The sequence below is a fragment of the Chelonoidis abingdonii genome, chromosome 4 (assembly GCF_003597395.2).
Source record: "Chelonoidis abingdonii isolate Lonesome George chromosome 4, CheloAbing_2.0, whole genome shotgun sequence".
Classification (NCBI taxonomy): domain Eukaryota; kingdom Metazoa; phylum Chordata; order Testudines; family Testudinidae; genus Chelonoidis; species Chelonoidis abingdonii.
Genome location: NC_133772.1, coordinates 89,119,810 through 89,191,898, shown reverse-complemented (window position 1 = coordinate 89,191,898; position 72,089 = coordinate 89,119,810). Strand labels below are relative to the sequence as shown.

The window sequence follows — 72,089 nt, the reverse complement described above, 5'->3', positions numbered from 1 at the left end:
AAATGATGGCAAATCCATCACAACCCTTGGTAAATTGTTCCAGTGGTTAATTATCCTCATTGGTAAAAATGTACACCTTATTTCCAGTCTGAATTTGTCTAGCTTCAGCTTCCAGCCATTGGATCGTGTTATACCTTGCCCTGCTAGATTGAAGAGTCTGTTATCAAATATTTGCTCCCCATACAGGTACTTCTAGAGTCTAGACTGTAATCAAGTCACTCTTTAACCTTCTCTTGTTAAGCTAAATAGGCTGTTTTCTAATCCTTTAATCTTTCTTGTGGCTCTTCTCCGAACCCTCTCCAGTTCTTTTCAACATCCCCTTTGAATTCCAGAAGTGGTCACATCAATGCCTAATACAGAAGTAAAATAACTTCTCTAGTCCCACTCAGTATTCACTTGTTTAGGTATCCAAGGATCACATTAGTCCTTTTAGCCGCAGAATCGCACTTAGAGCTTATGTTCAGCTGCTTATCCACCACGACTCCCAGACCTTTTTCAGAATCATTGCTTCCCAAGGTGGAGTCCCCCATTCTGTAAGTGTGGCCTACATTATATCTTCCTAGATGTATATATTTTGTCATATGAAAAAGTATATTATTTGCTTGTGACCAGCTTAGCAAGCAAACCATACTCTGTAGCAGTGACTTGTCCACTTCAATATTTAACATTCCCCCAATTTTTGTGTCACCGCAATCATTATCAGTGACAGTTTCATGTTTTCTTTCAAGTCATTAATAATTATATAGAGTAGGGCCAAGAATAGATCCCTGCAGGAACCCTCTAGAAACACACCCGTTCAGTGATGATTCTGTTTACGATTACATTTTAAGATTTATCAGTTAGCCAGCTTTTAATCCATTTAATGTGTGCCATGTTAATTTTATATTTTTTTTAAAAAAAAATCAGAATGTCCATGCAGTACCAATTCAAATGCCTTCCAGAAGTCTAAGTATATTACATCAACACTATTGCCTTCATTAGGCAAACTGTAATCTCATCAAAAACAATATCAAGTTAGTTTGACAGAATCTGTTATGCAGGATTGGATAGAGGCACCAGCAAACCAAGCACATGCTTGGGGGAGCACAATTTCGGGGGCGGCACTCCAGGTGCTCTCGAGGGTTTTTTTGTTTTGTTTTTTGTTTTTTATTTTTTTTGCTTAGGCAGTTGTGCTCTGGGATATGCATAAACCTATGTTGACTGGCATTAATTACATTGCCATCTTTTAATTCTTGATTAATAGAGTCCTGTATCAGACATGCCATTTTCTTCCCCAGGATCAATGTCAGACTGTCATGCCTATGATTACCCAGGTCATCCCATTTACTGTGTTTGAATATTAGCACAACATGAGCTTCTTCCAGTCTTCTGGAACTTTCCCAGTGTTCCAAGGCTTATTGAAAAATCAACATTTATGGCGCAGTGAGCTCCTCAGCCAGCTCTTCTAAAACTATTGGATGGAAGTTATCTGGGCCTGTTGATTTTCAAACGTCTAACTTTAGTAGCTGCTGTTTAACATCCTCCTAATATATTAATGGGATGGAAATTGTGTTGTCATCATCATATGATATGAGGCTGGAAGCCCTGGAATTCCTGGAGCCTCTGACCCTGAGGTAGACCAAAAGGCCACCTGCCATGGACCCTGGAGTCTCAAATCAAAGACAATCTACCAGGCAGGCTACCGAGAAGCCAGGCAGGTGAGCTGGCAGGACATCCAGTGGGTTTCAAAACCTGCCTGTGTTCCACTGAAAGAGCCATTGAAGTCTTCACATTCCCACAAAAGAGTTTGATTTCAATGAATCAGCATTTTCAGATGAAAAAATGTTCCCATTGGAAAGTTTCTGAACAGCTCTAAAATCAGGTCTTATATAACTGTAGATAACAATACCTTGATCAACGAGATGCTCATATTCCATGGTTATAAGGTACATCATTTTTTGAGCATCAGAGGCAAAGTCATTGCCTCTCTGTCCGCAGTACTTCCTGTTACACTTTATCTGACATCAATTATACAAAGTTAAAATAAAATACGAATTTACATAGTTACATCCTTCTGAAAATGCTCAAGAAGCAGCTCAGACGAGAGAGAATACACATCAATATCTACCACAGATCCTATTTTGTAAGAGCTGAAGCCTTGAATCTCAACATTGTCCAGGAAAAAAACCCAGCTCCATACACAAGCCGACTGTCTTAAAAACAGCAAAACAGAGATGTACAGGCAAGTTACACTGCAGCAAGACTGACTGGATAGTTTATATATTCAGCCCAGCTTCTGCTAACTGCTGCACCAGTTCCCAAATATATGCCACTAAGTATATGTACTGGAGACAGGTTTTGTCATGGAGATATATTACCGCTTACATAATCAGATCTGCAAATAGGAGGCAATAAGCAAGTACAGTTACCAGGCACAAAAGTCAGGAGGCAAGTCTATGAAAGGGCTGTTGTCACCCAGCAAGGGACTTGTTGGAAACCAATTGTCTAATGTTCCTACAACTTTCTCACTAACATAAACAGCTGTGATTAACAGCAGAGTACATTCTTGCCATGCAGTGAGGCTTTCACATAACATGACCACTTAGCACAGAGTTCTACAGGATGATAGATCATTAGTACTGGAGGCCTGTGTCAGCAATCAGTGCATAAATGTGTGCATATTCAGTTCCTATTACACACACATACACAAACACACACCCTTGCTAGTATGTCCATCTGGAATTACCATGCTAACGTCACCAGTGAGTACATGGACTCCACAGAAAACAAAGAGATGACCGGTGGAAAGGAATAGTCACAGTAGTGGGCCTAGAACTTAGGCACCTAAGCCAGCTTATTACCAAAGAGAGGGTTCCAGCTGTGAGTCGCAAGAAAAGCTGAGTGTGCCCAGACAGCCTGGAGATAGGCGCCTATCTCCGCAAGAGGGGCTCAGCCTAGGACATAGCCCTCTTACCAGTGTCTCTCATTGACTAGTTTTGGTGGCTTCCCTACTACTGTGCTGAGTATTGTGGATCACTCTAAGGTGCAAAGAGTCCTGTGGTACCTTATAGACTAACAGATGTATTGGAGTATGAGCTTTCATGAGTGAATACCCATTTCGTCGGCTGCATCTCTAAGATGCCTAAGTCATCTCTTGTGAAAATGAGAGAGGCACATGCCTCACTCCACGCAAAGCGGTGGTGGTGGTGCCAATGTCCATCTTGTAACTTAGTTCAGTGTCTAGAGCAGTGCTTCTCAAAGCCGGTCCACTGCTTGTTCAGAGGAAGTCCCTGGCAGGCCGGGCCGGTTTGTTTACCTGCTGTGTCATCAGGTTTGGCCAATCGCAGCTCTCGCTGGCTGCGGTTTGCCGTCCCAGGCCAATGGGGGCTGTGGGAAGTGGCGTGGGCCGAGGGATGTGCTGGCCGCCCTTCCCACAGCTCCCATTGGCCTGGAGCAGCGAACCGCAGCCAGTAGGAGCCATGATCAGCCGAACCTGCAGAAGCAGCAGGTAAACAAACTGGCACAGCCTGCCAGCGGCTTTCCCTGAACAAGCAGCAGCCTGACTTTGAGAAGCACTGATCTAGAGCACTCACCTGGGATATGGAAAACCTTGGTTCAATTCCCTACTCAGCCTAATGGGGAGAAAGGAATTCACAAGCATTGACTTTCCAAAGTGCTGGGGGGTGCTCAACTTCCAGCTCAGCCCCACACTCCACCCCTTCCTCCAAGGCCCCACCCCCACCTCACCTTTTCCCGCTCCACCCTCTTCCCACCTCTTTCCACCCTTGCATCTCCCCTTCCCCGCCCTGCCTCTTCCCACGCCATTCTACCCTCTCCCCCAAGCGCACTGTGTTCTCACTCCTCCCCCTATCCCTAGAGCCTCCTGCACATTGTGAAACAGCTGATTGCGGGGGGGGCGGAGGTGTGCAGGGAGGAAGGAGGAAGCATTGATTGGGGGAGTCCACTGGCAGGCAGGAGGTGCAGGGACGAGGGAGAGATTCTGATAGGGGCACTGCCAGTGGGTGCTGAGCACCCACCACATTTTTTTCCTAATGGTGCTCCAGCCCCACAGCAGAGCTCTAATCACTGGGCTATGGGATATTCTGATTTGGGGGTGGAGGGGCTCCCTGAATCGCTCCTGTTAATACTGTTTTGCTATGGATAAACAGTAAAAGAGTGATTGGCTCCCAGAAGTTGTAGTTCAGGTGCCTCATGTCCTCATTCTCCTTTATGGGCCTGGTTCCTCAGCCAGACTGCATCTCCCATGATACACCACAGCGGCTCAATAGGAGGGTAAATCTTGGGAGCTATAGCCTGGCAAGAAGCCTGGCCAATCGAGGAGAATGGAGGCATGAGGCACTGCAGTGGAATTTCTCAGTTGAAATTTTCAGTTTTCAGACAAAAGTTTTCAGCTTTCGAGTTTTTGCCAAAAAGTCAAAATATTCTGTGCGGATAAAAAGGCCATCTTCTGACCGGCTCCGCTTCCAAGTGACATTTGAGGCTGCATGGGTGGATACTTGTCAATTGCTGGAAATGGGCCATTTTCATTACCACTACAAACAGGTCTTTTTCTCTTCTGCATATAATAGCTCACCTTAACTGATCACTCTCCTTATAGTGTGTATGGTAACACCCGTTGTTTCATGTTCTCTGTGTGCACATATATATATATATATATATATATATATCTGATGAAGTGGGCTGTAGCCCACAAAAGCTTAATCTCAAATAAATTTGTTAGTCTCTCAGGTACCACAAGTGCTCCTCTTCTTTTTGCGGATACAGACTAACATGGCTGCTACTCTGAACCCTATCAAGGAACAGAAGTTCATCAACACTGATATAAATGAAATCAGCTAGTTGGCAGTGAGAGCTCTAATACTTGCAGATTTGGTGAGGCTTCGTCCTCCATAAGATTAAATTAAATAAATAATTAATGTGTTGAGTTGGGCTGAATTTATCCAAAGAGCTCATGCATGAACTAATCAACTCTGATGGTCCACAGGAGCTGAATATGGATTTAAAAAAAACAAACAAACAAACTACAAAACCAAATATAGTGGAAGCAAATGCACTGTGTTTCTCTCAATAAGCCTTGGAAGAGCTATTTAGGAGGAACTGGGAGGACTGGAGAGATCACATCATTACTTAAGCATATAATTAAATAATAGCAGGCTACCATCAGGCTTCCATTGTTATCACTGGAGGCAGCACCACACAGTAGCTAGTGCTAACTGATCTGGAGGTAAAAGTCACATCACTCATGGATGCCAATCTGATGATGTGATCAGAGAAGCTTGGAAAGGCATTGGGACTGATTTTCAATTACACCAACACCCTTTTCACCATTATGACAGCATAAAATGGCCTTACTGTGCCTGAGAAGTCAGCCCAAAGTCAATAGGTGCTAATCATGCAATGAGCCAAAAATTGCACTTACAGCCCATACCACACCCAGTCAGGGCAAAATTTGGACTTTGGTTGATTAGCCCATCAGTGTAATTGGAGATATCCAGAGTTCATTTACTCTGGGCTAAAAACATAGAATTTAGTGGACTACAACAGCCGTTTGTTCCGACTGAAATATTTTTATTTGGACATATTTTCAAGATGTTCTCTGGTATCCAGAGCTAACACTTCGAATTTTGGGTCTATTGCATCCACTAAGATGTTGACAGCAGCCAGAGTTGCTGGAAAGACTGCAAGAGGGGAAAGATTGGCCCAGACAGCCCTTCGTGGTGGGGGCGACTGCCAGGCCAAATTTGAGTGAGTGGCAGTGCAAGCTGGTGCATGGGGTCACTATGCCACACAAATTTGGCCAGGCCAGCCCTCCATCATGAAGGAGGAGTGGCCAGGTGACAGGAAAGGGCTCCATTATGCCACCTGGTTCCAGTCACAGGTTACAAAATGGCTTCTAAAATACATAGGCCTGTTAACAATGTCTCCTATTTGAGGCCTTCTAATAATCCACATATCTATATCTCCCCTCCCCCCCGCCCCAGACTCTTATTTCTGAGTGTTCCTTGGACATTTCCTTTAGGATTTCCCTCTACCAGCTCAACCTCAGCATGTCTAAGCAGCCAGTGGTTTGGGGTAACACACATGAGATGCATTGCAAGTTAGCACACCATCAGAGTTCAGTTTCAAAGGCTTGTGCCCTTCCCTTTCTTCCTTCCTGACCATGAGACAGGCTGTGGAATGCTCAGGGTGAATTCCTGTCCCACTTCAAGTTAATGGCAAATATCCTATTCACTCTAATGGGACCAAGACTTCACTCTTGTCTATGGGCGCTACTGGCATCTAGCCAACAGTGGCTCTTCTCTATTAGAGTTACCACAATGCCTAGTAATGCTGCTTCCCACTATTAGGGTAGTGCTACTGCAGGTCAGGGACAGTAACCAAAATGGACTAAGATGTACTTGTGGCTTTTTCACATGCATGTCTTCAATATTTCCATTCCTTCATAGCAGAGTTACTTCTGGCCACAGGATGGTGAGAAGAATTTGCTATTGTGGTGGAGAGGTAGCGGCTGACATTTTTCAAGCATATTAAAAACAAAGTGTGTAATAATAAAACCCAGGATTTGGCTGGTATAAGAGCTTGTTAAAAATCAGCCACCCTATCTTGTTCTTACTGAAGCCAATGGCAATATTTCTATTGGGAGTTGTGGTATGGACTTCAATAGGAGCAAATTTAGCTTTAGCTAATAAAAAAGCTTATTATAAATTAAGTCTGTCACATAAAAAAAAACCCTCAGGATTTGACGAATAAGAAGCCTATAAGAGCTCAAGCATTAGCAAATATAACACAAAGAGGCAAGTGTGATTTCTTTTTAAAAGTCATCTTTGACTCCTAAAATGAAAATATTTTTCTCAGGAAAAGGGTATGCTAAATACATAAAAGATTATGTGAAAGAGACTGCTATATATTTCATTTGTAGCCTTTTTCATTCGTACTTGTCAGATGAAGGTTTACTTCCATGAACTAAGACGGTGATGGGATGAGAAGTCCCAGCTGAAGTTCCCAGTATTAGCAGAAGTATAATTGTTGCCTCTAATAGCTCCATGTCTCAATGAGAAACAACCAAAATGAAATTAGCCTGCAGGAGAACATCCCACTCTCATTAGCTGAATGACTTGGCTGCATTTTAATGCAAATGAAAATAAAATTACATGTATACTATGCAAACTCCTCGGGAGTAATAATGCCTTATTGCAAAAAGAAAATCTCACCATTCCCAGACTAAACTCTCATATTTGTTTGTGGGGAGGTGTGTGTTGGGATTCTGAACTAAACTACCTAAAACATTAACCCACAGGAAACAAGCTTGCAATCTTCAGAAACTGTGGGCCACATTCTTCTTTCTGATCAGCCCCTTTGTGCCACTCAGGTAGTGCAAAGGAGCTGAAATCTCCCTGTAACTGGCCAATAGAGAATTCCTTTAGTGGTGGAGAATTCTCAGCTCGTGCCAAGCCAGAGGTGCTGACTCCTGCACCAATAGCTTTCAGTATAAAGGAGTTTGAGGAGAGGGAGAGGCTATGCTCCACTCCACTGATCCTGAGCTGGCATATGGCTCCTTACCAAACAGCTTTGACAGGCTTTTTCTGTTACGTTAAATTTCTCCAAATGTTGAGGGAAATTGCATGAAATTCAGGTTTCGCTAGATGAACAGTCATTGAAGCAAAAGAAGCTCAGGGGGAGTATACTGGCTGGCAAAGTTATCGAGTGCAAACCAAATTTGAATCTCCAGACTCTCCAATCATTTATTTTAACCTGGGGTCCAAATCAGATCAAGTAGTTTTGAAAAGAAACTGTCGAGCCCTAGTCAGATTTTGTAGGAACAGCACATATGCTTATGAATGTCTTGGCACTGTCCTGTGCCTTGTAAATCAAAAGTAGCTGATGGCAATTGAACAGGTGTCAAAAATCAGTTTGTAAGATCCAGATAAAATTTAAGGTGGCAATTATCTCAGAGCAGGGGACAGTGTCCCATCTCTGGCCATTAGAGTCGCAGTCACAGATCAACTACATGCCATTATAGGCAGTCCCATCATACCTTCCCCTCCAAAAATGTAACAAGTTGAATCTTGAAACAATTTAGGTTTTTTGTCCCCACAGCTCCCTTTGGAAGGTTGTTCCAGAACTTCACCCCTTGGATGGTTAGAAACCACCATCTAATTTCAAGCCTAAATTTGTTGATGGGCGGTTTATATCCATGTGTTCTTGTGTCAACACTGGTGCTTAACTTAAATAATTCTTCTCCCTCCCTGGCATATATCCATCTGATGTATTTATAGAGAGTGATCATATCTCTCGTCAGTCTTTGCTTGTTTAGGCTAAACAAGCCAAGCTCTTTCAGTCACCTCTTATAAGCTAGGTTTTCCATTCCCCTGATCATTCTAGTAGCCCTTCTCTGTACTTTTCATATTGGAAGCGTGTAAAGGTAGCATAAAGCCAACTTTGCAATGCCTTCTTGAGACATGTTGTGTAATCCCGTGGCTCAGGCATCACTCTCTGTATTAGATGCAATAGAAAAAAAGGAAACTTTTGAATCATAATCTATATTGAAATATATGTATTTGCTAAAGGTAGATACTTTTACTTTAATTACACACACACACACTTCTTCGAGTGCTGCGTGAAAATGACCTCCCTACAACTCAGCCTTGTCCTTCCTCTCTGTGTCAGATTCTTTTCTTGAGTTGGCCAGTCCCATCCTCCAAACACATACAGCTCCTGTGGGTTATCCCTCTCCCCTACACCATGTAGCCACTGAGCAATTCCCACTTGGCTCCTGCTTCCAGCCATTCCCCCAACCCTTCAGAAATACTTTCCTTTAATTATTTGCTTGGAAAATCCAGTTATTTTTTCAAAACAAATTCTAGTAACTATTTTACAGGGAAAAGGAGTTTGAATCACAGTATCCTCAAGGATAACCCAGGGAGGGGAAGTCTGGGAGAGGCAACGGTGGGGGAAAGGGTTTACTTTCCTTGTGGTAAGATCCAGAGTGTCTGGGTCTTGGGGTTCCCCAGGCAAGGTTTTGGGGGGACCAGAGTGTACCAGGCACTGGAATTCCTGGTTGGTGGCAGCGCTACAGTTCTAAGCTGGTAATTAAGCTTAGAGGTATTCATGCTGGTAACCCATCTTTTGAACGCTAAGGTTCAGAGTGGGGAATTGTATCATGACAATGGTATTCAGTTATACTCATTACTTTCAGAGATACAAGGAACCTCTAAGGAACAACTGAGATACCCTGCTCCAGCTGTTGCAGATTTCTTACTCTAACTGTTTTTACAGAGAGCAAGCTGCAAGGGGAGTTCTTCTCTCTGTAGCACAATGACAAACAAAGAGCCAGAATGAATACTGAACTGTGCACACCTCTATAATAGATACACTTGCATATGCATTTGTGACTATGGTGTCTATATATGTACTGGCTGTGATTTTCAAAGCAGTACAGTAAAACTAATAGAAGATGTGTGGCTGAATCCTCTGCACTACTTTGAAAATCTGAATCTGTATTTGCGTATGTATATTGAAAGCAAAGTGGCAGAGACAGTGAGAAAAATTAATGTATGCCTGGGAATGCCACAGAGTACAAAAATTAAGGATACAAAGTTGTTTTGAATCAAGTATTTCTGCTTTTGGTCACTGGTTTGCTTTTTAGTTAAACAAATCCTTACTAATAACTTCAATGGAAGAAATAAATAGGCAAAGCATGTGTGTGCATGCATGAAAACTCCCAAATTTAAAAGTTTTCAGTAAAAAAAAAAAAAAAAGTTTTAAGTTTTCTAGTAAAAGGCAAAATTTTCCATGAAAAGCAGATACTTTCCATGGACAATGTGACAACTGCAATCCCAATTTTCCATTGCAAAACAGCTTCAGCAGAAAATTTGTTATTCTTTATCTGACTGTTTTACAAATTTGCAGGCATTCAGTGAAGAGAGGAAGGATGGCCCCATGGTTAGGGCAGTAGCCTAGGATACAGGTCTGGTCTCTGCTCCACAGACTTCCTGTGTGACCTTGGCAAGTCACATAGTCTTTCTGTGCCTCAGTTCCCCTTTTATAAATGGCAATAAGTGCAATTCCCTACCTCCCAAGGGTGTCCTGAGGACAACTAAACTGAAAATTGTGAGGTGCTCAGATACTACAGTAGTGGGAGCCATATAAAAACCTGAGACAATCAGGAAGCAGAAACAATGTCATATGACTTAGGTGATCACAATGCCAAAAATAACAAAAATGCTAGGAGCCAGATTCTGATACCTTCCATGATTAGTCCTGCCATAAGGTGGCCATTTCCCAGGTGCCCCCTCATGTCCTCAGGTTGGCTCTGCCTCAATTTCTCTCTTCTGGAGTCCCCAGTAGCTCCTAGCAAGCTTTCCAAGTAAATTAACCCCTCAAGGGTTATTTATAGAATTATAAAAGTCTCACATTCATAATCCAGAATTCCCTAGCACCCTCCATCTTCCAAGTCCCAAAAGTCCATAAACACACAAGTATGGCTCTGGCATCTCTCACTCCATTTAGATGTTTATATAGGCCTCCAGTATGTCTCACCATACCTCACCTGTATGGCTCCGATGTCTTTCACCACTTGTCAATTCCCTGATATCGCAGGGTCTTGGGCATTGGTGAACCTTAGCCCCTTCTATTCTCTGCCTGTGGCACATAATAGTTTAGTCACCTGAGGACTGTAATAATTTGGTCTAATTTCAATTGTTGGGTTCGATGTGTGGGTGTTGGGTGGTGCTGGCGGCCTGGGATTTACAAGAGTTCAGACTGAATAATCTGGTGACCCATTCCGACCTTAAATTATATGAGTCGATAATAGTTACACATGCTGTCAGGGCCCTAATGCCACCCCACAAAAGCAGACAGAGATACACACACACACACACACCCATCTGCAGATGTTGTCCCCAGACATCTTAGGGTGTAAAAACCTAGCTAAGAGATACCGTAGGTGATACTAATTTGCCAGAGCTCGCACAGCTGATCAGTAGTCAGCCTATGAATTATAAACAGGCACGGTGCTGGTCCTGTGCTTTTTCAGAGTGGGTACAAGCATCTCCTGGGGGGCGAGAGACCTGAAAGTGTCTTGCCCAGGTCCACTCACTCCTCTTTTCCACCACTCCACTGCATGAGGCACCATGCACGACACCATGCCATTCCCCAGTCCACAAAAAGAAACAAATTAGTGGGCTCAACAGAGGAGTAAATGGATGAAATGTAATGGCCTGTGTTATGCATGAGGTCAGACTAGAGTATCTAATGATCCTTCCAGCCTTAAAAATCTATTAATTGTTAACCTGAAAACACCTTTATTACCTTTTCCCTGGCAGGAGCCTAAGCAGTTGCAGCTTCAAGGCTGAGCCTTCCAGTCTGAGTCCAGGATAATCTTCTTCACAGCCTGTCAGAAAGCTTTACCAATGAAATAAGTCAGGAACCTTGTGCTGTGAGTAGGAAGATGGAGACGGGGAGCAAGGACCCAGTCTGGGAAAGAGGAGGCTGGAGTTAGGATTGGATAAATTAGCCTATCATCTGAATAGGAGGGGCCAGTCAGCAAAGGCCAGGAAAAGCATAATGTGGAACTGCAGGAAAATGCGTGAGTTGCTGTCTGTTGGATTGTTGCCATCTTGGTGGAGGTTGCAGCCTCATGGTACGTGGCATGCAATTTAATGTCCATCACATTCATATTTTGGTTACAATTATCTTTTAATCAGAGTTCATTGTACACTAGATGTATGCATCAGTATGTAATGTTTCATTATTAGTACCTTCTTTTCTTGATGCGCTTTTGTTGCTTGTGAATAATACATCGGTGTTTATAGAGGTAGATAAATGATCTCATGTATAAGTCAGATTCATGTGTGTCATTATAGCTGCTTTTTGATTTTTCAAGTGTGGGTCATCTCCTATTTCACGCTTACACACACATCATTTAATGTACTCACAGGAAGGGTAGCGACTCAATTGTTCTTTGCTAAATGCAGTTTAGTTGTGATCACAGTTTAAAACATCGTTTTGACAGCGTTATGAAAATTAATTGGCCCTGCTTTTATTTTACAGAAGTCTCCTCAGCTGTTTCATTGCACATGCTCTGTGTCAGTTTACTGGATCATCAGCTAGTCAGTAGCATATAGGACAGCATAATTACTACGCTGTAATTTAAATATATACCAGTGCACCAAATAGCTGTGTTTGATATTATGTGATTGTATAGCAGCTAACCCCTCCAGTGCAGTCCACAGCATACTGGTATTTTACTCCTTTCCCCTCTTGTCTATATGTATTAAAATATGATCTTGAAGTATATGAACACATACTAGCTGTTGCCATAAGATTCCTGCTTTGCTCCCTGTGTTGAACAAGAGCTAAGATGAGGTTGATCAAATTTCACTTTGGGTGGATAACTTCAGCTCACACCCACATGAACAGGAAAAAAGAGACACTATTGGAGGCTGATGGTCTTCTTCAAACATCACAAGACTCGTCTGACTAATAAGTTTGGGCATAATTATAAATTTAAAGGCCACCATCAAACAAAACATTTATAAAAACAACAGGTGAAAGGCAACGTGTTAATGCTGATGAAACCGTGAAGAAAGTGAATCTTCTTGATACTCTATGCTACATTGAGCATAGCAATTCATGAAAGAATACACGTGATTGAGCTGTTTTTAAACGGCTAGATATTATTTAATTCATGTGATAGTGAGAACAAAACCAAAAGAAATGACTTTAATCAATAATGTCATATGATCCTCTTATGAGTGGCAAGGATTTAATGGATTTTTGTTAACATGGATGCCAATGAAACAACAGGAGGTTTTACGGATGAAAAGGTACTAGGCACTCTAAAGAGAACAGATGCTGAAAATAAACAGATAGATGAGGAGGAGATCCACTGATTGCCCTAAGCACTCAGCAGTATCTTTGCATTTTCTCCCCAGCAGTGAAATGGAGCCAGAAAAGTAGACTAGTCAGTGTGTGGGTAAAACTATTAGACAGAGAGTCAATTCACAGAGCAGACATTCTTGACTTAAACCAAAATTACTGAGGTTTTAAAAGATTATTTCCATGCTTGTTTACTGTGCTGTCATTTTTTATTATGGCTTTTAAATGTGTATATTATGTATAATATTTCATAAAATACTATGAACTGTCCTTTATTTAAAACAAATACCTAGGTCATGACTCAATTAACTTTATTTCCTGGGATGGCTACCTAATTGGAATGAATCAGAATCCACCAAAGCATCCCAGGTTAAACATCTACTGGTCTGGCCAAACATAATAAATCTTTAGTCACTCCCAAGTGGTAGAAGATAGAGCATTCAGGAGGATTAGAGCAACAAGGTGAGTGAGGTAATATTTTTTACTGGACTGACTTCTGAGAGACAAGTTTTCAAGCTTATACAGAGCTCTTCTTCACATCTGGGAAACGTTCTTAGGGCATGGCTACACTTGCAGATGTAGAGCGCTGTGAGTTAAACCTGCCTTCAGAGAGTGCAGTAGGGAAAGCGCTGCAGTCTGTCCACACTGACAGCCACGTGCGCACTGGCGTGGCCATATTTGCGGCACTTGCAGCGGCATTGGGAGTGGTGCATTATGGGCAGCTATTCCAGCATGCAAGTGACTGCAATGTGCTCTTCAAATGTGGGGGAGGGGGGGTGGAGTGTGACAGGGAGTGTCTTGTGTGTTTGTGCAGGAGAGAGAGTGGATTTTTGGGGGGCTGAGAGCATGTCAGCATGCTGTCTTGTAAGTTCAGACAGCAGCAGACCTCCTGCCTCTGACTCTCACACACAGCAGTCCACACTAATGGCTTGTGTGCCGGCTGTCAGAAATGGAGCTTTGAAAGGACATTTCCGCATTCCTACAGGAGTTCAAAACAATGACAAGAGTGGCCACTTGACTTAAGGGGATTATAGAACATTTCCGGAGGCCGATCAGAATGCGGTAACTCAACACCTTGTTCACACTGATGTCCTTACATTGTAGCCAAGGCACAGCAAACATTATTCTTCTTGCCGAGGTGGAGTACCAGCAGCACTGTAGCTGTGGAGACAGAGCGCTCTACAGGCCTTGCCAGTGTGGACAGGGAGTGAGCTAGGGCACGCGGGGCTCCTTTATTGCACTGTGACTTGCAAACGTAGCCAAGCCCTTAGTATCACAGCTAAATACAAGGCGGAACAGATTGTTAGCATAAGTCGTTGGCACATATTTCAAGGGATCGTTCAAGGTAAAGTAGCCTGTTAGCACCTTAGCAGTCAGAGGGGGAAAAGGTGGGGGAAAGATGGAGGGGGGGGAGGGATAGTGAGTTATAGATTGTTGTAATAAGCCATAAATCCAGTATCTCTGTTCAGCCCATGACTTTTACTGTCTAGCAAAGTTATGAATTTAAGCTCCCAGGCTCATATTTCAAAGGAATTGTGCATGTTTCCTTTGTGGATGAGGGCTGAGAGATCAGATATGGAGTGATGGCTTTGTGAAAAAGTGTTCACCACAGGTGATAGGGTATTTTTGTCTTTATCATTTGTCTGTGTGAGCTCATTCAAATGTCTGGTGATTGTCTGGTTTCACCCACATAGTTGTTATTGGGGCATTTAGTGCACTGGATGAGGTACATGACATGTTGCAATAGGCATGTGTAGAACCCATGGATCCTGAAAGAAGTGTTGAGTGGGGTGTTGATCATTGTAGCAGAGGAGATAGGTCTGCAGGTTTTCCATCTGTTGTTCTGGCAGGGTCTGATGCCGCTTTGAGTTAGTGTGTCCTTGTCTCTGATGATGATGATCTGGGAGAGATTGGGGGGTTGTCTGAAGGCCAGAAGAGGGGTTTCAGGAAAGATTTCCTTCAGGAGGATGACTGTTCTTGGGATGAGGATTGGGTCTGAGATTGTTTTCTCTGCCTCACAGCTGCATGCAAGGCCTGAAGAATCAAGTTTTCATTATTCTGGATGTTGTAATTAGTTAGTTTCAGCAGCTTGTTGAAATCTTGTGCCTTCAGTGAGACCTCCCTTGTAGAATATGGGGAATAGAAACTGGAGACATCAACTTTGCCCAGTTCTATTTCTGATGCACTGCGTTCCACACCTGGGGAATGAAAAAAACAGAAACAATGGGTTTCACTACCCTGTTATACCTTATGGTATATATCCATCTAATACACTGTGTCAAGAACAGCCCAGAGGGTGCTGACAGATTTAATTGCCAATCCAGTACTTTGATCTCTGGAACATCAGTGAGGATGAAGAAGACTGCATTGCTGCCAGCACCTCTTACTGTCCAGTCCATGGAAAGTCATTTATAGGGGTTTTACAGAGGACTGCATGTCTACCACCCAGTCTAGAGAGGAAGAGGTTTCAGTGACAGTGAGGAAAAAATAAAACGGGTGTTGAGAACAGGAAGAAGTAGAAAACTGGTATCTCCAGAAATGATCATAAAAAGAAAAAACTGTGATTCATCCAGTAGTTTTGCAACATAAACAACCACCTTCTCAAATGGCCCACAGTATAAAGTACAAGCAGCCTCCTCCCATGTCTGCTTCACCCCATCAGAAAAACCTTCCCAACAATCACCTGAAATCAAACAACTGCTCAACTTAAAAGATATGCTTTGCGCTGTACTCTAAAGGCTGTAAAACTTGGACTTTGGAAGATGTCAACAAGGAACACTTTTCCTCCAGACCTCAGTTGTGTGTAGAACCCATAGCTAGATCCTAAAGTTCTCAATGTTTTATAAATGAAACCCCACACCTTGAATTTCGTGCACAGGAAGTCAGTACAATTCACAGACCACAAGTATAATGTGCTCATGTGAGCTCACTCCACTGAGCAGATGGCCCACTACATTTTGTACTCACTGAAGCTTTTGAGTGGTCTGCAAAGTATCCCCAAGCACAGCACAGTGCATTAGACTGAGCAGAAAGTGACAAAGTCATGAATGGTGGTGAAGGACTCCATATCATCAGAGAAAGGCCAAGTCATCTTAGCTAACTACAGACACAAAAAATAATGGCACATACCCACATTCATATGATTAACATATCCTTTTTCAACATGACACAGTTACCACTATTCCCTCATAATACATGGGTAGATGATGGTCCAAAAGTATCCTGAAACTGTGAATCGTTGTGGCCAATAGAAGGAGCAGTGGAGATTAGTAGAGGAACAGAATTTTATTTCAGGGGAAAAATTGTGAAGGTGTACAATTGTTTTCTATGTCATCAATTGACACTTAATACCAGTTATACAGCAAGGTGAACAAAAAATTCTTTTCAAATGCTTAATCAAGTCTAATGATTCTGAATTTGCTTTGAAATTCTGCTCTGCTTCTTGAATGTATTGCAAAGTCTGCTAATCAGTTTCACCTCCTTCTTATCCAGATCCCTGTCTGAGGTAAACCCTGGAAAAACAAGAAAACTGCAGTACCCAAATCTGATGAAAAAGGTTATGTAAAGCTGAGCAACACCAATATATGGAGAGAATTACAACCTCAAATGCCTCACCTTTTCCCACAGCTGCCTCAAGTAACTTACATGTTGAACACATGATTTATACTGAAAGACTAGCTCTCAGCCATCCAAGAAAATAATTTGTGCTGGCCTTCCAAATTGTTCAACAAAGGCCTAAAAACAAAAGTCATGGAATAAAAAAATATTGTAAAGGTGTCTGAACCTTTATTAAACTGAAGGTTTTCTATAACTTCAGTGTTAAACTTTTGTGGTCTTGATTAATCGACACTAATACTTGCTGAGATAACACCAAGTTTGAGTCAGATCGAGGTAAATGTGAGACTAAAATAAGAGTTGTCATATGGAACAAATGAGTAGAGTTGGGTGAAATTTTTCAAACAGAATCTTTTTTTCAGTGAAAAATTCAGACTCTGCAACATGGAAACGTTCCATGAATTCGCATAAAATTCTCTGAAATGTTCATATTGGAGAAAAGGATTTGATATTTTTGAACTGAAACATTTTGATTTTTTGATTCAAAACCGATTTTATTTTAAATGTCCTTTATTTTCACTTTTTAAAATTTAAAAATGAAAAAAAGCTTGAAATTGAAACAAAACATTTCATTTCAGATGAAACATTTCATTCAGCTTGAATTTAAAAAAAAAACTTTTCAATGTGTCACAAATTTTGAAAAAAAATTGATTTTGGCTGAATCCAAAACAAATTTTTATTTTCAAGCTTTTGGGAATTGCCAGAAAAATGAAAATTTTTGCCCAAACTCTATAAATGAGTGATATTACTGGCTGAAAGTGGTCATTTAGAAGTCAGTCATGTTGAAAGTAGAAAACGGGACCCAGACAAGAGAAATGTTCATTGGTGTGAAATAAAACACAAAACTCTAGAGAGTGGGCAGGCTGCTCATGCTGACTGTAATGCAATGACTCACTGCTGTTTACTTACCAGGTGCTATGTATCTTTGGAAGCTGTCGTTCACAAGTGGGAAATAAAGCAGTATGGGAGCACCTGGGTTCTCTGCATCTTCAAATATATAACACTCCTTTAGATTCTTCCTTTCTTCCTCATTCAACACAGGCTTAGGAAATGGGATTCCTTGCTCTGAGAAGTACGTGGAGGCCCGGTCCAGAGGCTAGGTCATCATAGAACGGTACAAACATTAGAACCAACAAATAGATAAAAGTCAAGATGGGATTGTACTGGGATGCCAGCAGGAATGCAAGCGACTGGAGACACATGGGTTACATTAAAAGGGTTGCTGACAATACACTTTACTTTGTTCCTTGGAGGGCTGTCCAAAAATAATCTTACTGCACAAAACAGGAAAACACTTAGTACAGATTGTAAAGACAATTCAAAATTATACTATTAATTTAAAGACACAAGTGGCCAAGAGAGTTCTAAAACAGGAATTTGACTGGGAACAACACAGTAAGAATTCAAAGGCAAGAATGGTGTTACCGAAGATAATGTCTGCATTTAAATATAGAGGGGTCAGAGAGGTGGCCTGCAGATCTGGTTTAGATTCCGTTTTCGAGTTTGCGTCAGAAGCAGGAGTCTCAGTCAAAATCTGACTCTAACGCACTGAAATCTAGTGAGCGGTTCTCATAAAACAAGCCTGACATTTAAATGAGAACACCAATAAGCATGTGAAGAATTTTTCATTCATTAAATCACACTTGGATAACTCGGGAAGTAAATAAATAAAAAAAGACCAAATAAAATTTTATCAAACTTTTTTTTCAATCACACGTGGACTGAAAATGAACTTTCAAACCCTAATGACTGTCAGAAAGTTGAATTTGTTCCTTAAGATATGGGACAGGTTTCTAATGGAAGTGGCATCTCAACCATTACTACTGCTTAGTGCCACGCCACACAATGTTTTAATTAAATATAGCACATAGACCATTGTTCCCAAAACAGGGATACATGCCACTATCTACAAAGTGGTTCAAATTAGATCAAGATTTTTCCTCTGGAATCATCTTTCTTTTCTAATATTTAAAAGTAGGAAGTTACTAACACTGGCTAATAAAGACTTACAGACAGCTGGCCATTACTGAAGAAAACAAAGAAGAAGCTGACCGCTCTTACCATTGTCTGTGATCCTCCACTGTAGTTTAAATGCAGGATGACATCCACTTTCCTCTCTGGTCTCATAAGTGGTGGGTAACTGGTATCAAAAAAGAATGCAGTATCTACCAGCTCCAGATGCTCTGCAGTGTGTCTCAGTTGATTAGGCAAAGAGTCTAGCATAGTGTCTGAAAGGTAAGTATTTCTTATAAATGAACCATTGCAGGAGCAGATCTGCTACCTCTTGAATTTCAAGGGTCAGACAGAAAAGAGAAGTACAGCTTCCCTCCTGCCCAAGGCATGCACAATTTTGTGACAGCTATACCACTATAGCTTGCCCATGCCGCACAGCAGTGGTTCTCAACATTTTTTGCACTGTGACGCCATGTCACAAGAGGGGAGAGTTTCAGGACCCCACCTCCATCATTTGGGGACCCTTTTTTATCTAGGCATAAAGAAAAGGAAAGTTGTTAAAATCTAGCTGGAGCTATGGAACTCCCTTTCTCATTTCCCCCGGACAGCCATGACCCTCAGGCTGAGAATCCATGCCTTGACATGGGTCCTCTCGGATATAGATGGTCATTCCATTTCTGGCATCCTCCTATTACTTCACCCCAGGTTCTGGCTCTAGTAGGCAGCCTCTCCTAGGTTGAGAAGACATTTCTTCTGACCATCCATTCAGTCTCTTCTGTCTGTTCATCAAAATCTATGAATCATGCCAAACCTGAGAGAGCTTTTCCATGTGACCTACAGCAAAATGAGTAGGGTCCCACTAAAGCAATTCTACTAAGCACTTTCAGCTCCAAACAGTTCAACAGATGAATCAAATAGTTCTGTTAAAAATTAGCTTCAAGTTTTGCAATTTGGGGAGAATGGATTAAAAAAATGAAGCTAATTCATTCTCCCTGTCCTATTCAGGATGCATGAGTTAAACATAAAGCCCATTCGGTTCTCTCCAAGACATACAAGTTTCCCTCACTAAATTCCAGACCCTCAAATTATCTCAAAGGAAGCCACTCAGAACTGAGTGGCAGTACTATACCTTTCCATTTAGAAAACTGCTCATGCTGTGTGTACTCATTGTGCATCTGGAAACCCCTTAAGAAACTGTGGTATTTTGATACTGCTGGGCGATCCGTTAAAATATCTCGAAGTGCATTGGAAATGCCTCCTGCAGGAGTGTACATGCAAGTAGCCATCTCATGTGGCCTCTCAGGTAGATCAGGCTCTTCCTCTGAAGAAAGGTGGTAGAAATACCATAAATTATCCATACAGTAGCGGCAGGTGGAGGGGGAGGTGTGGAATAGTCTTCTGCAATAGTAGTAATAATAATAATTTATTATTTATATAATTTTCTAAACATGCACCTACAGTCTGGATTCAAAGCCCGCTGAAGTCAATGGGAGTCTTTCAACAGACAACAATGGGCTTTAGATCAGGACCTTAATGCACCTTGAGAATGAGGGCTGAGATTCAAATTAGACAACATTGTCATGATATTCTTTTCCTTGGGGGAAGTAATTGGAAGAACTGGCCCAGATTATTTCATCTCTCTTGATCTGGGTTTTCTAAAGACCATTTGTGACACAGTTTCACTGCCTGTGTGGTATATTGGATACATGCACTCAAAACTGTTGAAGGGCTCATTTGTAAAGGGCCAAATAAAATACATACGTATACATTACAAAAAATAAAACAACATTCAAATCCAGTAGGCCTAAAGCCCATATTAATTGTTTCCTGGACCCAGCAAAACTAACGTTTCCCTCCCCTGCTCTACTTACTCCCACAGCACCCCAACACTAAGGGCAAGTCTACACTTAAAATACTGGACCAGCGCAGCTGTAGCACTTCAGTGAAGACACCACCAACACCAACGGGAAATGTTCTCCTATTGGCATAGGTACTTCACCTCCACCTTCACAAGAGGTAGTAGCTATGTCAACAGGAGAAGCCCTCCTGTCTGCATAGCACTGTCTTCACCAGGGGGTCATGTCAGTTTAATTGGATCGCTCAAGGGTGGATTTCATATACTCATGAACAACATAGTTATAACAACATAATTCCCTAGCATAAGACCTAGCTTAGGAAAACTGGAGAAATAGACTGCCTTTGTAACGTCACCTCAAAGCCAGCAAATGCAGAGAAAAGGGAAGGCAAATTGTAGAGTCAAAGACCCCTCATTGAAAATGCCCTGCTATCAGCCCCACTCATTTACACCCAAAGATGTTAGCTTGTGCAGTCCAGCTGACCTTAGTTGCTGCTGTTTCACACAAGGAATAAGGTAGTGTCCAACACAGTCCAGGGAAAATGTTTAGTGTAAAAAGCAAATTTTGAATTGCACCTGGAAAAAAACTGAGGAGCTAGCAGAGATTCCAGAACACAGGCAAAATATGCTTTATGTGGGAAGCAACACTAAGTGCTTTCCTGCATGAACACTAAGTTCATTAGAGGAAATTCTTCGTCCCAGTCCTTACGAGACAACATCTTGAGACTACCTCATTTTTAAATCAGCTCCTTTTCATTAGGCCCTGCACTATGGCAACTCTCCCTCACCTAAAGAATATCTTAATATTGCTGCTCCAAGATCAACAAAGAGAGTGCAACACCAGGCACTGCTTACCTTTCCTGGTCCTGCCCTGATCCTGAGAATGAGTGCACTGCCAATGTGGGTATAGTTCTCACATCAGATGAGCATACAGGAGCAATCAAAACAAAATGGACGGAAAAGCCAGATTTACCTATTTCAGTCACTCTGTCTTGGGTCCATCTGTGCCAGAAGTCCTCTGAATTGTCAGCTGCATGCCATGCATCCAAGAGATTCTTGGAAAATACACTACTCCACATTCCTATCAAGAGGAAGAGATTTAATAGCAACATATGAGTCCAAGTAAAGACTGATGCATTTGTAGTGAACACAACCTTTTGCCCCTCCCCACTAATCTGTTTCACGTTTCTTTCTAATTTCAACATATAGCCCGGGCTTCTACAACTAGATTTCTGGAGCAGGAAAAGAAGGAAGTAAAGCAAGTCTCTCCTGAGGGTACAACATCTGCAGATCTTATATGAATTAAATTTGCAATGCTGATTTGCACCCATATTTATAATCACCGTAAATTATCAAAATAAGAGACCTCCAAAATTGGACTATCGCCTAGATCCAAATATTGGCACGTTCCTCAATCCAGCTTTTGCTCCTCAGCTGTTGGAACTCTGTATTTCAATGAGAGATGGTTCAAAAATGGTAAAAACTTCACAGGACATTTCAAAGTTGTTTCCATTTCCTAGGGTTTGACCTGGAACAATTTGTTTTTCTTTTCCCCTGAAATATGTCTTTGACAAAATTTGTCTCCTTTCTCTTTTTTTCCCTTCCCTTTTTGTCACTGAATACAGTAGAATAAAAAATCTCCAAAGTCAGGCTCCCCCATTCCCAACTTATTTTGTTTTTTTCCTTTTGCCACTCTGAAACTTTTCCAAAGTGGAAAAAGTCTTGAAAAGTTACAGAGTGGCCAAAGGAAACATAGAAAAGAAATGAAAAAAGTGTGTGGGGTGAGACAGAACCCTAGATATCATTCATTCTACTGCATTCAGTAGCAAACAGGAATGGAAGGGTGGAAAACTGGGAGGGAACACAGTTCAAAATATTTAGTTTGATAAAAACCCAGAAAATTAAAAATAAATAAATGACCTTTTTCAAAAGTCTTTGTTTTAATAAAAAGGCATTTTAATCAAAAAAATTCAAATGAAAACTCTCTCTAATCAGCAAGAATTCAGGGAACCAGTCATAGAGGTTATCATTAGAGGTGGGTGGGACACAGTTTTCCCATCCCACAAATATTTTTGAGAGTTCACATTTCCCCCCACCACCATTTCTGAAAGTCAAAAATCTCAAAAATATTTGCAAATCAAAATTCCAATTTTTCCACCACTTCAGGTCAATTGAAATATTTTGGTTTGATAATTTTGAAATTTTGCATTTTGGTTTCAACTTTTTTCTTTTATTAGACCCCTTCCCCCATCTAATTAGATTACATTTCAAAACAAAAATCATTTTGAAGCAGAAAACCAACATTTTTTGTTTAAAAAAACAACAATATACTTTCCCATTTTGACAATTTCCAACTTTTTTTTTTTCATTAAGTCAGGAAATTTGTCAAAACTGACCCTGTGTCACAGTTTCAGTTTGGACAAATCAGTGTTATTCAATGAAAACAATTTGTCAAAAAAAATTCTGAGGTGCTCTAGTTCTTATCTCTCTAACTACCAGAAGATAGCAGACTTTCCATATTTCTATTTGTTCTCTTTCTTTTTTCAAGTTTCTGTGGATATATATTTTTCTTTTATACTTTGCTTCTCCAGCTTCTTTCATAACCCCCCGTTTGCTACTATATATTGTTTATTCATGTAACTATTCTTTAAATCCTTGAAGAAATGTTGGCATGCAGTATGAATGAAAGACATTACTACTGGTCTAAGACATGCTGCTATTTATTGGGCTAAATTTTCAATGTTATCGTGCTGTATTCCTCAGGGTTATAAATTAACAATAGAGAATTATGCCCTAAGGGGCTGAACTGCAGAGATTTGGAATATAAAAGTGTGTGATGTTTTCTGCAAACTCAGGTGTTAAAGGTGTATAAAATCTCGTATCTGCTCTGAATCTATCATTTGGAATCACAAGAAAAAGAAACCAAGAGCAACTGTTTAGAACACTTGGGGAGATTTAGAATCACATTTAACTTAATCTGCTGCTCATTAAGATATAGAAACATTTTCTGCAATTAATACTGCACCACTACAGCCAGTCACAGAACAGTGGCTTGCCAGGCACTGGTTTCCATTGCTATTAGTGTTCTTATTAGGTAAAGACTTTCCCAAGCGAATAAGACACCTTGCATGAAGCAGATCCGAGATTCTGGGAGCTTCTTCATCAGCCGGCCCATGAAGAACTCACTTCCAAAATCCTCCGCACGAATAAAGGCGCCATATTTCAGGAATCCCACCTCATAGGGGGTGAACTCCACCCACTCTGCAAACAGAGCCATAAAAACCTATTTAACTGCAGTGGGTAACTAGACATGGTGTTAGCCAGCAGGTAAAGAGAGTGAAAAGTAGAATAAACCTTCTGAGCTTCAGCTTTATCAAGGTGAACTATGTTATAGGAACCACCATTGTTCGTAACTAGCCATTTTTATTTACTATGAGTGCCACTGAAGGACATGGAGGGTGACTTAGGACTTAACAAATGGAGAGGGTAGTTCTGTCCTCAAAATGGGCCAGACAGTGGCCTTAATTCATTTTCAGTTTACATGAGCTTTGTCACCAGATGCACAAGGTCCACCCCGTCTGGGAGTTGTGGCAGCTCAAAGAACCTTAAACCCCTTCACAGTGGAGCCTGAAGCTAATTAACCAAAGTAGCAGAAGAGGGACATGGCTAGGAGCAATGGGGAGGAGTAATGAGTCAGCATGTCCCCATGGCAACCTATAGTGACAGGGCTCCCATGCAGCCCCAAATGACAATTCAAGTAACTCCCCCTGACAGGACCTAAAAGTGGGCAGCTTTGCAAAAACTGGTGAGCATCTCCTGGGGCATAGCCACCCTTGCAAAGAGAATGGATGGGAACTCTCAGTGGAATGGGATTAGTGCTCTGTGGATATAAACATTTTATTTCAAATGAGTAAAAAGTATATTTACAATTAATCTGGCAATGGTCAGAACACTCCTGTACCAAGTAAATGTAAGAGATATATACAGAGTGATATTTGTCCCCAGGCAAGGGCCAGTAAGAGGTCTATGCATCATTTCAATCCCATGTACACCCTCTAAATCAGAATTGTGAGTGTGTCAAATGCAGACCGAGAATAGTGTAACACCACTTTGTTTTCCACTTCCTGTCCCTTTCCGATTCATTGATGGAGCAATATTGGGTCTGAAAGAGAACATAGATTCAACTTCCTTTTCATCAATGAAAGGGTTCATTCCTCCAATGAAAAGGAGACCAGGATGCTATGACTTCTATTCCTTTTGATTTGTCATGCAAAAGAAGCACTGAACTAGTGACGGGTGATCTCCAAAAGGTTCAGAGAAGTTTCTTTAAGGGCCTATAAGTTTAGATACTTAACTGAATATCCAGACCTCTAAGGTCTCCAAGATGTGTCTGGAAATCTCATGAGAATGGGCTCTTACAAGATTTCCACAATCCCTGCTTCCAATCAGGCTGATGGAGGAATACTGGGAGAACAGCCTATTTCACCATAATCCTGCACACTCAACTTCAGGCCCTGGCTAGATCCCAGTGTAGATGTGCACGGAAATCCAATAACATATGTATGTTAAAGTATGCAAACTTTGTCAACCCTCCTAATAGGATTGTTTCAGTCACAAGGTGGAAGTTTGGAAGGTTCCTGTGTTATCTGATTGGTTTGTCCAAGCCTAAGTAGGACCTTTTTAGATTTAAACTCAGCTGTAATTCTGAAATATAATCATTACCTCTAAAATCTTTAGTGGTAACGTTGTCCTTGACATTGAGAGCCAGGTAGATGGGCAGTGGGTTCTGACCCCAATTCACTGCCTTTTGCTGATCTGAGAGTTTATGTTCATCTTTCTGTTTTTGAAGAAAAAATTGTTAACTGAGAAACAACAGCAATGACACAGGAACCTACTATAATACTTGCTTATAGAAACTGCAGGTACCAACTCCAGCACACGCTGACAGGACTGAACTTTCTGCTAACCCCCACTCCTCCCTCAGGTCAGATCAACAACATAACACACAAGACAACAACTTAACACCTAGATAAGGATATAGTTCCATGTACTGATGGAGGTGCTTTCTACACTAATCATTGCACTACCACAACATCTGAGTTTGGAAATCACTGAAATGTCTGAATTCCCTGCTAGGTTCTCCTCTATGTACTTCACTCGCAGGAAGAGAGATCTGAGTAGAAGTCAGAGGCCTCTGAGTGGTCTTGGTTAAGATGGATCCTATTAACCAGTCTACATTCTATTTCAGTGTGTGATACTAGAATTTGCAGACTACACAGTATATCCTTTTGCATTGCATTTCCATGTATTGTGCAAAAAATAGGATAGACAATGCTATTTCTGCTGTTCTCCTATATTTGAATGTCATCTTTTTAAAAGATGCCATGCATCTGACGAAGTGGGTATTCACCCATGAAAGCTCATGTTCTAAAATGTCTGTTAGTCTATAAGGTGCCACAGGATTCTTTGCATCTTTTTAAAATATGATTTTGTCAAGCCACCATGTCAATGACACTCCTCCTATATTAATTCCAAAGTTTTTGGCGGGGGGGTTAGAAAAAGCCAATATTGAGTTACAGTAGAACCTCAGAGTTATGAACACCGGAGTTATGAACTGACCAGTCAACCACACGCCTCATTTGGAACCGGAAGTACAAAATCAGGCAGCACCAGAGACAAAAATAAAAAAGCAAATACAGTACAATATTGTGTGAAACATAAACTACTAAGAAATAAAGGGATAGCAGCACTTCTCTTCTGCATAGTAAAGTTTCAAAGCTGTATTAAGTCAAACTTTTGTACTGGTGATCCCTTTTCACATAGCAAGCCTCTGAGCGCAACCCCCCTTCTAAATTAAAAACACTTTTAAATATATTTAACATCATTATAAATGCTGGATGCAGAGCGGGGTTTGGGGTGGAGGTTGACAGTTCACAACCCCCCATGTAATAACCTCATGACCCCCTGGGGATTCTGACCCCCAGTTTGAGAACTCCTGTATTAAGTCAATGTCTGGTTGTAAACTTTTGAAAGAACAACCATAATGTTTTGTTCAGTTACAAACATTTCAGAGTTACAAACAACTGCCATTTCCAAGGTGTTTGTAACTCTGAGGTTCTACAGTATCTATGATGGAAAAAAAAATCTGAAATGATTTTTTTTTAAATGAGCTCTCAAAACAGCGAAACAGAATTTTATCAAATTTTAAAAAATAACTTTTGGCCCGAGAATAAGAATGAAAAATGTCACATGAAAAAGGGGGTTGGCTTTGTCCATAAAATTTGAAAGGGCTTCTTTCACCATTAGTGTGGCAATACCACTGAGACACTATGATTTTTCAAGCTTTGCTTGTGCACATCTTACAATAACTTTCAAAGTTAGCCACAGAAACACCTGCTTGAGATAAAATCCAAAACAGCTGCCACAAGCTGATGAACAGCAATTTTAAAGGTCCTGTAAATTTAAGGTCTGACAGAACAATAGATCCACTATATATTTTTTAATGACTGCATTGTATTTTAATACAGTTGTACCTGACTAACATACACCTTACTAAATCACACCCCTTATAACCACCACAGAAATTGACAGTCTCCAGTTCTCAACAAAGACTTAATAGCTGATGCTATAGGGGAGCTTCACCACACTAAGATTTGGTTATTTCTCTACAAAATATGCTACAGAACATTTACTAGTATATGCAGTTTTGTGGCTGTGTCGATCCTGGGATATTTGAAAGACAAGATGGGTGAGATCATATGTTTTATTGAACCAACTTCTGTTAGTGAGCTCTGGCTAACTGTCTCACTAATCTAATAAAAGATATTACCTCACCCACCTTATCTCTTTAATTTACTAATATATTCTGGATTACAGATGCTCCCCGGGTTACGCAAACCCGATTTATGCAAATCCACATTTATGGAAAGAGTTCCGTAAGCTAGAAAGGTTTTTGTTTTTTATTTTTTTGCATAATGGTCAGTTATATGTTCCCGACTTACACAAAATTCGAGTTACGCAAGGCGTTCTGGAACAGAATGCTTGCGTAAATTGGGGAGAATCCATATTAGCTTATCAGTGGTTCTCAATCTTCTCCATATTGATACCCCTTTTCCATAACAAAAACTTTCCCACACACATCTGAATTCCCCTTTCATTTAGTCAGGATCTAGCCAGGTTCCCCTCTACCATTTCACTCTGTGAGAAGGGCAAGAGGGTTGCAACCCTTCAGGTTGTGAACCTCTGTCCTAAATAATTAACCTGAAACAACAGTTGAGAAAATACATGAAAATGCAATACATGTTTCATTGCCCTTGATTTGTTTCTCTTCTGTTTGTTCATTTATTCACTAAGTCACAACATTTAGTAACTCACTCTGTATCTCACTGTCGTGATCATGTGATCCATAAGATCCTATTCTGTGCATGAGATATTGCATCAACCCAGTGGAATTTCTTTGAGTGAATAAATCTATAAAGATATTGTATGGGTCTCTCTTCCTAGGGTTTAATTTTCTCCTAATTTTTAGAAAGAGACCATAATTTGTAGTAAAAAGAGGGATGTATACAGTACCCCATCGTTCAACATGGATTCAATCATGAGCCCCCAGAGATCTATAAAAGATGTCTTGTATCCTGCTTGGGTGCGTTGACTCAGCTCCCTATGATAATTCTTCAGACTTTCCAAGGAAAAAGCACTCATTTTGGATTTTGATGCTTGCTTCCGAGCTTCAATGATTAGCTCCCCTAGATCCTTATGTGACCAATCATCATCTTCATACAAGTTTGTCATGGTCCTGGGGACAGAAAATACCATGTCAAAGACAACAGTGAATTAGAATTAGGAGCCTGTGAAACTCAAGGGATCTATGTGGGGAAGCTTCCTGCAAACTTTTTTCAGATTCACTTCACTTAAGCTAACTCACACCACCTATGTTTTGTTTAGAGTTTCAGAAATGAACAGATTCCAAAGCTCAGAGGGAAACTCATCTGACAACATTGGGTTTGGAGTCAAAGCTGTGCAAATCCACATGACTTCCAAGTTTCAACATGGTTTCCACTCCACCGCAAAAAAATTCAGTCTAGGTTCACTGTCAAAACTCAGCACAGGTTTCCTTGAAACCTTAGCCAGGATTGAGAAAAGGTTCACAAATCTCAGGTAAACGCTCCTTGTTTCATTTGGTAATTTTTACTCCACTCCATTCAGAATACATACTGTACTGTATGCTATCCAATGACTCCCCACTGGTATTCACAAATGGTGTTAAATTACCTAAAATGATCATTATTTTTGCCAGCTGAAATCTAAGTGCCAGGAAAAGAACTATTAGCTAGAAAATAAGAAAAAATTAGGTGTTAGGTGAAAATGTTCTGAAGTACCTAAGTGACATAGGAGCCTAAGTCTCATTTTCAGAAGTGACATGGGAACCTAAATCTCATTGATTTTCAATGAGACTTAAGGTCCCAAGTGCCTAAATCACTTTTTAAAATGAAACTTTGGCAACTTTGAAAATTTTACCCTTAGGCTGTGTCTACGGAGACTGTAGCTGAATGGCTAGGATGCTGTAGCTATGCTGGCATAACCCTGTAATGTATTTCCAAGCAAGATAATACATTCCTTGAGCACTTCTCTCTCCCCTGGAAGCTTACAGAAGGATCAAATAAAACCTTATAAAATGACCTCCTTACCATGTTGTGCCAGATGAGCCAGTGATGTATGAAACACAGTCCAGAACATTCAGTTTCTGAAGACCCAAAATGCTGCCATACATGGCTGTCAAAGCTCTTATCCCACCTCCTGTTGTTGTCACAGCCACAACTGGCACCTGTTCAACACACACAAAAGCAGAAAGTTAGTGACAAACAACACTGAGGAGAATTAATGGTTAAAAGGGAGAAAGATAAGCAAAAGGTGAGCAAAAAATCAATCTGATCTGTGAGTGATTACAGCATTCCCATAAACTCTGGCACAGCAAAATAATGCAAGAAGGGCAGCATTGCATATGCTTCATTCTAAATTGTTTGATACTCTCCTTGCTGCTGAATACAGTGAAGTTCAGAGTCTTCCATTGTCAAAGTGGGTTGTTTTTTTTAAATATGTATGGTAATTGGGATCAAATTCAGCTTTGGGATTCTCCTAAACCGGGTATTCACCTGAAGGCCAACATAGAAATAGCCAGTCCAGACTAGAACATTAGTTTGTCAAACTTGAGATCTCCTTGGCCTGAACAGGACCTGGAGAGAAGACTTCCTCATGGAACACCCAACTCCTGGGTTGAATGGGGGCCCTGAAGGGGGTAGAACACATGTGCCTATTGTCCTGGCCTGGGGAAAACGGAAAGAAGGATCCCCTGGGTATCGCCTTTCTAAACCGGACACACCCTACTTCCTCAGTCCCCCTCCAACAACACACCACTCATCATCACTAGCACCAGCAGTGACTCCCACTGAAACACCATGAAAGACTCCCAATTGATTTCAATGGGCTTTGGACCAGGCTTTTTGTACCAATAGGCTGAGCATTCATCTAGGGCAATACAGGACATGAGATTCTTCTGCCTCAGCTACCTCATGGTCCTTCAGATCCTCTTCTAGCCGAAGAACCTTCTTCAGAGCAGCAGCAACCACCTTCTTCCGATTCTTCAGGAAATTCTGCTCCTCTGTGCACAGGTCAAATCCTAAACGTACATCTAGTTTTCTTGAGCTGTTAAACAGGCCCTGAGTCCTGAAGCCAAGGCAAAACCCACAAATTATAACCTGTTATAGTCGAGTCTCTCTCTCCATATTATATATATATTTTTATATATATAAAAATATAAAACCTTGAATATGTTTACAGAAAAGACATTCCAACACCTCTGTATAGACAGACTAATGTAAGAAAGGAGAAAGAGAAAGCAATATGTGCTTAAATTTAATTCCATGAATGGTCAATGGGACTAGGAACATGTTTAAAGCTAAGCATGGGTTTATGTGCTTTGCTAGATCAGTGCCAAAAAGCTCAGCCCCTTGCCGGATAGAGCCCTAAATTGTGTACCACAGAAGAACAAGGCTGTGGGAAGGGCAATGACACCAGACCAGCAAGTGTGTACAGATTTCTAATTGCTAGTTTGACTGGTGCTTCTATGGCATCTGATGAAAGAGTTTCATTAAAATGATTAGCCTATTTGCAATGTGTTGTGTTTCATTACATATTCTCATCTGCTGTTGAAATCAGTTACAGATTATTATGTTTTGCTAAACAATTGCAGCAAGACAGTATTCCCTGGCAAGGAAAGAGAAGAGCTCTGCTGACATTATCCACTTCCAAAGAACAAATGGCCTTCTCTTGCAACTGACAGACCCCCATGCCTGTACAGAGCTCTGTTGATTTCAGTTGGGCTCTGCGGGGGCCCATCCACACAGATCCAAAAGAAAGACTGGGACTCTCTTACCATTCTTTTGTCTTCACATGCAAATCAAAAGTTCTGGTCTGAAAATCGAGAATGGGAAAATTAAAAGAGCCATCATATTTTTAAGCTTGTGTGTCCGCTCAGCCTCGATATGAGTTTTACCTGCTCCACAATTAGCACTGAAGCCACAGAGCCTGACCATAAATAATTCAAGAAAGATAGTTATAGACACACTCAAAACTAGAGCTGTGCAAATAACTGATTTTTTGGTTTACTGAACAATGCAAAAAAAATGGTGTGGGAATTGTTTCAAATAGACCCAAAATGAATTTTTTTTCCAATTTTTTGGCTAAATGAAAAGTTTTTAAAAATGGTTTGGGGTTGAATTAAATGTTTCAGTCAACACAAAATAAAATGTTTCACTTTCAAGTTTTAAATCTTTTTTACAACTAAAATTGAGGTAAATTTCAAAACAGAGTTATTTTGAATTGAAAAATCAAAAGCCTTTAATTTCAAAAAAGGATTTTTAATTTTTGTAATTTATTAGGGGGGGTTCAACTGAAACAACACAGCAAATTCAACACAAATTTGTGCAAAGTCTTCATCAACTCGAATCTGTATTTTTCATAAAAAAGTTTCATCTGAAAAATTTCACACAGTTCTACTAGTTAACACCACTAGTTAATTCTCAGTCTAATGTTTTAACTCAATGTTTCCAATGTTTCAGGCACCTGTACCAGTTTAAAAGACTTAGGGCCTCAGCCAGTAATTGCCACCTTTAATTAAACTATGGCATACCAACTTATGCTCTAAATCCCAGGCTAATTAGCCACGGACATGGGTTAATAATGGGCCAGAGCTTCAGCTTCTATAAATCAGCATAGTTCCATTGAGGTCAATAAGAATATGCTAATTTAGACCATCTGAGATTCCAACCCTCTGAATGCAAACTGATTTTTTACATGCATTTATCCTACATGTTTGCATGGATTTCACTCTGGTTTGTTGTTGTTGTTTTAATTTGGACTCCATTTCTCATCTTCACTGATGAAAAAGAAAGGAGTGGAAGAAGGAAGTAAATCCTTCCCCGAAGCCAGCAGAACTAGGCTGATGCACAGAGCACAAAGAAATTCTCCTATTATAGGAAAGTCTGGTAGCACCACCTTTTATTAAGGTTGCCCACACCTCCTACTATAGATCCTGTATTTTCAATTGTTTGTAACTTTGCCAGGCTTTAATGTTTGGGCTAAAATTTTCAATGCTGGGTTTCTGCCTCAGGATTAATATTTTTGGAAAGTTTCAGACAACATGTTTCAGTCATTTCCAGGGATGAGTTTAAGGAAAAATTAATTTTTTTGTTCATATTAGAAAAATTCTTACAACATTTTCATTGGAAGTTGCAGTGTCCCAATGCTTTAGAGCAGGGACTTGAAATTTGGCCTTTCTGTCAAGGATGTGTCATTTGTTATTCCCATGAAAATCCACCCACATTTGACTAAATTGTAATTCTGTGAAACAAAAGCCAGACCAAGAAGAAAAACAAAAGTAGATTGGGATAAGGAGCTGGGGTGACAGGGTGAAACTGGGACTCAAAACTGTGAGGGAGGTAAAAAAGGAAAAGAGCGGGATTTGAAAGGGGGGTGAGACTAGAACTGACTGGGGAAGGATACTGGGACTGGAAGTGGGGGGAGACTGGGAGGCGGTGGGACACAGACTGACTGATTGCAGAAAGATTGGGATTGAAGCTCTGAGTGGGTGGAGAAGGGGACTGAGAGTTGGAGTGAAGACTGTGACTGGCTAGGCAAGGAGGTTGGGATTGAAATTTGAAGACAGAGTGTGGAAAAGAGAGGACTAGGCCATGGACAGGTGGAAAGAGATGAAGGAGAAGGGATCAGTCTTGGTGGCAATGGACAGAAGGATCTTTGACCACTAGATGTGCTAACCTCCAGAGCTTGGAATGGGACCCAATATTCCTGAATCTCTAAATTCCTCTGCTGTCAGCAAATATCTGTGAAACCCACTAGCAAAGGGCATGTGTCACATCCCCTTCCAGCGCTGTTCCATGCAGAGAATGACAACCTACTACTGCTATCGGTTACTCCATTAGCTCAAGAGGCAGATGTCTGGGCAGTGAATGTAAAAGTTCCAGCTCTGATGACAATCCATATGGGTGTCAATATAATGCCATATGATGGAATTTCTGGTTTTTCAGTTTGCCATTTTTAAAACATCAGAAATTACGATTACAAAAAATCATTAAAAGAATATTAAGTTTTCACTGTCAAGCACTCACAAGTTAGGAAATGCCACAATTAAGGTTACTGATGCAACCTTAATTTGCCCTTTTGTGCATCCACATTATGATACAGTCTTTAATTTTTGATTACATACTATTTTTCCCCACAGGACCCCTGGTTCATTCAGTGCTCAGAATGGATCTGTTCTGAGGATGCATCTGGGTTGCATAGTAAAGAAGTCTCTTGTCTGTGGGACCCCTGTCTCATTTGTTGCAGAAGTTGGAAGGTGTGTAGTGAATGATATGCAGAGGATTACAGGAAGAGAAGGAATGGTCTCATGGTTAAGACAGTTGAATGCTGTCCTGAAAAACTGGATTCAATCCCTGCCTCTTCTACAGAATTCCTAAGGGATACTGGGCAATTAATTTAAACCAGATTTTCACAGGTGGTCATGAATTGAGTTCTACCTTAAGACCTTGCGAGTGCTGGGGGGGCAGCAGCCCAGGTGGTGCCCCAGGTGCTCGGAGGGGGGGGGTGGCCCAGAGGGTGTGGGGGGCCTCAGGTGCTTGGGGGAAGTCCAGGGGCACCACGAATGCTGAGGGGAGGTCCGGGGGCACTGTAAGTGTTCAGGTGGTAGCAGCCAAGAACCCCTACTGGTGCTGGGGGGCAGGTTAGTGGGACTGGCAGGCTCCGTACCCAGCTTCTCGGAAGCAGCAATATGTCCCTCCCTAAGCTCCTAGAACTGTGGACAATGGGAGCTGCGGGGGCAGTGCCTGCATGCAGAGGCAGCACATGGCACTAGGACCTGAGGGAAGGGGATATTGCCACTTCCGGAGAGCCATCCCAAAGTAAGCAATACACAGATCCCTCACCCCTTCCTCTACCCCAACTCCCAGCCCTGATGCCCCCCCCCCTCAATTCCTCCTCCTGCTGCTCGGGGGTTGGGAAGAGTGGTGGCCCGAGACTGCCCCAGTAGTTGCCAGTGTGACTCGCCCAGGGGCTGCCCAAGCTGCTTAGGGAGCTCTGGAGCCAACCACACCAGCCACTGCAGAAATCATAGAGGCCATGGAAAGTCATGGAATCCATGACTTCCATGACAAACTCACAGCCTTGGTGATGAGCACCATACAAAATCCCATGAGGAAATTAATAATTTTGTCTGTGGAGCAGGGTTTGAATAGTGGGCTGTAAATAAGGCTTGAGGTCAAATTTAACAGTGAGGAGATATCAAACTATTGAACAACTGCTTATTAGATGAGCACCATCCCCATCCTGTGAGCTGAATGAGGCAAAGGTCCTATGGAAAAAATAGCATGTAGTCATATAATTAAAAACTATATTATAATGCATATGCTTAAGGGAACCGAACTGATGTTATACAGGCAATCTTAATTTGGTATTTCCTAACTTTCAAGAGCTTGACTCTGCAACCTTCATGTTCTTTTAACATGTGTATGTGTGTGTGTGTGTATGCGACAACATATAAACTGACTGGAGTTTAGCAACAATGCAAAGTTTTTTCCCCTGTAAATTGAAAGTATCCTGGTTTGGTATTTATTCTATCAAGACTGGTGGGTTGACACTCACCTCTCCTATTGTTACTTTATCTTGAATGGGAAGTGAATTCAGAGCTAGAGTCAGGGATTCACTTTCATCTTGACTTGAGGAAGTCTAAAAAGAAAATGGTAGGGGAGGTTAATTGTAATACAACAAGGAGAAAATGATGAAACATTTCTCCCCCACACTTCCATGTCCCCAGAAAAGATAAATGAATGAGCTGTGTTCATAAAGGTCCATGATGATAACGTACCACAGACAGCTGTCTCATCTTTGGTAGTGCAATGCCCAGTTCTGAGTGATTATACTTGATATAGTGGAATCTGGCAGGAGAAGCAGGACAAAGCCAGGAGCTCAGTGAAAGATTCTGGGTTCCTTCATAGGATCCTTCCACTGTAAGTGCAAATTTTCTTTCTAAACAGGTGACAAAACAAACATTGAACCCGTGATTATCACATCTTCAACTCCTTTAAAACAACATTCCAGAGTTCTCTACATTAAGTTCATAATGTGGATGCTGCTTAATAAGCCAATAATGTTCCAAGAGACCATATAAACCATGTATCCATAATTTTTATAGCCATAATAAATATTGCCTCGGGGCCCAGTCCTGTGAGCACCAACAATTCCCAGTGAAGTCAATGAGGGGACTTGGCACCTCTCAAAATCAGGCCATAAGGCATTTATACTGTAGAATACAAAGGAGTTCCAGATAAAAGGGATTCAGGTAATCGGGAGGATTGCCCTATAAGAGAGTCATTCATTTAGTTATATTACACTCCAATACAGAAAAGCTCTTCTAATGTATGTTATATTCATTTTGACAGTCAGTGGCTTAGATTACATAAATAATTATACTGATTTATCTGTGCATCTTGGATTCAGCTTTAGTTCCTTTATAAAACAATCTTATTATATTCTAACGATCTGTGCTATAATTCTTGCTCGGAGTGTTAGAGCATTGCAGTAGCAGTTCTTTCACTGCTGGTGAGATAACACAAACATTCAAAACCACTGGTTTCAGTTTAATAGATTTCATAGCCTCTAGGACTGGAAGGGACCTCAAGAGGTCATCGAGTCCAGTCCTCTGCCCTCATGGCAGGACCAAATACTGTCTAGACCATCCCGGATAGACATTTATCTAACCTACTCTTAAATATCTCGAATAGAGATGCACAACTTCCCTAGGCAGTTTATTCCACTTTTTCCTAATGTCCAACCTAAACCTCCCTTGCTGCAGTTCAAGCCCATTGCTTCTTGTTCTATCCTTAGAGGCTAAGATTAACAAGTTTTCTCCCACCTCCTTATGACACCCTTTTAGATACCTGAAAACTGCTATCATGTCCTCTCTCAGTCTTCTCTTTTTCAAACTAAACAAACTCAATTCTTTCAGTCTTCCTTCATGCGTCATGTTCTCTAGACCTTTAATCATTCTTGTTGCTCTTCTCTGGACCCTCTCCAATTTCTCCACATCTTTCTTGAAATGCGGAGCCCAGAACTGGACACAATGCTCCAGCTGAGGCCTGACCAGCACAGAGTAGAGCTGAAGAATGACTTCTTGTGTCTTGCTCATAACACACCTGTTAATGCATCCCAGAATTATGTTTGCTTTTTTTGAACAGTATCACACTGTTGACTCATATTTAGCTTGTGGTCCACTATAACCCCTATATCCCTTTCTGCCGTATTCCTTCCTAGACAGTCTTTTCCCATTTTGTATGTGTGAAACTGATTGTTCCTTCCTAAGTGGAGCACTTTGCATTTGTCTTTATTAAACTTCATCCTGTTTACCTCAGAGCATTTCTCCAATTTGTCCAGATCATTTTGAATTTTGACCCTATCCTCCAAAGCAGTTGCAATCCTTCCCAGTTTGGTATCATCTGCGAACTTAGTAAGCATATTTTCTATGCCAATATCTAAGTCATTGATGAAGATATTGAATAAAGCCAGTCCCAAAATGGACTCCTGTGGAACCCCACTCATTATACCTTTCCAGCAGGATTGGAAACCATTAATAACTACTCTCTGAGTACCATGATCCAGCCAGTTATGCACCTACTTATAGTAGCCCCATCTAAGTTGTACTTGCCTAGTTTATTGATAAGAATATCATGTGAGACCATATCAAATGCCTTACTAAAGTCTAGGTATACCACATCCACTGCTTCTCCCTTGTCCACAAGACTCGTTAACCTATCAAAGAAAGCTATCAGATTAGTTTGACATGATTTGTTCTTTACAAATCCATGCTAGTTATTCTCTATCACCTTACCACCTTTCAAGAGTTTGCAGATGATTTCCTTAATTACTTGCTCCATTATCTTTCTCTGGAAATTCCTGTTTCTGGAAGGGTGGGATTTTCAAACCAGCTCAGTGCTGGCGTATCTCAGTTTACAGTGAAACCAGTGAGAATCCAACCTTTCATCTACTTGATTATTTTTTAGTTAGCATGGGAGTGTTAAAACACTTTTAGCTATCATGCAATGTTTTGGACACTTTTTGCACTCAGAGAATTCAAAAGTTTTTCTGTATAAACTTAAAAATTGGTATTTACAGTAGATAGGTTTGGTTTGGGCCCAGTTCTCCTCTCTCTATGAACAGCAGGAAAAGTACCACATCAATCCCCATATTTATATATAGGCCAACCATGAAATCCCTGAAAGGATTTTCTCAGTCAAGGAACTTGGGCTCTTATCTAGCATGAGAGCAAGCGTCCCTGACTTCAATATGGTGATTCACGTGCTTACATGTTTTGCTGGATCAGGGACCAACACAGAATATTTTAAAAGTTGCATTGCAAATCCATAAGGCTATGGATATAGAGGAAACAAAATGGCTATGCACAGCCCAAGATGTGCAATGAGTATCTCAGGTAATATAGAATATATTTCAGGTCTCAAACTGCTGGTATTTGTGTCTGAAAAAGGGCAATTAGAAATTTTTAAATTGAGAAAAAAGAGTTTTGTTTCTCACCCCACTTACTCCCATCTTCTCTGAACTCAAACACCTGGCATTTCACTCGAACTCTTGGAATAGATCAGGCATGGAAAATTTCCTCTCCCTATATGAATGTTTTAGAAAGCTCTGAGCATCAGACAACAAGATGCTGTGATGGAAACTATTCTGTTTAATTAACTGCAGTTGGTGTTCAACTATGAATGCTGTAATACTCCCTATATGTTGTCTGATCAATTAGAACCTGACCCAAAGCCCACAGGATACTTTTGGAGTTTTTTCTCCTTTCCTTTAAAACATGGAATGCCCTTACTGTAATGCATATAAACAAATCACCCCAGAAATGGCAGATATTTTTCTGTTGAAATTTTACTATAAAATTTTAACCAGTTTCATTCAACTCTATCAGTTAAGGAAGTACTAACCTGTGGATTCCTTCTTTATCCTCCCCTCATCCACCTGAACTTCCAAACAGGAAACTTCACGAGACTGTAACAGAGACAACGAATAAAAGATAGATAAAATAACACAGACAAAACTAAGTGCGGTTCCGCTGCTAGTCTCTTGCTATCCAGATGGAAAAGAGGCGGGAGTATTGTGCAGACTGCAAGATCAGCCCCTAGGAGGACTAATTACTTCATGATGTTCTGCAACAGATTCCAATGAAAGTCTCTGGAGAGACTCATGTCTAGTCCTCAGCTGAAAGGATGGTGCGCTGAGACTTACTATATGACTTCTAGAATGGGTGTATACAGATGGAAAAAACAGAAGTATCCTCAGGCCTTCACCAAGGAGGCAATAGACTCCCCAGGAAAAAAAAAATGAGAGAAAGCTACTGAAATAAAAGCTGTAATTCTTCTATGAAGAAGCCATAGAAGACGCTTTACAGTTATAAAGATATATTGCTATCTCATATCAGCCACATTGTAGGTAATGGTGTATGGGAAATCTTACAGCTATTCCAATTTTAGCTTCTCCCAACAGGAGTCACTTTAGATAATGGTGCAGGAACACTGGCTGTAAGGATGCTCACAGCTGTACCACTTCTAGTCATTGCCATCTGGTGACACTCTGTGGGACTGTGGAGGAGCACAGCTTGGGGCAGTTCACAGCTCTTCCAGGTCAGTTTTTCCTAACATGGGAGATGTGGGAGAGTTGACTGGGATCCAGTGCCAGCCTATTCCTTGGAAGAGATTTTGTGTTGGAAGGATAACTGTCGGGCAACTCATTCTCTGTTCAAAGCGGTATGATGTGCATTGCTGTACAGTAGAACAGGGGTTGGCAACCTTCAGTGGTGTGCCAAGTCTTCATTTATTCACTCTAATTTAAGGGTTTGTGTGCCATTAATACATTTTAATGTTTTTAGAAGGTCTCTTTCTGTAAGTCTATAATATATAACTAAACTATTGTTGTATGCCAAGTAAATAAGGTTTTTAAAATATTTAAAAAGCTTCATTTAAAATTAAATGAAAATGAACCCGCCCTCCCCCAGACCGGTGGCCAGGACCCAGGTACTGTGGGTGCCACTAAAAATCAGCTCGCATGCCACCTTTGGCACGTGTGCCATAGGTTGCCTACCCCTGCAGTAGAGGAAAGATAATAGAAAATAAAAATTACCACTAATACACCATTTGTAGCGATGTTTTCAGGAAGATCTGGACTAAAAATAAAAAGAAACATACTCAGTTCATAACTAGTATTTAAATAATAATTTAAGGACACGAATTGCCATTTTTGTTCTTTATTTGTATTATGCTTATTTTAATTGTTTTTGTCACTGTTGGAAGTGTTGGGTCCAACAGTACAGGCTAGCAACAGAAGTAATTCTCAATGTATGTTCCAGTTTTTCTCACATTCTGGGGAAACTCTAAATAAATCTGGCTTTTTAAAGTTCCTACTTTTCCAGTACTAGAGCTCTGCTGAGCAGAGACTGCTCATTGTGCCAAAACAGGGTAGTTTTCAAATGTACATCAAGCTGAGTTTGCTGACAGATAGAAACCACTGAATTTATTCCATTGGCCAAAAATATCCAAACTTGACCCTGGAGTTCCAGAGCTGAAAGACTAATGTAACAGTCCCACATGTCATAATAAGCATAAGGAGACAATTTTTCCCCATTCACTTTGAACATTAATAACAAAATAAATTTAAAACCGAGATATACATGCCTATCTTATTATTTCACAGAAATGAGTTAGAATCTTTTTTAGTACTTAAATCTGTATTCAATGCCACATACAGACCAACTGGTGGGGGAAATCACCAGACATTCCTGCACTTCACTCGATTTTCATTTTAGCTTTAAAATTCACCTGTAAGTGTGACCTCATTAAAAACAACATTGGCAACCATTCCACTACTCAATGCCAGACAGAAACATCCAGCTAGTGTCCAGTGAGGCTGAACATACACTATCAACTACATCCACACAGGTTTGGCCACGTGGCTTTAGGTGACAGCAGGTGTACAAATCATGTTCCTTGTTGTTAATTAATCTCTGACACCTCTAACAATTACGTTATTTGACAATGCGTGGATTTTACTCACCTGCTCTCCATTGTGAACTCAACCTCTAGCTCCTCTTTTCCCTAAAAATGAAAATAAATTAAGTCACTACATCATTACTCTTCTCCATAAAGAAACTGTGTAAAGCTGACCCCTTGATATGCATAGAGCTTCTGCAAAGTAACTTTCCCCTCTTCTTGATGCAAATTTGCTTCATTTTCTTCGGTTTCAATCCAATTTATATTATATCCATTATATTATTCTGCTTCCCAGTAGCTGATTTTCCCATTACAAGGAGAGGTTTTTGAGATAAGTCATATCTGTCACTCTCTTTTGCCTCTTTGGGGAATGATGAAGAGAGAGAAATATTTCTGAATGAGCAATAGACAGCTTCACCAGTCCTTAAAAACATTCCTGATCTTAGCAGCAACAGTACCTAACCTGCTTGGTCACAATATATCATATAAGTCACCAGACATTAAACTTTCCTTTCAACTGACCTTACATTCTACTGACAATAATTTGTCACTTAAGAAAACATGAAATACGGGCCCAATTTTCCAGTATATGTACTCAAATCTGAATTTGGAGACTTAAATCATAAAATTGACATTAATATTTTTCAGTGTTGATCTGAGCACCCCAGCATAGAATCAGTTTGTATTTAACACAAAGACATGGATTTAAGCCCTATTTAGACATTCATGTTTGAACATTGGGCTCACAGTACATAACTGCAGCATGAGTTGTTTCTGTGTCAGTGCAAAATAACACCGCATCCACAGATCAGAACCACTAGCTCCAACTGCACAAGAATCTCTAATACCATTAGGGGACGATACCATAGTCTTTGGCTGGTTCAGCCTTGCTATGAAGATCAGCAATAAGAGAGACTTGGTCAACAATGTCAAATTCCCACCAATGTCCTTTGAAGAACCCTGTGAAGGTGCTTGCCCACATTTTTATTTTAAATACAGAAACAATGCTGAGGTGTCTTACAATAAAGCAAGCTAAGAAGTTGATATGGGGAGATGGCTAATACCGTAAGTACACAGCAAGGAAAAAACAAGTCCTGTATTACAAACATTTATGAGGAAAACTGACACAAGTGTATCCTTCTCATCAAGTTCTGCCTTTGATTTCAATCCTCACCTGTGGATTCACCTGAAAGTTCAGCCGAACTGTTTCTCCAAGCTGGATTTTAGATACATCAAAGAAAATAGTGAGGAGATGGTCATCTGGAGTGTGATCATCTTCATCACAGACTTTCAGCTCCAGGATGTTCTGGAAACAAAAGTAAAATAATGCATAAAAGTGTAGGAAGCAGAAGTTCCAGCCCTCACAAGTGGGGAAATGAGCTGCAGAATTAAAAGGTGAGTGATTAAATGAGACAGAGGAAACAGGAAAGGGGATGTCTGGCAGTGACCCAACTGTGAATAAGTATATTTAAAGTCTAAATAAAATATTGCTTTGCTGCCCACTCAGTTTTACTGTCAAAGGCTAGAAGTGTGGGCAAATAATAATAGTAAGCTGCCTATTCATGAATTAAGACATGCAACCTCTACTGAGTTGGCTCAGAGATTTATGTACAGTAATCCCTGCTATCCAAAAAACTCTATTCTTATCCCCTTTGTGAGAAAGAAATGGAAGATGTAATGTTACATACTATACATATGGTAACCATTATATGGTCATTGCCAGATATGTCCATCCCAAGTACTATAGTGGGGCAGGGAAATTACTGTTAAGCTCCTGGTGATTACAGGATCAATCCATATTTATTTATTTCCAGTAATCCACACTGCAGGTCAGCTGGTGATTATTTTTGTACCCAATAAATGTAATAGCATATAATATAAAAGGAACTAGTATAATTACTGCATAATTATATACGCCCTATGCTCCTTCCTACTATGAGATGAAGAGGAGAACAAAACCACACAAAAAAAATATGTGATGGGGCTGTGCAGAAGGGAAAATAGTTACCCTAAATGTTCTCCCCTTCTGCAAACAATGTGAGGCTTGCTAACCAGTTTAGAAGTATAATTCAATTTGTCATCAGCGAGCAATGGTAGGTAGATGGAGATACATGTCCTCATGTCTTGAACACAAAGGTAAAAAAACCTCTCTAGTGGCAGCAAAGCATCTGAGTAGAAATGTGACATCTTGTGCAATACTAGTTGCTGCTCAATTGTGTCCAGTATAACCAGCCCTTCCACATTACTCTGTTTGGTGTTCATGTACTAAATGAGTTGTAGTGTGCACAGTTCATCAGCCTAGGCCTTGCAGCTCAGCATCCAGGTTGGACTGAGGGGTTTCCTACTTTGAGGCTGTGGCACACAGCCGGGATACAAAGCAGAACTTTCATTGCTGTGAAAAATCTAATTTTACTATTTCAGAAATTGTAAGAGTGCAAGTGTCATTTGAGGAGTTTTTCCTGTGGTATTTTTATCATCTAGGAAGAAAGGAGTTTGTAAAGTGCAGGGAGCAGAAAACTTGAACAACCTGACTCAGTCTGGTTGGTAGGACTAGAGATCTATCAGCCCCTGACAGCAAGTTGTTCACAGTGTCTTACCTTGACCTGACTTTGAATCCTGAAGTGGAAGGTTTCATTCCAGACTGGGTTTTTGGAGTTCTTGACAGTTTTGGTCCGGGCCTTTTTGACTGAAGCAGTCGGTAGCCATAGGCTCACATAACAATCAGACTGGGTTACTGTGTAAGAAAGATACAGATTAAATGGCAATGAAGTAATCTACTATATCTAGTATTAACTTATTTACCAAATTTACTCTATATATACACATGAAGATATAGGGGATTCAGTACACAACGGTAGCTGATCTTCCATCATGTCTGTCCATCATGTCTGCCCATTGCCCCAATCAATTTTCTCTTTTATCAAAACTATTAGCATTTTTTATTATTGGAAAAATAATGAATAAACTAAAACCTGTTTAAAATGCATAGCTATATTGTACTCTCTACCAAGGAGACAGCGAATCAGTTTTTATGCTTTGCATTATTTGGGGTTGTCAAGGCTGAATCCCCACTCTGTCACTCTGAGTGCAGAAGATGGAGGCCTGCAAGGATTCTAAAAATTAATCCTGGCCACTCCAGACGTGTATTAAACTCCGAAGGTTACAGCTTCTCTCTGACCTTGGCTGCCACCCCCCAAATGCAAAAAAAAAAAAAAAAAACCTTGGACCCAGGAAGGAGCATTTGGGAATTCCTCCCTGTCGGGTACCCTCAAGCCCTTTCATACACACCCTCCGGGGAAGCGCTGAGAAAGAAAACAAAGGAAATTAGCTGTTGCCACCAACGAATCAAATAGCATATGCACAAACCTCTTAGGACACCAAAAACTCAATCCTGTTCTTAAAAATGGTAAAATGTATTAAAAACAAAAAGAAAGAAAATACATTTGGAACTTAGGCTATTGCTAGATCTTAAAAAAAAAAATACAAAAATTAAGCATCAAGATAGCTCTCTTGAGGTTCATCTTACAGGTTACAAGCAAAACAAAAGCATCTGGGGTTAGCACAAAGGAGATCCACAAGCCAAAATAAAGAAATAAACCTATTTCTGTCTATTTAAAAATGCCCTGTACAATGATTTTTTCTTGGTATGGAAGATGCATTTTTATACCTGGTTCAAGGCTTACACAGCATTCATGCTTATAGCATTTCTGTTCCGTGTCCCCATCTCCAGAGAACAACAGACAAAGGGAAAGTTTCTTTCCAAATTTTAAAAAGTTCTACCTTCCCATTGGCTCTTTTGGTCAAGTGCCCACTTCCTTTTCTTTAAATGGGGGACTTTTAACCCTTTACAGGTAAATCAAGCAGAGAACAGCTACCAAGAGGGATTTTACAGCTAACTGGCTGGCTGGGTGTCCACCAAAGGGAGCTACTCCTCCCACACTTTATTTATCACAGGTAGTATTGTATTACCTAAGCAATGACTGTTTCATGCCTGTCAAAGGCATCAAAATTGTTTTGGATGCTTAGTGAAGGAACCTGTTTCTTTTTTGGGTGGTGGGGGCAGCATTTGGAGGAATGGTTAGTGTTGTGTGTTGAGGCAGTGTCTCCTTTTTCTCTGCCCCTGTCTGCCTGAATAGTGCAGTGAAGCTCTGAGTTGGTACTATGTGACCCACTGGGTGAGCCCTTATGGCCCACTTGAGGGTCACAGCCTATAGGCTGGGAAGAACTGATTTATACGTTTGTTGAGAATCAGCTGAGCATTGGTAGGTCAGCAGAGGGAAGTTTGGTGAGTCTACTGATGGTAACTCTACAGCTGCTCATTTCTCCCTGCTTAGGAAAGTGATGGGTGGCCAACAGGGGAGAATCCAGGGCAGTTGGGAGAAGTGCATCACAGAGGCAGGATTTCTGGGGCTGTTGGCAGGAGCAAAGCATTTCGAGGTAGTTGGAGGGTGTTACTGGAACCTACCAAGGTTCTACAGCCCAAAGAGCTGTGACAGCTGAAGCCTGTGTAGGGTTTGCCTGAGTTGAGGTGCACCCAGGATGGTACCAGGGACGGTCAGACTTTGCATTGCTACCCACCGAGGGAAAAAGGATTAAGTTTACTCTCAGGGCAGACTAAGGGCAGAGCTATACTACAGACCTATGTTAGTATAACTACATCACTCAGCTGCATCATAACATCTTAACATAGCATCTTAACCTCCCATGTAGAGGTTAGCAGGAGAGCTTCTCCCCCTAACAAAGCTACCATCTCTTGTGGAGGTGGATTAACTATGCCGGCAGGTGAGCTCTATCCCATCTGCATAGGAGCATCTTTACTTCAGTGCTACACTGACGCAATGTTTTTAGTGTAGACCAGCCCCAAGTGTCTCCGTGTCTGGGTGAAATGAACAGAGTCATTAAGGAACTGCTTGAAACTGATCCAGATCAACAGGGTGTCCAGAAAGACCATGCAAACACCAAATGACGCATGAATTGACACTCTCAGCAGGGAAGCTGAACAGAGACCCCAGCTCGAGAACAAAGGACTGAGAGGTGTGAGATAGCGCAATAAGTGTGGGCTCTGGAAGAACCATGCAGCTCTCCCCTGGAACTAATGAAATCAGAGAGAGACAGAGCCTGAAAATGGAACTCTCTACAGCTTGTCTGATGAACTGTGGCTTGACCATAATGGACTATGCTTTAAGATTTATTTCTCTATAAGGCTACCATAAGGACTTTCAATGCTGTGGTCCAGTTGACTAATAAATCCTACTCTGTTTTGAAAACACTGCTTGGGTGTTGCTGCAAATACCTAGGGTTCGTTAATCCCTGAAGACTGTCCAACTCACCACTAGGAACCTATCTCAGTTGGACTTGCTGAGTGTGACACAGGAGTGCTGAAATCCACTCAGTCTAGGAGACAGGGTGTGCCCTACCCTAAAGGAAGTTTGAGACCCCTTGGGGATCTGCTACACTGAAGAGGTTGCTCCAAGAGACTGTTTAAAAGCTTGGGCATAGCACTGATTCTATGGAGCTGTGACAACAGCATAGACAGCTTATCAGCTTTTGTTTCAAGAGTACTAGATGACTGGTTTAGCAAGACAGAGAATCCAATTCTAGATTGATAGAGCTTTCCACAGGTTGGCAAAGAAATGCGTTAGTGCTTGGTATGGTAATTGTGACTGATTCCTGCTCCTTTTGCTTGCTGAGTATCCTCTTTTCCTACTAATACATCTGGCTTCACAACTTTCTGCAATGGGAACTCGTCAAACTGATGTATTTGCTCCTGTAGGGTCTGTCAGAATGAAGAAGGCCCTTGTTCAGGACAGCTTTGAATCTTTACCTCTGCCTGCTCTTGATTTTTTACAAAATTTTTAAAAATACTATAGAATAGATCTGGTCAACATATTTTGCCCAAGTTTTGAAAATTTTTTGGGAAAAAATTACCATGCCATCAGCTGGTCAAAAAAACAGCAACCAAAAAAAACCCACCAAAGTCATTGCAATGTTTAACATTCTTGAACAGTTTGATTGTGCAATATTTGCCTTGGGAACCTGCTGTCCTAGGGATGAGTCTAAGTCAGCAAAAGTACACTTTTATAAACATAGTTTTATTACAGTTTGCGGAATGTCATTGTTTGCAATTTTATCTTGTCATGTGATTTCCATATAAGCGCAAAAGTGCAGCTGATGAAATTTGTAAAACTCTTTGCTACGTGAGTGAAAATGTATGTGCAAGTGTCAAAGCAGCGGAGTAAGATGAAGGTGCTCTTTTGCATGGTATTGTGTTGGTTTCGGTCTGGTTGTTTTAATTAGAAATGGGCTGACACCACAACCTTCACATCTGGATTTGAATTTGCCCAAAATTCAGGGGTATTTGGTGTGAGGTTTTGCTTCAGTCGGTTATATAATTATAGGCTAGCTATGGTATTTGGCTTCAGAACTGAGCTCTTTTATAGCTGAGGGATATTCAGATCTAGGATTTCAGTATGGGATGATTTCTAGCACTACGCTGCTATATCCAGATCATTCCGGAGCACTTTAGCTCCTTCAAGAATTGTGAGGTCTCTCGCTCTACCTGGTAAAAGAATTAAAATTACTTTTTGATTGGATTTATTTGCACAGCACTTTGCAAATATGACTTTGGCCCTTTCCACCATCATGACCATCCCAGGTCTTTTCCTAAAAAAGGCCACATTAAAGCAGCTGTATGCATGACACAGTCTAAGGGAAGTTATATATGGATAAGAATAATCCTGTGGCAAAATTATACCCAAGTGTGAATGCACATTGTTTCAGGCAATAGGACACAAAGGATAAATGTGAATCATAGGGTAACACCATCCATTGTGCCCCACCCCTAAAACTTTATGAAGTGTACCCTAAAAAAAGAAGGTCTATTACTAAAGGATGACTAGCCAGAGAAGACTGCTGCAAGTGGCATGGAGGAAACAGGTCCTAAGTACAAATCACTATATAGCGTTTATGAAGCTATCTGGAAAACTTTTGCATTTGAAATACACGCCCACTCAAACATTCAAGCTACAGTACAATGGACACACCCAAATCTGGATATGATGTGTCTTGTCTTATTTAGTTTTGCTTGTGCCTTTAAACTGTACATTCTGTGGGTAGCCCTGACCTTTGGGAATCACAGAGTCAATGGTTTTATTCTTCCTTTCCTCAATATTTGGAACTTGAAAGTGACAAAGCTCTCTCAGGTCTGTTTGGTTGTTTGATTTTTGTCTGCTGCCCTTTCCCTCATACAGACAGACAGGAAAGTATAAACCCATTGCTACGATTTAGCATTTCTGTGGAAGACTCCTGCAATCTAAATCCTGATCTGATTCCCTCTGTGACTCTTAGTTGAGTCACATAACCTCTCTGCCTCAGTTCCCCATCTGTAAAATGGGAAGAATAATGTTTATCTCTCTTCCCTGTAGGGGTTGGAGGAGGTTGTGATGATGAATATGTCAGTGCTTGTAAAATCTCACACATAACCACCACCTCCCCCAATGATCCTAGTAGGTCCCATACCTGAGCTTATTTGGGGAACCATCCCAAGAAAAACTTTTTTAAATATTAGAAACAGCACAGAGGTTCCATCACAAGTAGCTAAGCTCCTTACACCCTGCAGCAGGAGACCTAGAAAGGACAGGGGGAAGCTATCTTTGCCCCCTTTTTAATATAAAATGAGACATTTCATTTCTGAGTGACCCAACGGATCACTTCATTGACTGTCTCCAAAATTCTCAGACCAGCCTTGTGTGCAGTGGTGTGATCACACTTGGAGTTTGTGGAAAGCAATATATTGTTTCACAGGCCCACCAAAAATATTTAGGGGCAGAGTCCTGTTATCTGTGTGGTCTTTACAGCTTTGTATTCATGATAAATAATAGTAATTACATATAATTCAGATGAGGGTCAGGAGATCTAGGTTCTATTCTTAGCTCTACCACAGTCCCTCTGGGTGACTTTAGACAAGTCACTAAACCTCTTTGTATTTCTTTTCCCGTCTGTAAAATATATCTCATAATACTTTCCTATTTCCCAGGGGTGTCGTAAGGCTTAATTCATTCATGTTTGTGAGGTACTTTGAGATCTTCAGGTGGAAGGCACTATAGAAATGCCAAGAATTGCTGTTATTACATTTTCTGCATAGCTTTCTTTTGTATTCTACCATGCTAGATGCATGTACTCACCAAAATGAAAAATCACTCAGTACTCACTAATTCACTCAGCTCTAATCATAGTATATGATGTGTCAGGCCTAGGATCAGTGTTGAGCAATATACTGGAAAAGGTAGAGTAGCATGCATTTATAGGATCCAGGCCACTTTATTAGGCTATCAAACAAGTTACTAATTATCTTTTGGTATAGAAGCAGCGTTGGGTCTTAATTGCACAGTACCATCAGAGATCATTACAGCAACATGATCCAAGTTTGAAAATACCACGGCCACACTGACTCATATTGCTCAAAACAATAATACCAATACCAGAGCAAGGAACTAAGTCTGATGTCCCCATAATACGTATCACACAGAAACATACCTCATCAAACAAATCATGATAAATTATAGTACTTGGCACTTTTATATCTTTCATTTGAGGATCTCAAAGCACTTGACATGGTAGGACAACAAATCCCCTTTTTACAGATTGGGAACCCGAGGCTCAGTCATGAATAGAAAACAGGCTTCCAAGCTTCCGTATATCCCTGCGGGTAGATATCTGTGCAATGTCGTAACACCTCAAGCATGGCATGCACCACAGGAAACAATGTATACCACTTTGAAATCATCTGTTTTTATAACACTACAACAGTGTATATGACCAGCATGTAAACTGGAGTAAAAAAAAATCAAACATCGGAGGCCATATTACTTCAAAGATTTCCAGTCACTCTGTAATTTTAAATTGGAGGTGATTCACCTGCTGATACAGGCATGTGATGGTTAGAATCATGGCAACACATTATTATTATTTCAGAGTGGTAGCCGTGTTAGTCTGTATCAGCGAAAACAATGAGGAGTCCTCTAAGGTGCCACAGGGACTCCTCATTGTTTTTATTATTAGTGATGACCTTAGGCAATAACGTACTGCATACTGTATGAACCAGTACGTAACGGTGGACAGCAGGACATTCCCACAGTATGGCATGGATCAAATGTGCATATATATTTCCATTTAATCTTCCATAATGCTAATTTGCATGGACGTTATAAATAAGCAAATAGTGAATGTGCCTATACACTCCAAAGTCAACCCATCAGACACAAAGGGAATGGTGCCATTGTATGACCACTTGCTTTAAAAGCAGATCAATTTTGTTGTGTCCAGATAACCACAGTCTCGCCCTCTTCCTGCTCCTAATCCCATGTGACCAATGAGCTGATAAAGAAATATTAAAATGTCAGTGATTTGCTGTATAAGTGATGTGCTTACTACTTGTGGTTGCACAAACCCAGAGTGTTCAAAGTTCACTGCCCAAGGATGATTCAAACAGCATGACATATAGCTGCATCTTTATACTACACAAAGTTGTGTGCTGTGCATAAGAGCTAAATGTTAATCCTATGGCTAATATGGTGGGGAACTGTTTGAGGAGCAATAATGTGTGCCAGTGCATGCCATTAGTATTTAATCGTAGAAATATTGGGCTGGAAGGGACTTGGAGAATTCCTCTAGTCCAGCCCTCAATGCTGAGTCAGAACCAAGTAAATCAAAACTATCCCTCACAGGAGTTTGCACAGACGCTGACTCCGTGGGTGCTCCGGGGCTGGAGCACCCACGGGGAAAAATTGGTGGGTGCTCTGCACCCACTGGCAGCTCCCCATCCCCCATGTCCCAGCTCACCTCCACTCCACTTCCTCCCCTGAGTGCCCCACGTCCCCACTTCTCCTCCCAGCACTTGCTGCTGTGAAACAGCTATTTCACAGCAGCAAGCACTGGAAGGGAGTGGGGAGGAGGTGGAACAGAGCATGCTTCAGGAAGAGGCAGGGACAAGGCAGGGATTTGGAAGGGGGAGGAGTTGAGGCAGGGACTTTGGGGAAGGGGTTGGAATGGAGGCGGGGCAGAGGTAAAGTCAGGACAGGGCCAGAGGCAAGGACTGACCAGCACTGGGAAAAGCTAGCACCTATGAGTGTTTGTCTAGCCTGTTCTTCAAAATCTCCCATGATGGGCATTCCACAACCTCCCTTGGAAGTCCATTCCAGAAACCCTTAGAAAGTTTTTCCTAATATCTAATCTAACTCTTCCTTGCTGCAGATTAAGCACATTATTTTTTGCCCTACCTTCAGAGGACATGGAGAACAACTGATCACTGTCATCGTTATAACAGCCCTTAACATATTTGAAGACTGTCATCAGGTCTTCTTTTTTCAGAACTAAACATAGCCAGTTTTTTTAACCTTTCCTCATAGGTCAGGTTTGCTAAACTTTTTATCATTTTTACTATTCTCCTCTGGACTTTCTCCAATTTGTCCACATCTTTCTTAAGGTATGGTGCCCAGAACTGGACACAGTACTCCAGTCAAGGTATCATCACTGCCAGTTAGAGTACTTTCCATGTCTTACATAAGACGCTTCATTTAATACACTCCAGGATAATATTAGCTGCTTTTTTTTTGGTAACTGCACCATATTGTTGTCTCATATTCAATTTATGATGCACTATAAATCCCAGATTCTTTCCAGCAGTATTATGGCCTTGTCAATTGTTCCCCATTCTGTAGCAGTGCCCCTCATTTTTTCTTCCTAACTTTCTGTTTTCCAAAGTGTAGCAATCCCACCCAGGTTGGTGTCATCTACAGATTTTATAAGCACACTCTCCATTCCATTATACAAGTCATTAATAAAAATATTGAATAATGCTAGTCCGAGGGCAGACCTCTACAAGCTCCCAATAGATAGGCCCTGCCAATCTGACAGCAAACCACGGATAACTATTCTTTGAGTATGGTCTTTCAAGCAGTTGTGCACCCACCTTATAGTAATTTCTCTAACTATATATCCCTAGTTTGCTTATGAGAATGTCATCTCAGACTCTGTCAAAGCCTTACTAAAATCAAGATATATCATGTCTATCTGCTGTCCCGCACCTCCCATCCACTAGGTCAGTAACTTTGTCAAAGAAGAAAATTAGATTGGTTTGGTATGATTTGTTCTTGACAAATCTATGCTGGCTATTCCTTATAAACCTGTTGCCCTCTAGGTGCTTACAAATTGATTGTTCAGTAATTTCTTCCAGTATCTTTTCAGTGTCAAAGTTGGGCTGACTAGTCCATAATTCGATGGTTCTTTTTTGTTCCCCTTTTAAAAGATTGGTACTAATATGCCAGTATATCTCTGTATTATTTATTATACTGCCAGTAATTGAATCTCTGATTTTCCTGAACACTAACACCACTGGCAATAACAGCAGTGGTGTTTTTGTGATATTTCCTGGGCAATGTTTATAGTGAGGTCTGGAAGGTCAGTGAGTCTGATAAGGATTAAAATAATCTGCATTCATATCTAGTTATAAACAAACAAGCCCCAGACATGGCCTAAAACGAGTTGTATGGCTGTAATGTGGGAGCAGAGAGTATCTATGGCACAGACAATGGGCCAAATTCACAGATGGCCAATGGTGTTGTCAGTTATATATTGGTAAATAGATGCAAATTGGTATAAGTAGGTGTATCTTACATACTTATGGAACAGTGGAGGGTGAGGAGGAGTAGCAAGAGAGGGTATGAAGATGCAAAATAAAAATTCTAAATAAAGACTTCAGATTGTCTTGGATGAAAACTCTTCCATGCGGAATGAACACTCACTAAAACAACCATAAACAAATAGTGATGATAACTGCAATGTATCTACTTGGTGGGAGCTGCTAGTGAGATATTGAGGGAGTGGCGGTAGGAAAGGCTTATCTAACATCTGCATTAATAATCTGGGAGAAGGAATAATCAGATGATATTATATTGGGAGGCGTTCTAAACACCAGCTGAGACAGATAAATGATACAAAGGGGTTAGAAACCTGAGCTGAAATCATCAAAATGAGGTTCATCATGGAAAAATGCAGAGTAAAATACCTCCGGAACAATAACCTTAAATACAGATATTCAGTGAGAGAAAATAGGCTGGAAAGCTCTGATGAATAAAGCCACCTGTGGGTGATAATAGACTGAACAGAACAAGTAGCAGTCCCTCACCATCTGGCTCTGGAATAGTCTGTTCACTTCTGGGCACCACATTTCCCAAAAGATACCAACATACTAAAGGGTGTTCCAAGAAAGAAACAAAAATGGAGAAAGGGGGCAAGGACTGATTTATGAAGAATGATTTAAAAAGCTGTGTATATACAGGTTGGTTCAGCAATAAGTAAGGTAGATGTTCTAACTACAAGTATCCATGGGAGAGAGAATTACTTATAGTCATACACCAGGGTTTGACTTGGACTAATGAGATGAAACTAAGAGAAGAAAATGTAATCTCAATATTAGGAAAGTGATACTATGGAGAAATCTCCCATGGACGGTGGTGGAGGCTCATCCTTCCAGAATGTCAAAACTAGACTAGACAAAACACTAGGGAAAGGTCCTGTAGGCAGATGACTTGGTGATCTAATGAAGTCTTCCATCTTTCTATGATTCAATGAAAACTGGTGAGGCTAGTGTTATTTTACACCTTCCGATCAAGTTACTTATCCTGCTACACCCTCCCATTTGTTTCTTCACAGTGTAAGTTACACCCAGCTGCCAACATATAATTTACATCATCCTTTGTCACCTTGGAATTTGGCCCAAAGGGGTTAAACATTTTTGTAAAAGACAGTTTAGTTAACACCTGTTCAATTATAATATTCTACCAATTTTTATGTATTTCATGGGGGCAGTTGTATTTTTGTCATAAGAGATCCCGTTGGTACATACAAATTAGATTCAGTGAATTACAGAGAACAAATATTACTGAAATTAAACAGCAGTCATTTAGGCCCTGATCCTGCAGCTAGATCTATGCAGGTAAACCCATGGATTTAGTAGGAGCCCTGAGAACTTCAACAAGGCTCTGCACAGGGTCCATCCTCATTCTTTTAGTTGCAAGATTGGGGATCAATACAGAAATACTTCACAGAGGATTGTTGTCAGGGCAGTGTTTGTAGTATTGAATACTAGGGACATTGAGTGAGGAGTTCTGCGAATGTGGGCATGGAAGTCAGAATCACAAGTGCCACCATTTTTACTGTCCACATTTCCACACTGTGAATTAGTCACTTTTGCTCACTCATCAGTAAGCACAGATTATCTGCAACTCTGGCTTATAAAATGCTCTCAATTAATCTCAAAACACCCTGAATCAGATACCAAAGGATGTCAAACCAATTTGTTTACAGCAGTAGCTTCCTGCATATTAATATCTGCCTCAGAAGAGGTGATGCTCTTTGTTTTCAACACTTCATTTCTTTTCCTTCTTGATCTTTTGCACCTTGGAATTTTTTCCTCTGGGAGCCTGGTGTTCACCATATGAAGGATGTACCCAGTCCACCAAAGGTCTCCTTTCACAAGCATTGTTTCAATATTGTTTGTGCAACTTCTCATTATTCATGATTTTATCTTGCCACTTTGTGTGAATAATAGCTTAGAAGTGTTGTTGATAAAATGCTTTCAGCATTTATTTGCAGGCAATAACTTGTTTATGTTTCACAGAGTAAGGTAGAAAGGCTGCAGCATGGTAAATACACCTTTTGTCCAATAGTGTTTTGGTTCCAGACTCCAGATTGCATTCTGTTACAGTGTGAGTATGTCTTTCATATTCAAGCAATGACTTTAACAGGCAGCATGATCTAATAGAATAAGTGTAGGACTGGGAACCTGGAACTCCTGACTTCTAATCCTGGCTCTTCCACTGCTTAGTCCTTTATCCAAAAATCTTCTTGAATTAGGAAGGGCAGTAATCCGATTGTAGGCGACTCCCACAAGAAAAAGAAAATCAAATGAAAGGAAAGGATGAAGCGCATTGGCTTCCCTCCCTGAAGACATTTACAGAAAGGAAAGGAAAAGAGCTGGTGAAAGAGTATGGTAAAGTCAATCTCAGGCAAGTGGCCAGGGCCCATTAGAGGGGAATTGTGTGGGGATAAGGACCCAGAATTAGCCTGACAGGGTGAGATATTCTTCAGGCCCATAGGCCATTTCAGTCTCCTCAAACAGTATTGAGATGAGGGAGGAACCTCCTCTTCTGCTCTGGGAGAGGTCCTGAAGGCTTCTATTCAGACTCCTGCACTGGGTCATTGGGAGAAGGGGCCTGGGCACTGACTTAGGAGTCCTCTCCCCTTACACTCAGCAACAGGAGAAGGATCTTTAGGTAAAATTTCATGTTCCTGATTACTTCACTCCCCTTCCACAGTGAGAGGGGAATCAGAAGGCTCTTCTTCACATCCATTGGTCAGTGGGGAAGCCCATAGGGGACCCAAACAAAACACCAGTATCAGGAAACTAGAACTTCTGGATGGTTGCAATTCTGCTTATTTTATCTGAACCAAGGTAGTTCAGGCTGGTTCATGTAAAGGCATTTTGGTTTCAGCCTCTCTATTTAAAATAGATTCACCGATACAAGACAAATGACCGCCTACTGTTTTCTGAAGAAGAGAGATCATCATTGTTCACAGCACTTTCTATGGTACTATGAATTTCATGTATTGTTAAAAAGTATCATTAAAGTACTAATCTGTATATCGATAACCTTCTGGGACTTCTAGGAGAGTAAATGGGAATAAAAACAATTAGCCAAGTGAGGGCTCAATTATGCCTTGAAGGCACAGACTGCACTGGGGGAAAGGCAGTGCCACACTGCCCTATGGGAGTTGCGGGAGGTAGTGTGTCTCCTAAAGAGACTGATGCCTTCTCGCCGAGGGTGACCAAAAAGTCCTGGAGATTGTTATTATGGACAACAGAAACTGTCCCCTCAGTACATAAACAAGAAATGTATAAACAAATTTACACCAAGTGCTGGACTCTTTGAGAAAACACACAACACATGATACTGGAAGAAATGTGAAATTAAAACTTGGCATTTAGTCATGTAACCTATCTTAACCTATTTTGAGAAATGTATCAGCTTCCGTAATAGCAAAGTAAAGCACAAAATGCTGTTTTTATTAAAGCCAGAAGTACAATTATTGCTACACATTTGCAGTAAAAAAATCCCATAAGAGAATAGATGTGAATTAGATTCCTTTTCCTTCTCCTCTGGCATAGTATCATCTATTCTCTTTAAACTAAGGTTATCTCAGAGAGAGATAATGATCTGGGCAGAAACAGGGCCACCCGGGGGGGGAAGTGGGGCAATTTGCCCCAGGCCCTGTGCCCTGCAGGGGCCCCCATAAGAGTTTTTTGGGGGGCCTGGAGCGAGGTCCTTCACTCACCCCTGGGGCCCCAGAGCTTCTTCCGCTCTAGGTCTTTGGCTGCAATTTGGCAGCGGGACCCCCCACCGCTGAAGACTCCAGGCCCCCTGAATCCTCTGGGCAGCCCTGGGCAGAAACAACTATGTAGGGACCAGAAAGGTCTGCAAGGTTCCCCTTATTATTTTCCTCTGCATTATTTTGTCAAAGGCTGGGGTTTGCCCCTCTGAGGAAGATACTGGAGGTCTAACCCATACACCCCACCAATTCCCTGGGATCTACTGTGGACACATATCTATCCACATGAAGGCCTTGTGCCTCTGCATTGGCTTTGGGCTCTGTGAAGCTCTACTTTGGCTTCCTGACATTGTGTGTCCTTGGAAGCCACAAAGCCAGTACAATTTCTCAGTACACGGGAGATGATGAACATCCACCCTCTCGACTCATGAATCCCTAGACCTGCAGACACCACTCTGTGCTTTTCAGAGGAATGGGGGATGGGGTGGGACAGTACTGTGAGGGTGCTTGACCCTTCAACCATCTGCCTGGAGACAGCCACACACAGAAGTTCCTGTCAGTGCGTGGATCCTAGGGTCAGACTCTGGACTTTTGTTCTCTGGTGTGTTCTAAGGAACTTTTGAATCTGACAGTGCTATATGGGTTCGGTGGGACAAGACAGTCTGCCAAAGCTTCTTGTACACAATGTGGTAATTGGATTTTAGAATTTCACAGACAAAGGCTCTTATAGTACGCAAGCATGCATCTGACAAAGTGAGTACCCGCTCACAAAAGCTTATGCTCCAATACAACTATTAGTCTATAGGGTGCCACAGGACTCTTTGTCGCATAATATACAAAGTCCTCTAAGTGTACACCTGGGATCTAGGTACAGCATAGGGATTCCTCTTTTCTTTTTTGTAACCTGTATGGTGTTTATGTTGCTTAGTTATACAGCCAGTATTTTCACATCTCTGAGAAAGCTCTGGGAACTGGAGAGATACTCACACAGGTCGGCCTTCCGCAGATTTTTCATTCTGATAACTTTTACACTGAGTAAGTTGCAAGGAGAGGGCTCCATCTGCTGAACAATGAAAAACAAAAGACATAGAATGAACATATGCAGAGAGAGAGAAATAAACTTCAGAGTAAACTGAGTCTGCTATTGTGTCCTCTTAAATATTTTGATACCGATCGCCAAAGAGTTTCTGGACGAAATTCTTCCCTGTGACATGTTCAGCTTCTTTCTCTGTGCAGGTTTATGACTATGTAGATCTGTGCTGGGCATGGAACCACTGGTCAAGCCTCCAATTTGCCCAGATTCTTCCCTTTTTTCATTCTGGGTGAGCTAGGGGAGATTCCACTTTAGAGGTGTGAGGTTATTTATTATAACTTATTCCACTCATTAATAGTCAATAAAAAGAGCAGAGGAGAAGATTGTATTAACCAATCAATATGACAGGTATGACTTAGCATCTTATGATCCAATGACACAGAAATATATGGTGTCTCATAAAATGTATTTTGTTTTATCAATACCAGTTAATATATACATATAAAATAAAGATACCAGTTCCACTGATCTGTGCAAAGTCATTTCACATCCACCATAATTTTATTAAATTAAATTTCAGCAGACTCTATTACTAACTCACTGAACAGCATTCCTTTTGTTTTGGGTTTTATATAATCATTTGCAGCTAATCTGGTGGATTCCAAGCAGAAACAGCATATTCTGTATAGGAATGAACAGTATGTCTTTTCCTTATTAAATCTTAAGTGATATTTCAAATACACTCTATATGAAGCTACAACTGAAAACCACATGAAAACTTCAAACATTTGAAAAATCTGCTGCCTCCCCTTTAGTTGAGCTTCTCCTAAGAAGCATATTGCATATCCTTCAGAGTCTGAAATGGCTGGCAATTCATACCTAGATGCAGCAATTCCAGGGATCTCCAAAGCTGAAAGCATTTTAATCTAAAGCTCTAATCCTAGTGGCTATAAAAATTCTCATTCTCTGTGGATTGGCACAGAAAGGGGAACTGTAACACACACTAACCAGTGGGCTACACGCAAGGAGAGAATCTCCACAGAAACCATCACATTCTGACATGATGTGACTATTTTGCATATTGTACAGTCAACAAGAGAAAATGTAGCAGGACAAAAATGCTAATATCAATACTGTTGACATTCTGCACCAGAGCCTCATCTGATTCAAATCACCATAACTCACACCTTCTGAGGATCTGGCCCAGAATATCAACAAAAATGGGTCTCAAAGACTCAGACCCCTGTAGAACACAGAAAGTGAAACTGACATCTTTAGAATTCTCTCCCTCAGTATCCTTGGTTGGGAAACTTTTCCTTCAAAGAAAGAGCCAGAAAGAATATTTATCCTGGAAACACAGGGAAATCATTGGAAAACTGAAGGGCACTTAACAATCCTGCCAGGAATGTGAGACATAAGGCTGACTCGGTGAAAACTCTTATCTTGGGTAAGGATCAGAGAAACATGGCACATGTCCACAAGCACAGGGAGGTGGAGGGTAGGGCATTCCTAAATGAATTTCCTTTTAAAGGAATTAAGATAGAAACTAATAAAAGTTCCATGCTCCAATCCACACACACATAAAAAGAAGAGGAACTTCACAGCGAAGAAAGGATAGAGGAAGGAATTCAAAGCAGAAACAAAAGGACATTTCACCTATGAAGCAGGGAATGTTGCTATCACTAATTAATTATTCAACTTTTTGGTGATGAGCAAATTCAATCCCACCTTCCATCCCCACTAAAAACACACAAAAACCTAACCTAATTTGTTCTCCTGGTACTTTTTGCATAAGAGCAGTTTTTTGCACTGCATTGTGCACTGATTCATCTGATGTCTATCTACCTTTCACAATGGATTTCTTTGAATGCTTCATTTTGAAAGGAAGCAAGAGGGGGCAGTGGTAACATTTAAAAGGAAGCATCTTTTCAGTTTCAGTTGTTGGTATAAATCATTATTGCAGGGTCACATGTGGACCCCCAAATTTAGAGGAGTTCCCCCTGTGTATCATCCCAGAGGCATGAAAAAAATTTCTTATACTGTGCCCATCACCATGTCATCTGACTACCTATTTGACACAGAGTTACAGGATTAATTTATCAAGCTGGAGGCATAGAGCAAACAAAACCCATCCAAGTGCCTTCATGGCTATGAAGGATGGTGTGGTAGGACAAAGGCTTCTCACAGAGGTAGCTAGAGAACAAATAGCAAGGCTGCTTCTGTGGTTAAAGCAGAACTCTGAAAGCAGCACAAACTGCAGAAGCTGCCTGCACATCAGAATCTCAAATACTCTTATTTTGTTTTTTCTTACCTGGTACGAACTGGTAGATAACCCCATTGTGATCTTTGCTGCATCCAAGTCAGAGGCTAAAAGTGGTCCTTGAGCGTAGGTTGCAGAGCTGACAGTGACTCTCAAAGCAGGTTTATACTCTTTAAACAGGTAGAAGTGAAAGAGCAGGTGCATTATAAACTGACTCAGAGCCCCACCCTTCCATGACTTCCAAAAATTAAGTAATTCCCATCTCCTTTCTCTCATTAGATGTGGAAAGATTTTCTTTGTAGGTTTAGTGATTGGGGGGAAGGGACAATACAGAAAAGGGGCCCTATCCTTCCAATTATGGGTGCATAGCACATAAATAATGAATAAGATTTTATATTTATATAACCCCTTTCATTATAAATGATGCCAGAGTGCTTTTCAAACTAAAAAAGGGTAGGGAGGTGAAATGTCATGATAGGGGGCTACTATAGACCACCAAAACAGGAAGGGGTGGAGAATGAGGCATTTCTGGAAGAGAAAACAAAAATAACCAAAACGCAAAACCTAGTAGTAATGGGGGACTCTAACTACACAGGTATCTGTAGGAAAAATATGGAAAAACACAAAATGCCCAATAAGTTCTGATAATGTACTGGGAACAACTTCTTGTTTCAGAAGATGCAGGAAGTAACCAGAGGGACAGCCATTTTAGACTTGATTCAACTAATAGGGAGGAATGCACTGAGAATCTGAAGGCAATTTGGGTGAAAGTAATCATAAAATGATAAAATTCTTAATCCTAAAGAAAAGAAGGAGGGAGAGCAGCAGAATAAAGGCAATGGACTTCAAAAAAAAGCAGGCAAACTCAGAGAACTGGTAGGTAAGGTCCAATGAGAAGAAAATCTATGGGATAAAGGAGTTCAGAAGAGCTGGCAGCTTCTCAAGGAGACAATGTTAAAGATATAACAGCAAACTATCCCACATAAAGTAGAAACATGGACAAAATGCTCAGGAAGAGTACAAAAGAATATAACAAGCATGTAGGGAAAAGATCAGAAAGGCTAAGGCACAGAAAGTGTTACACCTGGCAAGGGACATGAAAGGAAATAAGGAGACGTTCTATTCAAAGAAAAATGTAGGTCCTCTACTTAGGAGGAAAGGAGAGCTAACAACTGATTATGTTAAGAAGGCTGAGGTATTTTATGCCTATTTTGCTTCAGTCTTCACTAAAAAAGTAAACTGTGACCAGATACTTAAGATGATTATTAACAGCAACAAGGGGGAAAGAATACAAGCCAAAATAGAGAAAGAACAGGTTAAAGAATATTTAGATAAAGTCAGATGTAGGCAAGTCAGCAGGATCTGATGAAATTTACTCAAGGGTACAAAAGGAACTAGCTAAAGCGATCTCAGAACTGCTAGGGATTATCTTTGAGAACTTATGGGTGAGGTCCCAGAGGACTGGAGGAGGGCAAACTTACCTACCTACTTCTGAAACAGGGAACAAAAAGGAACCAGGGAACTATAGGCCAGTCAATCTCACTTCCAGATCTGGAAAGATATTGGAACAAATTATTAAACAATTAATTTGTAAGCACCTAGAGGTTAATAGGGTTACAAAAATAGGTTTGCCATGATTTGTTCTTGACAAATCCATGGTGGCTATCTCATTTCCTTCTTTGATAAGGTTACTGGGCTAATGGATAGGGAGGAAGTTGCAGACATGGTGTATCTTGAATTTAGTAAGGCTTTTGACACAGTCCCAGGTGACTTTCTCTTCAACAAAATAAGGAAATCTGGTCAAGGTGAAATAAGTATAAGATGAGTATAAAACAGGTTGGAAGACTATCTCAAAGAGTAGTTATCAATGGTTCACTGTCAGATTGGAAGGGTGTATCTGGGGGGGCTCCTGCAGGGGTCTGTCCTGGGTTTAGCATGTAATGTGAGGACAGAAACACAGAGACATGCTGTAAGCAGCAACTAGAGCACTTCCTAACTAAGAAGTTCTTATTTTTATTAAGCTCCTTGATGCAACACATCTTTGTCTTCTCTGGTAATTGTGAAGGACTAAGAACTCTCTAACCACTCCACACCTCCCTTTCTTTATATTAAAAGATTAAAACTTAATTGTACACCAATGGATATATAAACACAACAATTCAAAATAAACTTCAAATTCTTTAACACTATTTACACTACTATGTCCCTTTATCAACTGCATTTAAATATTCTTGAACAGTATTTTAAAGACCAAGTCTTTGAGGGGAATCTGATCAGTCTTCCACACTATGTTCTCACTTCTCCTGAGTTTGTGCATGGAGTTCCTCGCAGAGGGGCTCACTTCCTGATAGAGTACCTGCAGGACCCAGATCCTCTTTTCATTGTGTTTGGAAAACATTGAAGATGAACCTAAATCCTCCAAAGAAATCCTCTTGGCATCTCCACTAGGTAGGATCTCGGAGTTTTCACCAACTTCTAAACAGTTCCAAATGTCTGGAAACTTTTGAGACAAACTTTGTTCCCTGGTCTCAGTTCAGATAGTGCTTTTGTTCTGTGTGGAGCACTGAAGTTTTGTTGTGGCAGGATTTTTATTTCGGCATCCTGTTTTCAAAATTCCTTCAGATCAGGCCATTTAGGTTTAAGCTATATTGGCACCACATATAAAAGTGTCCTTAGCCATCTTCCTGTCAGAATTCTGTTGGAGATGGTCTAGACACAAGCAGCATTAACTGATATGCCAGGGGTACTTTATTGGGACCCACTGATTTTTGCAGAAGTCTTTTTAAACTTTGCACTGCTCTCTCCACCTCCCCATTACTCTGTAGGTAATGTGTTCTACCAATACAATGATCAAAATCAAAGTCCTGTGAAAATGCTAGGAATATTTCAGAGGTAAATTGAGGTGCATTACCAGATATGATAACTACAGGAACTCCATGTTTTGCAAATATTTTATTTAGATTCTATATGACTTGTGCTGATTAAGTCTGTTGAAGTAAAGCCAATTCAATACATCTGGAGAAGTAACTAACTACAATAATATATGTGTGTCCTTTCCAGAAAAACAAATCTGTGGTTTTACACTGCCAAGAATGTGCCGTCCTTTCAGAAGCAGGCCATCACCCATTTGAATGTCATTGCCAATACGGTAATAGGTCTCTTGGAAGTTGACTCCTTCACCCCCTCCCTCTTTGGCAGAGTTGAGTCAGTTTCTGGCAAGTATCATCCTTTAGTTTCTCATTTCTAATTTGCTGAAGGCAGCTGTCAATTCATGCTGGTATTGCTGCAACAACAAAGTAAACACAGATTGACATCTTTCTCAAAAGCTTTTTCTTCTTCCATTTGTGTCTGAACTATTGGGGGTCTAAATAGAATGTCTGCTGCTATGTGTGCTCTCCCTAGTATGCTCAATGTTGAAGGATATTTCTTCAGACACAGTTGAAATCTTTGAATCCTAGGTGGAAGATCATCCAGCTTTTGAATCCAATAATGCCACTAAGGGCTTATTTCAGTGTTAAAATTCCAGTCAGACAGACATGCAGTGAACCATTCACAGGTGCAAGTGACTGCTACACCTTTCTTTTCCACTCAAGAATATAGCTGCCTGGTTTCTGTGAGGCTTCTTAATATGAACGCAACAGGTCTACTTTTGTGTGAGTACTGCACCTGAACCCTGTAAACAGGGGCGGCTCCAGGCATCAGCGCTCCAAGCGCGTGCCTGGGGCGGCAAGCCACTGGGGGTGCTCTGCCGGGTGCCGCTAGGGCTGCAGGCAGGGTGCCTTTGGTGGCATGCCTGCGGAGGGTCCGCCGGTCCCATGACTTCAGCGGACCTCCCGCAGTCCGCCGAAGCTGCGGGACAAGCGGACCCTCCGTGCTTCTGGCGGCAAAATGTCTAGAACCGCCCCTGCCTGTAAAAATACATCCACTGCTGTCATTGTTGAATAGTTTAACAAATATTGTCCCAAAATAGATAGAGATGTCAGTAGTTCTTTTATCTTATGAAATGTGTTTTGTTGTGGACTAGCCCAGATTCACATATTGTGACCATTAAAGAAATATCTTAAGATTTCTTGGTAAGAATCTCGCAAAAGGATTTGTCATACCCAGAGACATTTTTGGGTTCAGGTAAGGCAAGTAATGCTTTCAGTTTGCCTGAATCTGGATGAAGTACCTGTTTGCTAACTATGGCTCTGACAAATTTTATCTGCTCCTTTCCAAATTCACATTTCTCATTCAGAATGAGGCCAGTCTGTTGGACGCATGTCAAAACTGCATGTTATCATTTTCCTCTTTCCCATATATCAACACATCATCTGCATAGCAAAGGATGCCAGGCAAACCTGACATGATCTGAGAGATTCTCTTTTGGAAATGTTCTGGTGCTGAAGACATGCCAAATGGGGTGATGAATGTTGTTAATGATATAGATTCTTTAGCCAGAGTGATTTGCCAGAAGGTGTTGTAGCATCTAATTTTGAGAAAATTTTGGCTTCTGATAACTGAGTTAATGTCTGGTCAACTGTAGGAAGCACATCTTTCTCTGTATATGCTTTTATTAAGTTGTGCAAGATCCACACAAATTTGTATTTTGCCATTGTGTGTTGGTATTACAAGCATCCCTCCATGCCAGTCAGTTGGTTCTCCTATCTGGGAAATAATCCCTATGTCTTCCATTCTCTTTAATTTTTCTTTTACTTTCCCTAGCAAGGATATAGGGATGTAGCATGGGCTGTGAGAGCAAAGGGAGTTACTGATGGAACCAGTTTTATTTTGTACTCTACTGACGGCTTTCCTAGGCCTGTGAAAAGGTATGGCTACAACTCCAGTACAGCTTGTGGTGTTGTTATTGTGTGTGGGTTTTGGTTGTTGTTTTGTGTTTTTTCCATTAATGCTTTCCAATTTCTCTGCTAGGTGTAGTCCTTGTATTGCTGGCAATCCTAGTACAGGAGTTGTTAGTCCTTGTATTACATTATTATTATTATTTTCAACTTTCCCCACTCACTCACCACGCTGCTAGTCTAGGTGGAGGGGGTCTCTTTTCTTTCCTTTATAGAAAGGGAATCACTCACTCCTGACACCATGTAGTGTGAGGATATAAACACACAAAGCCATCCTTTAAGCAGCAACTATAAAACTTCCTAACCAGAAAATTACCACATTTATTAAGCACTTTTGGGAAATTGGACTGGTTGGGAGTTTGTTATCTTTTATTTGGGGGGGGTCCATTCATAACTCAAAATTAAATTAATCCAAAAATGTCAGACTTATTCTACATACTAAACTCCATCAGGGCTAGTGGACAGGACTGTTTACATTAAATTGGTATGAAAAAGTTATCTTATTGGGGGGGGTCTCTAAATGTATTAGAACTTCCACAAAAAGTCTGGTGAATGTTACAAGTTCTTCCACATCTTTGATTTTTGACTCCTTTTGCCTTTAAGTTTGTCTCAGTGAATTTTCTGAAAAAATCTTGATTCTTCCCACCTTCATTCTCACCTGGCAACCTTGTAAGCTGCCAGCCACCAGAGCTCTTCCTTTGAGTTCTTGCTCCTGTGAGCTTCACCCTACCATGCACTCCATCTGGAATCACTGCTCTCAGCCTCAGCAGTGACACCCTCACTGCCAAGGGAAGTAAATGGTAGTCCCCCTGCCCTCTGCCCGTGAACAACAATTGTTTGCCACCATAGCGGCTACTGGAACCAGGGTCCAAACTGAAGCAGTCCTGAAGCTAGCCCTCAGCAGCTCGTGAATAGCTCCTGTGTCCATGTGCTTGTCCAGGGATGGATTCTACAAGCCGTGGCAGATACAGCAACTTTGTCTTGACAGAGTCCCCTCAGAGTCAGCAGGGACTGAATGGTACTGTGATTCTTTCTTCCAGCAGTGAAATCTTCACCCTTTCACAAGGGAACACAGCACTATAGGAAATGCCATACTGGATTCTATTTTCAACAGTGGTCAGTACCTGAAGTTTATGGGGGCATTGTAAAATAGAGCTGGGTGAGGAAAGAGGTTCTGTTTTGTAGAAGATTTTGATATTTAAAAATCTGGATTCATTCTGAATGATAACCAAAAACTTAATCATTCTCCACAAAAGAGAATACAGTCCCAGGGCTGTCCTGCTGTGGGGCTGCCCCAGAGTCACACTAGAAGCACTAAGGTTGCCCTGTCTGTGGTAGTCTCCTGGTGGGCTACCCTAGGGCCATAGACCCTGCAAGCACTGGAATTCATGACCCTGAGGCAGTCTTGATGGAGAGCTGAGCTGCCACAAAGCCATGGACCCTGGTGGTCCAAGCTGCCAAGGAGCTGGATTGGTAAGCATCTAGTAAAATGGTCAGGTTTCCAATAGACCCATTGGAACTTCAGCCAAATTGAACCTTCTCCACAAAATGGTTCAATTTTGCTGAATCAACAAATTCAGACAAAAAATATTGTAGCAAAATTTTCCCACTGTAAAACCCCCATAATAGTACAATTTTGCAATAGTGTGCTTGTGGGAAAAGATCCTTCCTAATACCAGGCAGTGATATATTGTCTTGTGCCCTGGAGCATGAGAATTGCTATCTGCATATATTTATTCTATCTAGTATAACAATGGATGACATTCTTAGTATTCATGTAAACCTTTTTCATGTAAGGTTCCCCTTGTGTTATGAAAAGGATAAATAGGAGTACCCAACTGATCTCTATATTGTACCGTTTATAATTTATATTCCTCTATGATGCATTCTCTTAGTCATCTGCTCTATAAAGTAGAAACAGTGCTAATCTTTCAACTCTCTTTTCATAGGTGTAACTAAGAATTGAAAGGTAGCTGGCAAAATGATATAATAAATGAAGAGCATTCTGCCTATGCCATTGAAATCACTTCAGACCTGAATCTTTTTATAGTCTGTATTTCCCCATATGCAAAAGAGTAAAACATGTACCTCCAGTCTGAATGTTTTATTTCCAATTACGAAACAAACAACAAAAGTACATATATAGATTTCCATGATAGAGTGAGCAACTGTTGCTAACTCTGTTACATACCGAGTCTGACCTGAAACATACAATTATGGCTGTCTCACAACTGTCTTTGTCACAGGCAGGGAGACTTCTCTATGTTTAAAGGTGCAGAACATGCACACAAAAACAGGATTACATCATATCCTTTCAAGTCCATACCTACTGTATAACCACTACAGTAGGTAAAAATGATGGCCTACTTCTCTTCATCCAATATTCAAGTAGTTCCAATTGACTGCCCCCTAACACTGTTTCTCTGAGGGAACAGCCTTGTTTTTTGCTCCCACCCATGTCCAGAAAAGTCTTCTGGATGAGCTAGAAGTATCCTGTTCATCCTGCCTGAGCATGAGCAAAACACACTCTCATTCTCACTGTCAGTTCTGATTCACTGGCTCTGGGTTGTAAATAGGTAACAAGAGTATGAGCCCCTTAGCTGCAGCTAGAAAATGCCTGGGGTTTCCTTAGAGGCTGCGGCAAGGCCTGATGAACACCTCAGCCATGTTGCCTAGTGCTAGCACTGTCTGCAGGAATAGTTCATGAATGATCTAGCTGCTGCAGGATTGTGGGAACATTGTCACAAGCAACTATCAACCTTCAAAATGTTTCTAAGTTAGGTGAGAGAGAGAGGAACCACCCAGGGCAGCCACCTAGAAGACCATTTACAGCAAGGGTTGTGGCTAACTACTACCTCCTGAAGATCAGGGAGAAGTTGAAGGGCCATCCAGCTCCAAAAGAGGTTAGACTGGTGGGGAGAGGTATTTTAGGCCACTTGGGGAAGGGGAAGGAAGGTGTTTCTACCTGAAGGCTGGGTAAGTTGAACACTTGAGATCCACATATTTCTAGTCAACATCTGGTCACACAAATAACATATCATGAAAATCACTATCAAAGTTGCACATTCCTAATAATCTGCATGCTGCCTTATGCATGGCAACCTATGAAAAGATACACCTTGAACTACTCCTTTAATAATGTGTTATTTAACAATTTGTGTGGCAGTGAAAATGAGTTGTAACAAAAATCACTGAACCCTGTGATATTGTTTATGGACAGTGACGACTTCACAGATTTTTTTTAAGAATGCCAAAGAGTCATCAAACTGAAGAGCTAAGGGCAGCAGAGAGAGCCAATTGAAAATAACAGAGACAAGAGACAAATAATCAGATCAATGATGACAGACTCTTCTCCTGTGTGTCCACGACAATGAAATAGTGCCAGCAAAATGGATTAGCTGTGTGCTATAAAGACTCCAATTCACAAAGCTTTTCTGGCAGAAAACAAAGAATTACTGACTTTTTAATAGGATGATTCAGACACAGTTATATTTTTGTGTGAGCATGTTAAAATATCCTTTAATGGGTTGCATATTTTATTAACATGACAAGGTGCACTTCTTTAACTTAAAATGAATGTATATCTGGGATAAACTGATAAGGTAAGAAAATCTAAAATTTAACCTTGATGGTGTGAAGTTTGGTTGCAACTGAACCATCTGTAAAGTCTTGGTCATGACGTGATTTAGCAAACTCTGTTTATTTGAACCTTCACTTAACTGGATGAACTGGAGTCCATGGAGGCATGATGATGAGGCTACTATTAGATATATAACATTAGCAAGCCATCAGAAGGCTTTGGTCTCTCTACATAGTGGAAGACACAAGAAGTAGAATCCTGAGAGATTAAGTCTACTGGAGAGTGACTATTTTATTTCCTGTTTCCTCCACTCCACTACTGTGCGCAAGGCCCGAACGATCAAGTTTTCATTATTCAGGATATTATAGTCAATCATTTTCACCGGATTGTCAAAATTCTCTTTACTGAATGAGAGCTCCCTTATAGTATATGGGAACTTGATGTTTCCTCCGTTCCACTGCTGTGCGCAAGGCCTGAATAATCAAGTTTTCATTATTCAGGATATTGTAGTCAGTCATTTTCACCAGATTGTCAAAATTCTCTTCACTGAATGAGAGCTCCCTTGTAGTATATGGGGAAAGGGGACTGGAGACATCAACTTTCCCCTCCTCCATCTCTGTGGGGCTGCGTTCCACACCTAAGAAAAAATGTTGCAAGTTTTACCAATGAAACATTACTGCAGTTTGGAGCTTATAACAATTAACAAGACAATAATTGGCCAGGGAGGGAGATTTCTCTCTAGCGAGATAGCTTGCAAAGCTAATTGCCACAGGGATGTACAAGTATCTCAAGCAAAATCAAGTTTTTCAATCTCTACATCACCACTCTTCAGAACTGATGAAAACCAGATTGCTGATAGGGTTAGGATGGGGAAGAACCCGTTGTAACGACACTTACTACAGGTCAGCCCTTTGAGTATCATTTACAGGGGACCTACATGATCTGCATATCTGCTTCCCCAATCTAGAAAGAAAGATTCCTCAATGGTAGTGAGCAAAAACAAAATGGAATACTGAGAGTGGGAGAAAATGTAAAAGACAGATGGCCACTCAAAAATATATTATAATCAGTGAAACAATGACCCAGCCGACACAGACTGGCCATACTGAAGGGAAAACGATGACCCATTCAGTGAGCAGACTGTTGATACCATTGACCGCTGGCTAGCATATATACATCTATTAATAAAAGGTATTAGTAAGTGTTCAGCACAAATATCTTTAAGCACAAATACAGCGGTTATATGGCCTAAATTGGCCTATGATTTTTATACAATGCTGCTCACTTATGCTAAGTATCTCATAACCCGTTGCATCCCTGAAGTAAGTTTTGGCTTGTGCAATTAAGAAAGCTGTCAACATCAGGACAGATGAGTTCTTTACCATAGCAACAGAACGGGAGTTACTCTCACAGGCCTGTACTGGAATGTCCCAAAGAAAATTGGACAAGACATATGATTCTTCTACCCGAGTACAAACCTAGGAGTTGCTTTGATGCCTGTTGGTGCCTGAAATGCAGGTGTTCAGAACAGAGAGAGAAGTACATCATAGTACCAGAAAAACAAAGTAGAAAGCTGATCGTTTAAATCCCGTTTCAGATAATGTACACAACATCTTTTGCTTGTAAACCCGCAGGGTATAAAAACATGGCTCATGAGGTGTAACTTTGGGAGCACACCTTCTGCATAAGGTGTATGTAACACTGCTGCATAAGATGGCTTCTCTGAGTGTGGCATCTCATACAACCTTTTTCCTGTACTATATTATTATTGAGTTATAGCAATGAACCTGACCGACATTGGTTATTTGGTTTCTTGAGTATATTTCATAACAAACTGAAGTGTGGTCAAGCAACTGACTATACAATTTATCAACAATGCGGAAAGCAAAGTTCTCAACCCGTCAAGACCCAAGTGTATGACACATGCCTTTAAATGTGTGTAAAAAAACCCCAAAACAGTAGATGTCAACGAAGCTTGTAGTGGTTCTGGGCATCGCTTCAACAATATAGTGTTTCTAGATCCTCCATTTTAAGGATTTGCATTTTTGATTAAGTTAATCTTCATTTATATACAGCAAGACAACATCGTGTGTGTGAGATCAAAATAACTGTGTGGCTAAAATTAGCACTGTGCCTTTAATGATGGATGGTTAAGTGGCATTGACTCAGGGAAAATGGTCATTCTTGTCCATGGAAAAGTTGATCATATTGAAATGAGAAAGGAGGATACAGCCAACAGAGAGTCATCAGATATAAAATGGGCAGGACAGGCAGATCAGGGAGATAACATTACTGTCTGCTGATAACTTACCAGGAGCTTTGTATTTTTTGAAGGTGTCATTTACCAATGGGAAAAAAAGCACTATAGGAGCTCTTGGACTCTCAGCATCTTCAAACAGATAGCACTCCTTTAGATTTTTCCGGTCTTCGTCACTTATCTCGATTCTGGGGAATGGGATTCCCTGCTCCGAGAAGTACTTCGCAATTAGGTCCAGAGGCTGAATCATCACAGAAGAAAGATTTTAGAACTCAGAGAAGGGACAAAGACCAGGATTTCCTGAAACACAGTAACTAATGATAAACTGCCTTTCTATACTCCAGGGGTTACACAGGAATTCCTACGGGAATACAGGAGGTTGGAGAAAGACTACATCATAGAATACTCATGTTGCAGTTTATTTTGCTCCCTGTAGCACTTTAAACAAAATGAGAAAGCAGTTACAGTAGCATAGATTCCACAGGCAGCTGAAAACTAAAGTATTAATTTAAGTCTACTACCGAGTAAGGGGATTCATTAAATAGATTTTGAAAAGGAACATCAGAGAGGAAAGCCCAAAGAGTATATGTATATTTCTTATATGGGCCCCATCACCAAAGTATCCGAGCATCTTACAGTCTTTAATGTATTTAGCTTCACATCACCCCTCTGAGGTAGGGAAGTGCAATTATCCCCTCTTCACAGATCAGAGGATGAAGCACAGAAAAGCTAAGTGACTTAGGCCAGGTCTACACTGCGACTTTAAATCGGTTTAATGGCCGATATACCGATTTAACGCTGTATCCGTTCACACGACGTCATTAATATCGAGTTAAATGGCTCCTTAAATCGATTTCGGAACTCCTCCCAAACGAGAGGAGTAGCGCTAAATTCGATAGATACTCGGATAGGGTTCATGTGGACGAATCGACGTTATTGGCCTCCGAGGCGGCATCCAGAGTGCGCAACTATGACGCTTCTGCACAGCACTAACTGGATGCAGCGGCAAGTAACAGGAAAGCCGCCGCGATTTTGCATCATTTCCTACTTGCCCAGCTGGACTCTGATCAGCACGGCTGCGATGCAGTTTGAAATCAAAAAAGGCTCCAGCATTTAGACGTACGGAGATACTAGTTCTGATCCTGTATGGGAGGAACAAATCCTGTTGTATTCCAGCTCCTGTACAGAACACAATGCCAAAGCGTTTGAATAAAAAACTCCAGGTACACAGCGCTGTTGACAAGCGTAACGGAAGCGAGACTCAAATGGACCTCTGAAGGAGGGAGGGGGTACTGAGGACTCACCTATCCACAGTCCACAGCTCTCTGAAATATTTTGCATTCTTGCTGAGCTCCCATTTCTGTAGGTTTCACCAACACAGTGTCTGGCGTCGGTTCACGGAACAGCTCCTCAGTTTATTTCCCCCCCCAACACGTGAAAAAAAAAAGGGAAATGATTTGCTGGCTATGGCGTTCTGCCAATGCACCCGCGCAAAAGGCGGGCCAAAGGTTGTTGCTGCTTCACAAAGGAGGGGTGAGGCTGTACCGCAGCACCACGGGGCGTGTTTTCTGCCCATCAGGCACTGTGTCTGCCAACACGAAGTGGGAAACTATGGCATAGTGAGGAACAGCTACCCCACGTGCACCGCTCCGAAATCGGATTGATTAGCTTTGGACCATGGACGCAAACAATCGATTTCGGGATCCCACTGTGGACGCGCTAAACCGATTTTATTATATCTGTTTTGTAATATCGGTTTAAGCTAATTCGAAATAATCGTGCAGTGTAGACGTACCCTTACTCATTGTCACACAAAGTCTGTGGGGAAGCAGGGAATTGAACCTGGACTTCCCAAACCCTGGGCTAGTGCTCCAACTACAGTTCATCCTTCATTGGGATAATTGTAACATGCAAATTTAGTTAATGAAAGACCTTGTAGAAATTTGAGTCCAAAAGGTATTGAATTGTCCCATCTACCACAGAGTCAGCTGCCAGAAAACCCCATATCATCTAATCAAAAAGGAAGTAATAGCCATGTAATTACATGTAATTTTGTGATGAACGCTGTCGCTATAAGAACTAGTCAGAAAACTGAAATTTTTCCTGTCAGCAATTTTGAACGACAAAAAAAATCTTCATCTTACATATTTTAGAAAAAAAGAAAACAGTTTTTTATTCAGAAACATTTGAACTGATTAAAAGTGAAATTTTTTGTTTCAAATCAACATTTCAAAATGAAACATTTTTCATTTCATTTAGACAACTTCACTCCTATGTCACAATGGAACTCTCCACAATAAGAGTAAAGCTGGTCTGTGCAGGAGATATAACCTTCTCCAGGGGTGATCTGAGACAGTGAAAAGAACTCCCCCACAAACAAAGGACCATCAAAAACCTCATCACTTTCCACTCCAAGTGCAAGGGCAATTTCGTTGATCTTGCCTCCTCTAATAGGAATACAAATCAACAGGTACATTTATTTAACAACCATCACCTACCAAACAAGACACACCATGCACTTCTCCCTCTGGGGAGAAAATGAGAGAACAAACAGCATGTGACAGATGTGTAGTCACATTGCTTAATGCAATACTGGAAGGCACTCCGATATTATGGTAATGAGCACAATATGAAAACTTACATAGAACAGAACTTAAAATGTTATTTTGTTTCAAGTTTTTGAGTTTCAGAAACCCAGAATGAAACATTTTAAGTCCAAAATTAAAACTGCCATTTCAAGTCACCATTTTGAAATAAAATGTTGGGGTTTTAGGGTTTTTTATAAACCAAAAAGTTGAAATGACACAACT

General features: G+C 40.9%; 2 protein-coding genes across 2 annotated transcripts in view; both read right to left on the bottom strand.

Annotated features, from left to right (window-relative positions):
- Positions 1-14,838: 14,838 nt before the first annotated feature.
- On the bottom strand, positions 14,839-58,682 carry LOC116832824 (cytosolic phospholipase A2 epsilon-like). Its single transcript, XM_032793890.1, has 20 exons — positions 58,656-58,682; positions 56,299-56,374; positions 42,522-42,658; positions 41,099-41,230; positions 39,989-40,029; positions 39,059-39,101; positions 37,867-37,930; positions 34,740-34,900; positions 34,517-34,600; positions 30,735-30,772; positions 29,869-30,025; positions 28,990-29,126; positions 27,875-28,097; positions 25,025-25,139; positions 23,426-23,563; positions 21,276-21,383; positions 19,577-19,768; positions 18,556-18,722; positions 17,404-17,590; positions 14,839-15,077 (listed from the first exon to the last, which is right to left on the bottom strand). The coding sequence occupies exons 1-20, from the start codon at positions 58,680-58,682 to the stop codon at positions 14,839-14,841; spliced, it is 2,466 nt and encodes an 821-aa protein (XP_032649781.1).
- An 8,741-nt stretch (positions 58,683-67,423) lies between these two features.
- The window catches only part of LOC116832825 (cytosolic phospholipase A2 epsilon-like), a 57,387-nt gene continuing 52,721 nt past the window's right edge, over positions 67,424-72,089 (bottom strand). The window contains 2 exon segments of the mRNA XM_075065851.1: positions 67,424-67,659; positions 69,334-69,520. Of these exon segments, the coding sequence (XP_074921952.1) occupies positions 67,424-67,659; positions 69,334-69,520 (423 nt within the window).

What these genes read in the sequence shown, in the direction of transcription:
- LOC116832824 (XM_032793890.1), bottom strand. Translation starts at nt 58,682, where the DNA reads ATGGGGTTATCTACCAGTTCGTACCAG. An exon ending in AGATGAGACAGCTGTCTGTG is followed by an intron (nt 34,601 to 34,739) that starts GTACGTTATCAT and finishes TTTTCTTTTTAG; the next exon opens with ACTTCCTCAAGTCAAGATGA. An exon ending in TCGGATCTGCTTCATGCAAG is followed by an intron (nt 21,384 to 23,425) that starts GTGTCTTATTCG and finishes TCCTCTTGATAG; the next exon opens with GAATGTGGAGTAGTGTATTT.